Genomic DNA, 68,406 nt, shown 5'->3' on the forward strand with positions numbered 1-68,406 from the left:
CATAAAATCCTCCACGGGTTTTGCTGTGACAAGCTATGATTTCAAAGCAGGTTTCCCTTTAAAAAGCTCTGTCTGATGGTGTTCCGACACAAATCCAGTAAATGCTTTATTCACACTAATTCCGAGTAGCCTGTAGTAGCTGAACAGTGACTGGCTCAGGAACTGGATGGGATGCAGAAAGGTGGCTTTTAAAGGAATTTGCAGTTTGGGACTATTTTTGTGACATAATAAAGAAAACAGTTAAGCTTTTCCTCTTTTATTTTTAAAGGTCATTTGTTTCTCATATTTTACTGGGAAAAATAGGAGGAAACCCATATTCTCACACCCTTAGTATTGGGACAATTCATTAGCAACCCCAACAAAATTTTTTCTCACATTGTTAGACATTTAAAAATGAAATGTGAATTGCAACTGAAAAAGAAATTAAAACTTGTAATACCAAAATCGCTGGTTTCCCCTGTCTTTTCAACTGTTGCAATGTCACCAGTTCACTGGCTGTCCAGCAGCCAAAGCATCTTCCTGAATTTCTAACAAAACAAGAGAAAATGCAGGCAAAAGCTTTTCAGAGGGAGAATATTTCAGGTCATCCTGATGCACACCATGAAAAAGTGAAAACAAAGCAGAAAATCCCTTAATCCACAAGATGGTTTTGTTTGTGGTTTTAGTTTAGACCTGAGGTTTGTGGCCAAGATAGGAAACCAGAGAAATCTTCTGCAGGCTCTGCTACAGAGTCCTGTTTAACTGTGGGGAAATTAATAAGCCTTCCTGGTTTTTCCATATTCTCATATGCTATATACATACTTGTTATCAGACAGAGAGAAACACAGAGCCTATAAATGACTCCAAAGTCTTAAATCCCAGTCTTTACTGAGGTGTCTAAAATAACTGAATATTGTTTCCATGAAATGGCCATTATTAAACCAGCTACAGGGAAAGGAAAGAGAAGCAGCAGGTCTCTGACAGTCGCATACAGGTGAGTACCCCAGGCCCTGGGCACGGACATGCCGCTGGGCTCACTTTGTCACTCTCATACAGCACCTCTTGAAGTATCCCAGCCAAACAGCACAGTCTTCACAGCAAGGTGAGACAGCAGACAACAATGATAACTGCTGTCCTGTCTTATTGGTTTGTAATTCTGCCCTGTGTAACTCCCTGTGTGGGTCTCTGGTAGAATTAAATGGGATTCATTAGTCAAACATGGCTCTAGGGAAACAGTTTCAGTTTTTCCATTAAGCTCCCATTTTTTATCTTTCTTATCATATGTCTGAGCCAAAAATACCCATGATTTTCTTTCACAAAACTGGTAAAGCTGTGAGTCAGGTGGGAAAAAGAAAGAGAAGTAGAAAAGGAAAAAGAAAAAAAGAAAAAAAAAGAAAAGGAGAAGGGAAAGAAAAGGAAAAAAAGAAAAAGCAACAGCAACAGAAATGGACAAAAAAGATGTGGTAAATGCAGATTTCATCCACAGTAATTACTGGATGAGCTATGGCAGGTCAGTACCTTGAAGGAGGAGGTACTCAGTCTGGTAATTACTGCATTAAAGGGAAATGGGTCAACTCATGACTACTCTACAAAAGAGTTGTCACGCACAGACTTGCAAATGTGGAAGACTGAAACTGGAGCTGGTTAAGTCCAGCAAGTGCAATGCTGTCAGAACAGCCTTGTTGCTTGTCAGCCTTAGCTGAATGGCACAGCCTGGGAGCATGGAGCAGCACCCCGCCACCTGATCCAGCCCAGTTTGTGTGGTGCCAGCTTGGAAATGGGAGGAAGCAACAGCATCCCAAAGTGACCCCCATCACTATATTTTGAGGTAGGCTTGGGACAGTCAGTTCAGCAGATGGAAATGTAGGCCTTTTGCCTTTCGCAGCCTCAGGGACTGTTGAAAATCCATCTTCCACTTCTTCAGTAAACACGAAACAAGGCCAGTGCCAAAATCATGCATTACCCTCCCTGCTGAAACTGGAAAGAAACAGGATTCCTAGAAGAAAAAGCAGGGATTTTATAGTCAGCAATAAGGACAGCTACTTGGGAGCAGGAGATGTGGGAGTTTTTCTCCCCCTGTGAATCCCACACAATGCAACATTGTTCCTTTAGTTCAGCCAGTGTTTGCTTAATGCAAAACTCGTTAACAGCCTAGAGAGCAGAGTCAGTTGAGCAGAGACTAAGCTATTATATTGAAGGTACCTGACCCGATGTTGTTAAATCCACTTCAGCACCTGCAAACCAGGAAGCACTTGAATTTCCCTGTGATTTTGCCCTTTCTCAGCGCAATCCCTTACTTTAAAAATGGAAGGAAACAGGCTGAGGTCAGATGGGTTCAGGGCTCAGTTTACCACTGGTAGCATCAGCAAATGCAGCAGCACACCAGAAGAGGATTTACAAAATGAGACTGCTGGTGATGAGTACCCACTGCCCTCATGTACACATCTGGGGAAAGTTATTTCTACTTCTTGCTGGGTCCTCTGGTCCCAAGTGTCTGGTTTGCTCCATGGCAGCCCTGTGGTGGGAACCGGCATATAGTGAATGGAGCTGATCAGGCGATTTGCTGTGGAAGTGCTCCTTGGAGCTAAACTAAGCCACTGATAAAGACAGCCCCAGATTTCTTTTTCATTCCTCATGAAAGTATGAATTTTCCACATCATTCCATGTAGAATTATGTTTTCTTTTAAAATAAGGCATTACAACTATAAATAGATAAGAGTTCTGGACACAAAAATTTCCTTTCTGGGACTGCACACAAGATCAAATACGTAAACTATTAAAGGTCAAGAGACAGGAAGGCATAAACAGCAAGACAAATCCTAGTAGCCTGCAGATTTGATTGCATAAGCGGGGCGGGGAGCACTAGGCAGCTTTGATTCTCAGCATTCAAGGTAAAGAAATGGTTACTTTTGTTCACAGTAAGAACTTGTTAACAAAATCAGGCACTATCAAACTGAGGTGAAATCAGTAGCCTTAAATTATTATTACCAACAAAATAATCTGAGAAGCTTGTGATCACTAGCACAAATTCCCTGGAAGAACTTAAATGCAGAGATATTAGCAAAGAAGTAAGAAAAGTGCTCAGTAAAAACTTTGTAATGTTACTTGGTTTGTTTCTGTGTTCACTTGAAAAGCCATGGCAATCATCTCACCAAAGAATCATTAAGTGAATCGTTCATCCCAGCCCCACAGCCCCCGTCTTTCAGGGAAAGTACAAGGCTCTGGGAATGTGTTTATATTCATTCTGTCCTGTCTCTCTCATTCTTAGTGGTGCTCTCCAAGTTGATCAGACTTGACAGTGGTGTCACATCTTATTCCTTCACCTCCTCTCTCAAGCATCAGAACCACCAAGCTTTTAATGGTGTGCATGGGATTCTGACAGCTTAGATTGACTGTAGAACTGTCCCAGCAGTCACAGGAAGCAGTCCTTCAATGACATAAATGGCACAGAAACATTCCCTTTGGTAGAAAATGGGTAAATTGCAGAGCGTGTTTAATGAGTTCAAGGAGAGACTGATTTGCATTTTTTAACAAACCCCTCCAAAATGGTTTTCATACATCATCCTGGTTTGGCCTGATGACTGAAACTCCCACATTAAGATGACATGATGACCACAATGCTTCCCAATGGCTTTCACAGCTCTAAACCTCTGAATCTGATACTACAGAATCACAGAGTGGTTAGGATCGGAAAAGATATTAAGATCATCTAGTTCCAACACCTCCCACTAGACCAGCCTGCTCAAAGCTCCACCCAAGCTGGCCTTGAAGAGGGATGAAGCGTTCACAATTTCCTTGGGCAACCTGTTCCAGTGCCTCACCAGTCACAGTAAAGAATTTCTTCTTTACCTAACCTAAATCTCTCCTGTTTGAAGCCATTCCCCCTTGTCCTATCACTATAGTCCAACATCCTTGTAGGCCCAGTTCAGTTACTGGAAGGCTGCTGTGAGGTCTCCACACAGCCTTCTCTTCTCTAAAGAGAAATTACATATGACTACTATGTCAGACAGCAAAGTCAGCTATGACTCCTATGTACTTGATAATAAAACCAATGCAGCCAATGGTAACAAACCACTGTTTGCTGTTAATGCAGCAGGGGCCAGTGGGCTGTTATTTCTTTCTGTGTTTGGCAATGACTTCAAGCTCTGAGGTGCCTAAGCACCTTGCTGATAAACAGCATAACATCAGATGGTCTGTTTAGAGGTTATTCCACTGAAATTTGGTGGGTGCTGTGATGATGCCAATTGCTGCCTAATTACCCCTGGTACATCTCCTATATTTGACTTCCTGGGCAAATCCTACTGTTTACTATTCTTTTTATTAAGGGTGGGATCTGGAGGAACAATCAGGGATGGTTGAAATCTTCATCTGATATCAAAAAGACTTTTAATGCTCATTGAAAATATAACACATATACATCAAATGCGGCTTTTGAAAAAGTGTATGCTGCAAGTCAAATTTTCCACTGACTTCAGGAATCTCTCCAGAGTCAAGAGGAGAAATGGCATGTTGTTATAAGGCCAGTGGACAGATCTTACAAAGGTGCCGGGAAGCAGGATGATAAAGGGAAGGAATGCCATCCTTGGACTCGCTTGAGAGGTGGGCTGGTGCCAACCTCATGAAGTTTAACCATGACAAGTGCAAGGTCCTACACCTGGGTTGGAGCAATCCCAGGCACAGCTACAGGTTGGGCAGAGAAGAGATTCAGAGCAGCCTGTGGAGAGAGACTTGGGGGTGTTGGTTGATGAGAAAATGAACATGAGCCAGCAGTGTGCGCTTGCAGCCCAGAAAGCCAACTGTATCCTGGGCTGCATCAAAAGGAGTGTGACCAGCAGGTTGAAGGAGGTGATCCTGCCCCTCTACTCTGCTCTCGTGAGACCTCACCTGGAGTATTGTGTGCAGTTCTGGTGTCCTCAACATAAAAAGGACATGGAACTGTTGGAACAAGTCCAGAGAAGGGCCATGAGGATGATCAGGGGACTGGAGCACCTCCCATATGAAGACAGGCTGAGAAAGTTGGGGCTGGTCAGCCTGGAGAAGAGAAGGCTGCGTGGAGACCTCATAGCAGCCTTCCAGTACCTGAAGGGGGCCTATAAGGATGCTGGGGAGGGACTCTTCATTAGGGACTGTAGTGACAGGACAAGGGGTAATGGGTTAAAACTTAAACAGGGGAAGTTTAGAATGGATATAAGGAAGAAGTTCTTTACTGTAAGGGTGATGAGGCACTGGAATGGGTTGCCCAAGGAAGTTGTGAATGCTCCATCCCTGGCGGTGTTCAAGGCCAGGTTGGACAGAGCCTTGGGTAACATGGTTTAGTGTGAGGTGTCCCTGCCCATGGCAGGGGGGGTGGAACTTGATGATCTTAAGGTCCTTTCCAACTCTTAACTATTCTATGATCCTATAAAGCACTGAGGATGTTCTGTTCTTTCATTCACCAAATCCTCACTAACTCATTCAGTGTGAGTTTTGGGTTAGCCCAGTATAGCTCTTCACAACAGCCAAAAGCAGATGACTATAGAGGAATGTGAAAGTATTTGCTTGTTGAATATTCCCCTCATTTCCAGGAACTTGTAACTCAAGGTCTTCCCAAGCTCTAAGTGGCATCTTTAAAAATGCTTGATATATTTCTCTTCCATGAGTCTAACCAGTTTCTCCTTGACCCCATATAAATCTTCAGCATCCATAACATCCTGGCATGAATAAAACTTATTCCCTAAACATCTATGACTACTCGGTTCTTTAAGGAGCTTCACTGACTTAACTCCCACAGTGCCATTTGACTACTAATTTTATTTACAATCATCACATTTCACTGCTAGTATCTTTACTCAAAGCAGCATACTTTACAGATGCCTCTTTAGTAACACAGGCACATGATTTCCCTTCATTTGAATTCTTCATTAAGTTCATTAAGTAGTATGCAAAAGGCTATAAAGGAAGATAAGTGATATGGTGAGAGCTGAAAAAAATGAATCAGAAGGGCTTGAAGATGAATCAGAGTAGAGATTGGTGCAATACAGAAGGCAACTGAGTGACTTTATTCAGTCCTGTTGTTGATGTTGAGATGAAGAGTAAGAATATAGACAAAACCTCGTGGTAAAACCTCTCTCTCTTCTTGACTTAGAAGTCTAAACTGTTGCAAATGTGAGAACACATAGATCAGTAAGTGGTTGATACACATACACAAAGATCCAAGAATCCTTGGCGATATTAGTGACAGACACATTTATAAGTGAAATATAAGTGCTTTTTTGTACTCTGTAGTAAATCTAATGACCACAGGGATTGGTCATTTGCAGCCTTCTTTCATAGCTAATGCCTTAGTGCCCCATGAGGATGATGGATTTCCATGACCTTAAATCACAGGCTGAGTTGTGTATTCAGCTGTAGCAAGCTCACCTTCTTTCCAGAAGATAACTTCTGGGCAAAGATTAGCAGAAATATCAGATTCAATTAATATGCATTTTTTAGACCAACCCAAATTGTCATTGACAGAACTAGGCCTTAAAGGATATGTGGGAATTAACTTTCTTAAAAATACAGCAACAGAACAGACCTGAGCAGATGGCCCACATGTCATCTGTGAAATACCCAGCTCAGGGAAATCAGTATTTTAACCATGACCCAAATAAAGTATATAATGGCTTTGTTAATTAGTGCTGTACCACATAAGAAGCAAAAGGTTATTCAAAACAAGAAGCAGCTTCTAATCCAATAGAGATACCTATTATGGGTTCTAATCACTAAAGAAAACAACTTTTGTAAGGGTTTAAATATAACTCTTGCTTTTCCACTCTTCTGATGAGCCAGCTACTACTAATTTTGAAAGGTGATGCTTGTCAGCCAATAACTTAATTACAGTCCATAACTGAATTTCAAGAGTTGTCAAGAGCATGCTAATAAAATAGCTGCTACTAGAAGTGGTATATGGGAAAAAAAAGGAAGTTCTGGTCTGGCAGGATGCAAAGAATGTTGTGTGTTTTCCCTGTGCCATTTCAAATAATACATTCAATTTTTCTGGGCTACATTTTCCAACATTCTTCTCTTGTATCATAATGATTCATTATATATATATAATTTATTCAAGGACTGTAACTCACCTCTAGGTGCCTATATTACTGCAGCTAGGTATTTGCATTGAAAACCAAATGCATTACACTGGGTTTTATGAAGGATCCTCTTATGTTAGTGGCTTGACAGGAAAGACGATTTTTTTTTTCCTGAAGTAAAGCATTGACCTTAAAACAGTCTTAAAAATCGAGCACAGGAATCAATCAATAGCTCTTCCTACTCTATGGTGTTTAGGTAATTTGACAATTTTAGGGATGGCTGGGGGGCAAAGTATTCCTTGGCCGTTCAAAATAGGTACAGCTATATTGTTGTTACATCAGTATTACTGGGAATGTTCCCATGGTTATGATGGTAATATGTAATACCTGCCCTCCTACTGCTTTGTAAAAGCATGAGCCATTTCTATGTGGAACTCTTAAAAACGGTGGAAGGCAGACAGATAATACTGCTATGAGGAACAGTGAAAGGTTGCACATTGTGTCCCTGCACCAAGAGGTGTTAGTGAAAGGGTATGGGATGATGGCATCCTTTAGTGCCCCTGGAATGTTTATATAGAACAATTCTTCTAAAAACATGAGAAATCCAATGCAAAATGACAACATAAATCTAGGGCACACCAAGTCATGAGAGGCTGATACTGTAGTAATGTCCTTTCCTGTCCTGCTGCCACCTGCACGGGTCAGAGTTGTTCAGCCTAGAAAAAGAGACTGAAAGGAATAGACTTTGTTCTCGTTCTGTGGTGAGGTTGCACGAAGGAACAGCTATGTCAAACAGTAGAAAAACATTTCTAATAGGATGGCAAAACATTGTAATGGCACACCCAGGGAGGCTATGGCATCTCCAGTGCTGCTTGCCAGTCAGCCAGATGTTTAAGGTTAGAAAAATGCCTGTGAGAGATAATATCTTAGCAGGCATAATTACTGGTGCTGCAAGAGTAGTTCAGTGCCCATGCTCAGGTATCTCTCCAGCCAAACCATGTTCAGCCACCATGTCCTGCTCTGGCATCTGCCTACTCTTCCAGTTCAGCCTCACATTGATACACCTTGTCCTGGCCAGTGAGAACTGCCATCAGCAGGACACAGGCCAAATGTTCCTGCTTTTGTCAGGATGGTGGACAAACTGGTCTTCCCAAGCTGCTGCCAGCTCTGTTCTATAATTTCTCTTCAAGAAATCTTAATCTCACTAAAGGTGAAGATCTGTATTCAGTTCACACATCTTTAAATCCATGGCCCTCAATGTGGTAGTTTTAGCAGCAATGCAAGCAGTCTCCTCCAATGACGAATAAAGTGGAGATCAAGATTCCTCAACCCTCCATTAAATACACAGTTGTTGTTACTAGACCAGGTAGTGCAACAGGAAGGCTGTCCTGAATTAATTTATCTTCCCTGCTATTCTCTGCCTGCTCTCTGGAAAGTAATCTATTTTCTCCTCAGTGCTTTTGTTCCCCTTTTGCAGGATGGGATAAACAAGCTTCCTAATTGCACCAGGACACTGAAAACAGACAGGATCAGCTACTGCCTTTGCCCATATATAGTTTTTACCTTTAGCTGCTCTCAAAGGAAATATGAGAGCAGCTACATTCTTGGTTTCATTCTTATTTACACAGGGTTTTTTTCACTTTAACACCACCTACGACTCCTCATGTTTTGGATGGAATCCATCCTTTAGCTCTGATTTGCTGCTACTCTACAACCTAGAGAGTAATAATAACACCTGCAGGTTAGCAAAAAGTTTTATTGTACTGAAACATACCATGCATAGATGAGAGCCAATGGTTATGTTTTTTCTGTCCCATCAAACTGAAATACCTTTATCATATTTTCTATTGGCTTAAAAATGAAATACTAATAGAGATAATTTCATTATTAAAAAAAATATAGCTTTTGATTTATTTTGTTCTATATTAGAAAGGCAAATTTGGAGATAGTGATATGGCTTGAATATATTAGTATTTTTCCTCTGGGGAGCTTGCCTTCACATCTGGAAACATGTGGAATGAGTTTGGAAATATCTTCCTCCATGACAGCAGGTATCGAGTCCCATTAGATGTAAATTCAGCACGTTGAACCAGAATGCCTGAGCTGGGGGAAAAAAGGGGGTAGTCTGGGATGCCTGTTCTACCAGATTTTTCTTTTCCTGCATATTAAAATTTCTCTAGCACATTTTCTTCCTGTCTTTCTCCTCTGGATAATTCCAGGTTTGTTCTCCCTTGTTTTAACCATTGTTATAGTAATGAGCAGACCTCTGTTTAATGAAAAACCTCATTTTAGCTTAGTGGAATTAATAATCATGGCTTCTTTAATTTATGGGTGAAGCAAAGAGGAAGGAATGAGTGATTCCAGAGAGCAAATTATAGAATGATTTGGGTTGGAAGGGACCTTAAAGATATCTGGTTCCAGACCCCTGCCGTGGGCAGGGACATCTTTCACTACACCATGTTGCTTAAAGCCCTGTCCAACCTGGCCTTGTTCATCCATTAGGACACATAGACTTTGAAACAACTCCCAGACAAATCTCTTTCTCTCCACTAACTACAGTGGAAGACCAGGAAGACTTGGCTGGAAAAAAAGATTAGCCCTTGTGTATCTTTAGTAGGTTCGTAAGAGCCCTACAGTATCCAAACCTCCCTCACACTGCAACTTCTACATTTGTCTGAAAGCGCACTCTCAGACATCTTCAGTCATTTGCTGTTCTCTCCAGGGGACAAAGATGCATAGCTCTAATGCTTACAGTCCTACAAGTTCTCCTATAAGTTGGCATTTGCACAACAACAAAGGCAGCAGATTGTCAGGCTTAGCTGGAATTTCAGTGTTTCTCTGAGTAACAGAGGAACTGTTACCTATGCTTAACAGTTCCTGGTTATAGATTACTGAAATACCCGTCTGGGAGGAAAGGGCTGCTACAAAAATAACACAGGATAAAAGTAAAAAGCTTTTCAGTGAGCTGAAATACACTGTCAGCTCAATGACAGGAACAGCATCCTGTCCTGCCTCAGATTGTTTGTTGGACACTTCACAGCTGCCACGTGTGTAACACACTTACTATTTTCAGTCATTACTAAACTGGCCAAAACTGCACTATGTTGATACTAAAATAGTAGTAGACAATCTGTAGTGCTATGTCCTTGTCCACATTACCTGAAAAACCCTGGAAATCTAAGGCAACATTTTACCCTAATTGCACTGTTTTGAAAACATCATGTTGAGCCTTTGCTAGTCAAACTTGCTGCTCTCTGTATGACAGTACAGAAATGAGCTCTGTAACAGTAAATGCATCTGGTCAACAATTGCTGCTGTCACGAGCTCACCAGGAGTTGGGTCAAGAAGGCATTATTTTAAGTACATCTAAGTAAATTTTAAGAACATGCATGTTCAAAAGAGACTTGCATCTTGGTTGTTGATAGATTCATTTTCCTGGATATACTGGAGAATATCCATTTCATTCATTGTCTGAATCCTGTTTTCCTTTGTCTTTGCCAATGGGGATGAATTAGTGCTCCCTGGGGGAACTGCTGGCTTCTGAGGCAGTGGTGGTTTTGATGTTACCTTAGGGTTTGGTTTGGAGGTTACTTTCAAGAGTTTCTCTAAATCATCTTCAACTCTGGAATAAAAAGAAAACATCAGTAACACCTTGGGAATTTCTGAACTGCTTTTCTTTTATAAGAAAATGCAGCCTTGCAAAGTTAAAACCTTATACCGGAAAGAATCAAATTCTATTAATTTCTCTTGCAGAAAGAGCTTTCCATAAAGGTTTCCATGTTATCAAAATAAGAACTGTCTTTTTATAATGTGGTTTTTCAGTTTGCCATACAAGTTAATTAATTTTACATCATGTTTTCAAATGTCTGAATTAAAAGCAATATGAAATTATCAAAAGAAAAAGAACTTTAGTTTGGGGAAAAAAAGTGTTTGATTTGTGACAGGATGATTTTCTTCCAGGAGATTTTCATGGGACAGTAAAATTGTTCAAATTCAGCTCTACTTCCTCTTCATTCTCATCTCATCTGAGACTGAACATCCCCCATGCTCAATCATAAGAAACTGGAAAAACTAATGGCTTTAAAAATAATGTGTTCACATTTGTTTCCAAGAAACTTAAGAAGTTCTGAAATCTGTGACTGTATACAACTCTTTCTGAAGAACATTTCTCCCTGTTTCCTAGTGAAATAACCCCAAACACCTGAAACAGTTAAGGATGTTTTCTACTTGCATTATTTGACCTTATAAAGAGACACAAAACACTGTGCATGCCTGACTGTTCCCATAGGAGCTGTTACTGATTTTGAGAGAGCCCTTACAACAGATTGTCTTGTGACTCCAAGAGGTGTCTGACTTTGGAAAGTGAGTATGTGGAGGAAAGGGAAAGAAGGTGATGACACAATACAGCAGAGATGGCAAAGCAAAAATTAGCATAGCTAGAGAAGTCTTTTCAGGCCACACTAATTTCTGCTTTGAATCAAAATAGACTCTTGTTTTGGTCCTCTGAACATGGTGGTCAAACAAAATACCTTAAGGAATAAACAGTTGTTAGTTTCCCAAAGGATTAATTGATAAATAATTGTTAAGCAGTCAAAAAACCCAACTGGCAATCCATGCAGATGATTAGCTGTGTAATGACTAGCTACAAAAGTGAAGCCCCTGATAAAATGCATACCTCATATGCTTACAAAATACACAACTTGCAGAAGGCACCACCTCTAACTGCAGCATACAAGATCAGGAAAGGTAAAGCATAAGTAGCACATACAAGATCAGGAAAGGTAAAGCATAAGACACACAGGCAAAAACTTTTACATGGGGCACCAGGAGCCAAAAGTCAAGAGGAACAGTAGGTTTGTAATACGTAGGTAACTCCTTGCCAGACCCCAGCTCTAGTAGGATACACTTACTCTGTGACTCTAGCATCTTAGGCAGTGAAATGATATAACTGTTTAATTGTTTATAAGCAGTGTTGTAAGAACTGTTTTTATCTTCAAAATCAACTGAATCAGGCTGTAACACTGCCAACAGTAAAACTCCCTCTGCCACAGCCAAAACTACAGTTAAATAATGGAGGCAGTTAAAGAAAAGCTGAGCTCTTCCATAATTTGGAAAGCAACTGATTAGGGTAACAGGCCAGGACCATGGGGAACATGATCAATGGAAGAATTGGTGTCTCTGAGACACTTTATTACTCCATCCCGACTGAACATTGTATGAATATTAAAACCTCAGGTACTTCAACAGCTCTAGCACTCTCAGCTAAGGACCCCATTATTATTAAGAAAAACTGCATGATTTCAAGGGTTTCTGTTTTTGTTTGCTCTTATTAAAAGCTGTGAAGAACTTCCGACTGTGCTGCCCAGGCTGACACAAAATACACTGACCATAAAGTGAACAAGGATAAGCCTGTATTTTCTGCTGTATAGACAGTCAGAACACTTTAAGGTAAAACCATGCCTGAAGACGGATTTTTTTGTGACTTCCAAAGGCACTCTATTAAGGGTCAGTTTTAACCAACGCTGTTCTTGTAACAGGTATTTAAAACTCAGAAATACTTAAACAGACCAACTGATGGACAGAGCAGTGCCACTGAGAGCTCTGCACCTTTAATTCTTCCTCGTGGACTTGTTTTCCAGCAGGGAGCTCCTCAAATTTCATCCCCCAAGTAATCCTGGACATTATATTCTCTTTTATTTAGGTAAGATTTCTGATGTCTTTTAGTTTCCATGATTCCCTGTGGGCGACGCATCCCACCTAACTTACAAAACATCTCGTCAGTGTATTTCTTCCTCCCAAATTCCTCATCTACTAGAAGAAATTAATTTAAGCCCAGACAAGTTGTTTGCTGCAAACTCTGATATCCAAAGATATCACACCTGTGATCACACTGCCAAGACGTGTTCTTATTCTCTTTGCTACGTTATAAATAAAACATGTTAGGGCTGGTATTTCTGAAGCTTAGCTTTCTTTAGCTGATCTGATGCTTCCCTTCTTGGCATAAAAATATACTGAATGAATCAGTGCCCATGTCATAAAGTTTTGGTAATAAATAACAGAAACTGTAATAACCAGGTAAAAAATACATACATACATGTATAGATAATATGAAGGAAGCATGATTTTGAACTAGGTGCACTGCCCAGAAGAGGCAGCAGTAAATACAGCTCATTAACCTGATCAGATGGTACAGCACCCTGAATTCTCTACTCCTCTGTGGCTCTATATTAATTTCTGTGCTAACTACAGCAACAAAACCAGCCAGCACAGTCATAAAATACCCCCAAAAGATGCAGGCCAGTAGGTTGCAGGGGTTCTGAGTGTGAGTATGGGGAGGTATTTTGGTAGTGTGCTTTTAGGCCAAAAATTCTGCAGGAGATGATTTTTCAAAGTCTGGAAGCTGATCATGTAAATATTCTTTTCTTGTCATGGGTTTTTTCAAGACACTGGTTAGACAGAAATCTTTTACAAAGAGCACAACAGATAACACGTGGTCTTTGTCTCAAAACCTGCTTTTCAGTGCTTCAGTGCTAGGCAAACTGTTTGATCCACTGCTGTTTGATCCTGTGAGACACAACTGTCTTTGGAAAACTAAAGAGGTAAAATGCAAAATGCCTCAGGCAGACATAGAAACAAGGACTTCTATTTCTTGAGAAGCAAATGAATTGTTACAGTGCATAACTACCACCATATTTAACTCCAGGCTAGGAGGAGGATGAAAAAAATCAACCAGCTATTCTAAAATAACAAGATTAAAAGCAGAACTTTCCCACCCCCATCTTTTTTATAGACAATCAAGCACAGAATCCATGTAATTAATCATTCTCTAATTAGTCTCCTTCTTTTTCTGTAATGGAAAAGCAGCACCACATTGTTTAAAATTCCTGCCATATACTGTTGTGCTGATTCACAGACTCTGTTGGTGGAAAATCTTCTTTGTTTCCAGATGCAGAAAGCAATCAAAACCCTTAGTGAAGAAAGGCTGTCACAAAGCCTTATGATAGCATGCGGATTTAAAAGAGAGTAAATGAGTTCTGACTTTGAGACGGAGACAGCTGCCACCAGAACTTCAGCAGCTTAGATGACACTGCTCTGAACTCTGTCCTGTCTACTGGACAAGATCTTTGGGACAGGAATGACTATGTGCTAGTGCTTGTACAGCATCTAGCCTGATGGTGACAGCGACCTCTGTTTGCCAGGAATGCTCTAATGAGGAGGACAGTAATGAAAGCAAGAGACAAAGACTACCATTTGCTAAAATATCCAAAAGGATCGTGCTTGCAGCTAGGTTATGCAACTCTCAGCAGTTCTTGTGGAGTAGGCATTTATCTTTCCCTATCTCATTATGGGTGTCTTTATTTTGTCTGGTGTTAATTCCAAGTCTGAGAGATAGGTTGCTGAAGCCTTGGGGAGAGGTGTAATATCAATACATTACTTGGGGAAAGACTTGTACCCCAAAATAAGAAGAAGGTTTTGAAGTATCTGCTGACCATCACTTCTGCTATGGTCAGCAGAGACAGTGTGATGTCTAGCAAGGGCCTGTGGAAATTATAAAGGCTGGGGTTAAGCACAGGAGTGCAAAGCACAGGAGGCTGTGTAGGAGGTATCTCCTCTCCAGCTTCTACTTTCCCCTGCAACCCAACTATGGTGCTGATCCCATATCCTGAGGACAGTGAGAAAGTGTTTCTCACCAGGTGGTGCTGGATGTGGTGTCTCATGTAACTCCTGCTTAGTCTGAAGATGCAAGTGTTGCTTTCAGAATTTGACATCTGTGAATGGCCTGCTGAATGAAGAACATAAAAACTTTTTCTGTTTCAAGGGTGGCATCAGCTCCTTGTCAAACCTGAAGCTAACAAACCTGCTCAAGAAGCTGTATGGACTGCATGGTGTTTAGATAGTTAGGATGTGGTTTCACAAACAGTTTCAGCCCCTAACAGTATAATCCTCCTGAAAGGGTCATCATTTGCATCACTGATGGCACAGATTGCAGCTGTAAAAACAGATCAACCTTTAACTACAGACAAAATTAATCTTTTCAGGACACAGGCAGATTGATACAGCTGTAGCACAAAGGTAGGAGCTGGACTGTCCCTTTCAACACCAGTTTTAGATCAGCATAATCCTGAGAAAGAATACCAGATCTGCCATCACAAGGCAGCAGAACTGGGATCCTGCTGCTGACGCTTTTCTCAGGACTGGAAAAAGACAAATGCTATGCTGGCAGCTGCTTCCTTCCAGTTCAACTCCCTATTCATTATCAAAGGTGAAATTAAATCTCTCCTAAAAAGCTGCTCAGAAAACTGTGATAATTATTTCATGCTAGGATGTGTGATAATTCATGTAATTCTGTGGACCTACAGAGCTGCTGCAACATTTACAGGATCAATTCTAGCATTGGTTTTCCACAAAAACCTGATCCATCACACCAGGCAGGCACAATTTAGATTCATGAGGCAGAAGGGGTCGACTGCGGTCCTGCTGCATAAAAACTTAATTTGCAGATCTGTGGCCACTGGGTGGATACAGATGAAAATATAAGATGGGATAAGAATCCACAGTGGGAGAGTTTGCAGGATACTGATTTCTGCATCAGTTGATTTCTATCTCTAGCTCAAATGGAAATCAGACTGAAGAGGAGCTTTGAGAATGGAAGTAAATGGCTGAATGTATCCAGAAGTAACCGTTAAATGCTATGACACAACCCAGGAAAATGACTGTAGAAGAGAGAGGCCTGGTCCTAAATCATTCCCAAAGATAATGCCTTTAACATCTGTGAAAGGGTTGATCAGCTACCCTTTCATATCACTACAGTTGGTCACCTGGCACCTTGGAAGAGTCAAAAATAATGTGACCCTAGACTTCTCTGAAGAGCCTGGGATCCTCCATATTCCTCTGGTGAAAAGATAAGCCAAAAAGGCATTTATCCCTCCCTTTCTCAAAGCACATCCCATGAAGGAAGAGTATGACGTGCTCCTTTTTTCCTGCAGGCAACATGATGAGACTTGACCTTGATGGTTCTTGCCACAGCAGTTTATCTCTTTTCCACAAGCTCTGGAAGGACATGCAAGTACAGTGCTCCACAAGCACCTCACACATGTATTGCGGCAGACTTAATGGTAGGAAAGAGTGCTTGTATCTGCAATGCCAGTGGTTAGTGAGGTAGCTCACCTAGTTTCTTTATCACCATCACTTAGTACTTGTTAATAGGCAAAAAAAATTAGTAACCAGTAAAAGGCTGGTCAATGGACAGGAAGAGGGATGATACCTGTTTGAATGGACATGAGTATTTTGCCATAAAAAGAAACCTTTGATTACACTTCAAAGCAATTGGTTCTTCTCAAAACTCAACACTTGTTAATGTAAAGCAGGTGATTCTATTTGAAACAGTAATTCTCATTTCATTTCAGCAGGCATCCACAGAGAGCTCAGTCCTCAGTTTGCAATGAGAACATTTATCATATTCTCTTCTCCCTCATGTTGTGACAAGCACAGCCCACACAAATTTTGCAGACTCATTTGTCTCTGTAACAGTCTCTTCCTCAAGAGTGGCAAGTCACTGCTGGGGATTCACTGCTGTGCTGACAGTGCTGGGGTGCTACTGCTGCTGCAACCACTCAGGTGCCAGACAGATCATGAAGGCTTTAGTTGCTCCTGTGTTCTGATGTTCTAAACATCATCTTTTTCCCATCTCACCTTTGGAAGAAGATTCTGACTTAGGCAGTGCTCTCCTATTTCTTTCCATGATTCACTGAAAGGTGCATTTCCCAGGAAGTCAGGCACTTCTCAGCTATACAACGTGAATGTGAGAAGACTGCATGAGTTAAGAGCTATCATATCTGCATTATGCAGCTAATCCATCAGTGTACAGTGAACATGTCTAGGTTTCTGCACCTATCACAGACCTGCTGGTGCATCATAGCTCAAGTTGGTCATAGGTCTTGACAAAATGTGTCCAGGCAAGTGTTCTGTGTGGTATAAGAGAGTATGTCCAACAGACCAAGATGTTTGCCACTTTTCCTCTAGTAGCTTACCCAGCTCTAGCCCACTGAAGGAATAAGTTGTCATGGCTCCTCCTTTGATCTGAGGGCCTGGGGAGAAATTTCTTCAGTCCCCTCTGGAAAGGAAGCATGACTGACAGCATCTACAGGTCAAAGGTAAGATTTATTCTTAGACCTCAAACTATGCTCAAGCTCCCATGCCAGAGAGACTCCAGGGTTCAGCTCACATTGAACATTTCCTCTCACCACAAAGGGTCGCTGCCTGGAAAGACTGGCACTGCCCTGTAAGAACATATAACACCAGTCTGCTGGTAAGGGAAGGTAGGAGATGATTCAAATGACAAGATGGCAAGAACATACATGTTTGCTCCCATTATACTACAGCACTAAATCAGGTCGTGTCCTGACCCATCAGTCTCTATAAACATCAGGTGGGCTGTCAGTACGGCATGTGAGATGGCACCCAACCCAATTTAACCTTTGCTTAAATTAAGTGAGGTATTGCCACTGAGATAGCTAGCACTTCTGCATGCACAGAAAGCAATAGCTGCAAAACCACCTGCTTCAGGAGAGGTTTGAAAGCACACACAGATTCTCTCTCCTAGGTTTAGTATCTGCTGTGAAAGTCATACATCCTAACAGGAGACGGCTGGCAAGAATGAGTACTGGAAGCAGGCTGGTCTCATCATTCAGATGCCAGCCTGAGATCCAGAAGGTAATGAATTTAGCTCTACGGGAGCACAGACTCCCTGGTGATGCTGGTCTCTCTGAGCATTGGCTCTCTCTTGATGCCTTGAAGATTATCAGTGCAGGAAAATTAGCCTTGTGAGAGAGATGTCAGGAATAAAATACATTATGTGATGATACATTCCAGTGCTACACTATCAAGGTGGGCAGGTAAGTGTAAGAGCAAGTACATTATCCCCTCTTGCAACTCTGACCTCCAGCCCTCCTTTCTACTAGATTAAAAATTAAATGCAGGGTGATGGAGATTTTAATTAAGAGTCCTTTACAGCTGTAGAGGTGTGCACAGGATTCCTCCTGGAAGTGTGCACAGATATTTGTGAGCCACCAGCAGAAAACTATTCTTCATGTGGCAAAACCCCCTAATTTCAGCTCATTGAAGCTGAATTCTTCTTTGTTTCTGGGCTTTGTCTCTAACTTTTCATAACGAAGGTCAGTTTTCCCCTGGGGATTACTTACAGAAAGCAGAAGTGTCATGTTAGAAAACAAGGACTAGATGGCATGCCTTGGGCCTTCAAGACCTTTACTTTCAGTCACAGAGTAATACCCTGCATCCTTCCTTTCTCAAAGGATCTTCCTACTTTCCTTTTTACTGTGTTTGATTTCTAAGCTCCATGACACATATTTTTCTTATATTTTGCTTGCAAGTACAAGTGATTCACAGTTAGCATTCAAAGTATTTAAGCTTTGCCCTCAAATTAATCTCTTTTGAGGTCCAAATAACTCCTCAGATCACTTTCATTCTACACAACAGTTATGAGATGTATACCTCAGCAGTTCTTCAGTGTCCTCTTCAGGACCTGTGTTCAGCACATACACCTTGTTCTTAAAGGCAGTTGGCAACAGTAGTGAGTCACCCAGTCTTACCACCCCACCAAGGTCTGGATCTTCAAATAATTTCAGATCTAGAAAGGGGAACCAGAAAATGCTGTAGGTAAATCATGCCACATAACACAATACCTGTATGAACACTAGCTAGTAAATCTGGCTACTGAGCTGAAAAAAAAAATCATGTGGACAATCTTTTTTTTTTACAAGGACTTCCAATCCACGAAGTGCAGCGATTCTCTGCACTCTTGTGACTTAGTAAATCTGCTTTCTTCTTGCACTCAAGAGTAGGTCACATTACTCTTGTCAGTGTGAGAAGAGTGACTGTGAGACATCCAGCTCCCATAGACCTATAATACCCCAGCCCAAAATGTCAACAGTGAACAGCTGTGGGAACTTCAGGTCTTAGTTATTCTTTCTGAACGATTCTAGATGATTCTGCCCCAGCTGAAGGTTTGCCTTAACATTCCCAAGTCATTATTTAGCCTTTATACTTTGCATCACTACATTTTAAAAGCTTCTGCGTATATAGAAATATAGAACAGATTTACTTTCTTTCATCTTCTTCCTGGGACCAACTGATGAGAAAACTTTTTCTGGGCCAAAGAGTCCTTCATCTGGATCTACTTCCTCTTCAAAAATGGTTAATTTGGGCTTCTCTTCCTTGGTTGGAGGAGCAGATGCCTTCTTCGTTTTTTTAGTTCTAAAACATAAGAGACAAGAAAGCTCTGCAATTCTTCATATAACATGAAAGATTTATGGCTAGAAAGTCTCATAAGCTGAAAATAAGTGGAGGCTGGGAAAGGGTTAGAGAAAGGTACATTGGCATCTGTTAGTTGCTGGCAGGAACAGAATATTGAGTTGAGCTGGAGGGACTGTTGGTCTGATACATTCTATCTGTACTCATGTTTTGTATTCTTAACTATCAAGGAACTCAGTGGGAACTAGAGGAGCAGGGCTAACACTGCTGTACTGTGCAAACCACCACTCAATCACATTTAAGCAGTTTTACTCTCCCACACAGAAAGCTTAGAATAAGAAAGATGACCAGTTCCAGCAATACTGTCATAGACAGAAAGGAATGGCTTGAAAAACAAAGTGTGGGTTGATCCATTGCACTAATCCCTTTGGACAGGTTTTTTTAAATCCCTTTGTCTCCACTTCCTTCCCAGTGCCTGCTGCTGTTTCTGACTGCTGCATACTTCTTTCATAAAGTTGCTAGACACTCCCCTCTTCCTCCCAAGAGGAAACGTGGTACAAAGACCACATCACATTTAAGTTTAAGCTAGCAGGGACTGGGAGATGATTGGTTGGACAGACTGCTATTTGCACAATTTACAAATGTCGCTCAGCACTTTCTTGAACCAAGGGCAGGATTAACTTCCTCTAAATTTAGTTTTCTAAAAACTTGACAGTGGGACCAAGTTAATTTTTAGACTTCTTCTCTACAGAGTGGAAAGAGACATGCATCTTTGTAGGACAATTAATCACATCTATTTTGAACACTGATACCTGGATGCAATAAATCTCTGAAGATTTCTCCCTCTCCCCATGACCAGAGAAGGAAGCTAAAAAGTAGTTTGGATTAAGAGGCCTCATTTGTATGTGTCTTCAACAATGAGAGCTGAATTCCCTTCCATGAACTGAGTGAAAAGCATGTGCCTTTTGCTTTCATACCCAGGAGTCATGTTCCACTAGCTGAAGCTATCAGGCAGCTTCAATAGTAGAGCAGCTTGAGTTATGCATCAAATCAGATGGCATAAAAAGAAAATGTACAGAAGAGGGCAAAAAGCTTTGGGTGAAAAGTCCAATTCAAACTAACCTGAAAAAGAAGTGTTCCTTAGGACACGATGTCCTTCCTAAGAAATTGCCATATTTCTGAGATCCTTACTCTGAGCAGTCATGGTCTTGCAATTGCTAAGGTAGACCCTATGAGTGCCTCTCACAATAGAAGATCTGATCTTCTCCTTTGCAGAGAGCAGGTCAGGTTTCAGCCTAGAGCAAACCTAATTATCAACATTTAACATACCATAGTCATAAAAAATTAAGAACAAGGTCAAAAGATTACACATACATTCCAGCTACATTAAAGAATCTTGTAAAATCCTCTTCCGATTACACCAGCGCAAGAAAGAGTGGAGTCCAGTTACTTCCAGTTACTTTCACAAGTTTATTATCACCAAAATAGAACTCATGGTATTACCTTGCCACCACTTTGTCTCTTAGCAATGGGAAATGCTGGACTTTAGAGGCCTAAGATCAAGCCCCACACAGAACTTAAATATGGCCTTTTTTGGAAATACACCTTATTCAATATACTAAAGGTACCTGCAGTTGTCAGCAACTAATTTGCAGAACTAATTATGATACAAACCTTCTGTTTAGATCAGGAGAAAGCCACTGCTTTCATGATTTTCTCATTTTTGCATTTATATTCATTATGGGTATGTCTCAAGTGACTTCTGAATTTGAGCCACTTTTGAAAGGTCAGCTCCAAAGAACTGCCTCAAACTGAAGCATTTGTAAAAGAGCCTTCTTCCAAAACCTAACAAAATCTAAAATTAGAATATCTACAATCCAGACAGCTTTCACCCAGGATTTCTACACAAACTCAAATTCACTGCTTTATTAACTGTGGTAAAAAATCTACCATTCAAATGACCCTAAGTATTAAAGGAAAAGTTAAAAAATGAGTGCTATTATGCTTTACAAAAAACTCTCAGAACAGTAAGACTCAGTCTTTCAGAGCTGACAAATCGACTAACAATAGAATTAGTAGATACAAATAAATCCAATCTACTGGGGAAGGAACAACTTTGTGTAAATCATGCTTTGCAAAGTATCCTTTGAGAAGCAAATAACAATATAGATGAGCATTTGCCAACCTACAGAATGCCAAAAAGTCTTTGATAAGATCCCTTGTCCATTCAGGGAGTTACAACCTGAAACATAAGGGCCTGTTATGCTAGAGGTAGTTACGTATGTGAGCCAATACATTTCTGAGCAACAGGTCGGCACCCCAGTGAGGTTAACAAAGACTTTACTATTAGTTAGCTAAAGTATTTGCAGCAATGAGTACCAAAATGGTGAGAAATACTGAAGAAAGGGAAGAGAACCATAAAGCGTGTCATGAAGAACAGCACATAAAACAAAATTTAACTGGAAGGTCCTGGTAACAACCCTCTGATTAGTCTAGCCATCAAACCAGCCCTCTTCCACTGGCTTGATTTCTGTTTTGCCAAGGGACTCCACTAGCAGTTACAGTGCACTGGGCCAAACCCAGAAGGCTTGACTGCTACCAGAAGGAACATGAGGAATTTGTTTTTCTGCCTTTGAGGTCTTTTCCCTCACTACCCTTCTAAGGAAGCCACAGCTGGACTGCCAAGTAATTCCAGCATATCCATACAGGGACTCAGTTGAGGTCAGTCTCTAACTGGGAAACCGGATTCCCATGGTTCTGTATTTAGCTGTGCCAGCCCAGGCTGTGCACAGCTGAGCAGCGGTTAATGGATGAGAAAGGGTGCATAGGAAGTTTCTGTCTGAGATTCTGGTTTCACAGTGAGCTTCAGCTGTCCCAGATCTGTGTCTCCCTGTCCACTCATCCCCTCTCTATATATTGCTGCTACCTCCCCATAAGCAGTGGACCAGGAACTTACCCAGAATTGAGCTTGAAGCCACATGCTGGTTGGCATGCAGAGGAGAAGCTGCAAGGAGAGTTAATTTTAGTCTCACAAAGCATTACTGTAATCAAGCCCTCTACGTCATTAGCACCTTCATACATCACACTCACAACCTTGGCATCTGACATTCTGAAGCTACCTTCATCCAGCTGGCAGAAGATGACCAGTGTCACTGCTATTTCTCTGTTGCTGAAACAAGTGAACTTTGCAATATCACTCTAGAGAATTTTAAAAATCTTAACAAAAACCAAACCAGCACTAAAGATGATGTATCCTTTGTTCAGCTGAACCTATTTACCTAATTGAGCTCACATACGTCTACACACGGAGCACTGTGAGAATGACTCAACTAACAGTACCATCTTCTGCTTTGAGTCTAAAAGGAGCCAAACTGCCTCGTAAGTGACTAGCCTCCTAATTAACATGAACTAAAAGTGGATGATAAAAAATTCGGGTATATGGATCCACCTAGTCAGGATGCTGATGCACTTGAAAATCCAGCTGAGAGTCCTGGCTCCCAAACAATTCCCAAATCGCTCAGGAAAATGTCAACAAACATGCAGAAGACACTTTCAAACCTAACCCATTCTGTGTGCCCAATTCTCATGTTATTGTTTAGTGACACAATGTTGGTCACTTGTTTGGCAGCCTCCACGTCTGAGTGGCACATCAATAATGCAGAAAGCTTTCTGGTCAGCTGAGGAAACAACAAGGATGACTGAGAGACTCCAAAGTCAGAATATTGTCACACCTATATATGTGACAGCTGTATTCTGAAATATTCAATCTCCAGACCTAATGCTTGGTGACACACAGCTCAAATCAAAAGACATGCCTATTGTGCTCAGCACAGAGTCCCTAACCCATGCTCACTACTGGGTTAGAATAGTGAGTGTAACTATTCAGAGTTAAGTGTAACCTCAGCAAACCAGAAAATTTCAAAACTTATTATTCTGAAAATACGACTCTTTTTTTATAGAGATAAGATGATGCACCAGGAAAGGAATGTTACAGTAATATTAATAAAAAAAGACTTGTTCAGGATATACATATTTGTATTTTAGGTATTTTAAGATTTTACAAGGAAAGAGCATACTAATATAAATGGGCACCCCAACTCTCACAGATCTGTATTCCAGCTTGAAGAAAAGAACTACTGCTAGAATAGCAGCAATATTAGCACATCTTCTTGAAAACCATTTCTGAAAAACAAAGAACCTATATACTAGTTCGTGCAGAATACAAAATGTCATCTGCTGCTTTCTTTTCATTCAACAGTGCTCATTTCCCAAAGATGCCTCATAGCAACAGACAGGACAAAAGGGGTCATTCTCATATGCTTTGGGCAAGGGATGCTGAATAGAAATTCTGAGCCCGTTGGCCCAACACAGCCTGACTGCTGAGCATTAAGCAAGCGTGACAAGTGCTAGCCACAGGGATATTTTACCTCACACAGTAATCTTTTCCTTGTGGACATCACAGTAATTTAGTGTTTTAAACGGCCCTGGCATGCCCCAAAATGAGATAATGCTGAATAGATGGAATAAATCATCCATTAGAAATCACTCAGAAGAAGAGCATTCAATTGCAGGGAAAGTTTCTCCTGGTGCAGCCTGCAGACTAGGCCAGCCTTGGACTACTGTTCCAGCAGACCAACAGATGGAAAGAAAGCCTGAAGGAATAGATTTTTCAAGAGTTCAGCTGGAGACCTGCTTTTGGGGAGAGATTTTGCTGAAGGGCTCGGCACTCGGGAGTACCTGTTCTTCCTAAAAGAAGCCAAGCTGTTTTCATAATCTGTCTTTTAGCTTTCTGGTTATATCCTTTTTCAACGTAATTTGAAAACAGACAAGAACACAGATGGACAACTTTTGTTTAGTGTACAGGTCGCTAGCAATAATCATAACACAGAAACATTTCCTAAAAAGTTTTAAACTAAGTAACTATTGAAGCACATAGGCACTCATATGTCTAGCAAGTGAACAACAGCTACAGAGTACATTCCAAAGAATATTAATATAAAGTCCATTTCTTTATCATTTTCCTTTGATTTTCTAGACTAAAATTATACTGTCAGAAAAAAAAAATCCATTCTCTTACACTAATAAATATTTTCTACAGGTCTGTAGCTCCAAAGAACAAATTCTTGAGCAAGTACTGTGTTGCATGCCTGTAAAGTGATGTCTAAATGCTGTATAACCCAGCAATAAAATGTGCAACATGACAAGAATGTAAATATGACAACTGTAATGAAATCAACCTGCCAACATTGTCCCTTTATGAGAAATGCTTCACAAAATATCCTGAGCAGCTTCACAATCAAAGTCAACCAAGCTGAAACAACCAGGGTGTGAAAAAAACATAGCTAGCGAGCATGTTATCTGCCACATGCTCAATGATCCAGGAGCAAACACAAAAACAGGCAGCCTCACAAATAGGGAATTGATGGTACTGAAATCTGATGTTGTAGTTAGAGTTCTTATAACTAGCAAGTAAAAACAACAAATGAAAACAGAAACCATTTTGGAGAAGCAACACTGAAAATAGTGAAGAAAGCCCAACACACACGTGAATGTACACTGTAGTTTCTTGTTAGATGTACTTGAGTAATTGCTGAAAAACCACTGAACACATGAGTAGTTGATACCTTATTTCCAGAAGTGTTGGGCCCTCATGTCTCTAAATCACAGAACCACAGAGTCACAGAATGGATTGGGTTAGAAAGGAACTTTCAAGATCAACTAGGGACATCCCTCAGTAAAACAAGTTGCTCAAAGCCCTGCCCAACCTGGCCTTGAACACTGCCAGGGATGGGGTATCATAATTTATCTGGGCAACCTGTTCCAGTGCCCCACAACCCTTATAATAAAAAATTCTTCCTTATGTCCAATCTAAATCTACCCTCTTTCAGTTTATAACTGAAAGTTTTAATGTTGTCCTGTTACTACAGGCCTTCTTAAAGTCAAATCAGCAGGACCTGCAACTGCTTTGTGCCTCTTCCAAAGGAATGCCAGCCTGAATGTTCCATGTATACTCATAAAAGTTTAATTTTGTATTACCTAATATTTACCTCCTCACAAACAGAATGCCATCACATCTAGCAGCATCTCCTGCCACCTGTGTGTGACAGCCTCCTAGTGCTGCTCAGGAGGAGACCATTTTTCTGTGCTGCTGCATCATGTGAATTCCCCTCTCATTGCATCCAAAAGCAGAATGGGTACAAGAACCCAGACTGCAGGCAGAAATCTAGTTTTCATCTGCCTGTGAACAGAAAAGCCTCAAACAGATAATGTAACAAGACGATGTTTGCATCAAAAAACCTCCTGCCTCTCTAATCCCAGAGCCTTCACATTAAACCCTGTCTGAAGGGCACTCTTCTTTTTTTCATCTGATACCTACACAGGCCCGCCCCAATCCACAGAAAACTAGTAAATTGTGAATGATGTTCCAGTCTAAATTTCCATGACATACCTGTTAAATCACATCTACAGAGCTTATGAAAAGCCAGAGAAGGGCCAGTTACCAAAGCAGTGAGTAGATTCCAGCAGTAGCCAAACAGGACTAGCATTCAGAGGCAGACTTCTTCAAAAATGCAGGGTCTCAACTGATCCATGATATGGTCTGAGGAGAGAAGATGGGGCTGAGCTTGGTTACCCCCTGCCTTCCCTCCCCCATAAATTGCTGTTCACAGAGGTCACTTTTTTTCTTGGTTATGCCATGGGTAAAACAAACCTCTCACTGCAACACAGAAATGGCTCCACAGGAAATAGAAGGACACAGTGAGATATTGTCAGAGCTAAATGATACTGCTGTTGCAGACACGGCCGTATGCTCTGGCTGCTGCTTCTCTCTCCTGCTGATCATGAGATCAAAACCTCTTCATAAAAAGAAAACACAGCTTTCCTGCCTCAGGTTTTTAGTGTTGTTTGGGGTTTTTTAATAGAGGTAAGATAAAATTGCTCTGGGTGAAAATATTCCCCAGGCAACCAATACACCTATTACCAATACACCTATTACATGAAGCAATTCCTCTTCTGATGTTGGAGACACTGCCAGAGGTCAGACTGTAGGAACAGTCACACCAGGGAGTACTGGAGACACAAAATTCACTCTCCTAAGCAAGATGCTTAGGCTCTCCTGTGGCAGCTGCCAAAGGGCTTCCTTCTGCTGCAAGCAGAAAAATAGCTGATATAGTTCTGCATTTTTTTAAATTGGGTTCCTATTTATCATTAACTGGGCCAATTTCTTAGCACACAAGGTTTTGCAACAGAAGTGATTTCAGGGGCTGGCCACTGAGCTGGCTGTCATGCTGAATGGACGGGTTCAGGTGGGGAAGCGTGAGCCTTTTGCAGACCACAGAAACCTGATAAACACAAGTAATGCACAGACAGGGGACTAAAAGAAAAAGAAATAAGTAGTCTTTACAAGTGTTCTGGCTCATGCGTGAGATCCAGCTCAGTGCTGGTGTTATTTAACAGTGATGATAATATTCTAAAATCATAACCAAAATAAATTCCCCTTCTATTGGCAAAAAATGTCTCTGAGCTCAACTCAGCCAGACCAACACTTGCTATTCCACAGCACTCTTCAGAGATGGCAGATGGATGATCTCAGTGAGGCCTCCAACTAGTATCTCATCCCTAGAGAATTATGACTTGACACAAGCAGCGTGAGCTTACAGATACACCCAACTGATTCATTGCAGACCCTGCTCCTTGCTCCTACTTAGCTACCTGATGATCTGCTACTGCCAGCCATCCCCCTTGGGGCTGGTGAAGATTCATGTGCTGCAAGGGATGCAGCAGGGAAAAACAGGAACACAGACTGTGGGTAGCAATGCTTGTAAATGTCTCAGGCATCCCTGACAACGTGAGACCTCATGCTTGTATGGGAACAAAAACCAGCAAGCGTGTAGTGTCTATAAGCCCAAGGAAAGCTCTTTTCAGGATTAGCTGCTGTGAACTCATTGTATGAGACTGGGCAAGTAACGATCCTCTGGGCCAAATTCCTGACTCACAAATCCTACATAGACTCAAAGTATATTAAAGTTATGCCATTTTACATTGGTGCAGAAACTTGTGCAACTAAGTTACCTAGTAAATTGATGTAAGAAATGAACTGAGGTTTGGTAAGGAGGATCTTTTGATGAATACACAGGGGAAGCAGAAATTGTATCACTAATCTGTATCAGCAGGAGGGACTAGTGCAAAAGTAGTGAAGTGATGCTGATGACAGCAGGGGAGTAGCAATTACAAATAACTACACAATGTTTTAAACTTCTACTCCCTCACGTTACAGTGGCTGTAACAATGCTGGAGGAAAGAACAATGATTTCAGACAGAAAACACAGACTCAGGACATTTCAGGATCTGGATTCATAAGGAGAAATGCTACAGTAGACCTGTCACATGGCAAATGGCTAGGACAGAGAACCAACAGTACATAAAAAAATGGCCAAAATGCCCAGGTGGTGGGTGACTCATGGGGCTGCTTTGTCCCCCTTACCGAGCCCCTCTGTGCTGCCTGCTCAGCTCTTATCTGCAGCTTCTGGCCTTGCTCTTGTCTATGTTCATCTTCCTTTGCACCCCCACAGGAGGACACCGGTGCCTGCTGTACTGGGTTTGTGTGGCAAGGTTTAGGTAGCAGGGGTAGCTGCAGAAGTGCCTTCTGTGAGAAGCTGCTAGAAGCTTCCCTATGTCTGATAGAGGCAATGCTGCCAGCTCCAAAACGGACCCACTGCTGGCCAAGGCAGAGCCCATCAGCAAAGGTGGTAGAACCTCTGGCATAACATATGTATGAAGGGTTTGAGTGTTACCCAAATGTTTGGATGGCCTCCAAACTTTCAGAATTCACTTTCTCTGCACCTCTATGTGGCAGGGCATGCCAACACTGTTCTTTCACAGATCAGGAATGAAACACAGTCCTGAAAACCAGAAGTGAACTATCTGCAGCCTAAGCAGGATATCTTTGAAACTAAGAGTCATAACTAATTCCCCTCAGGCCTTCGCTGAGCAGCTCTGGAGCACATGCTTCTCCTTCCCACTTGAGCATCCTGCATTGTGTGGCACAGCCATTGTCTCTTGGCAGAACCACTGAACAAATAAAATCACAGAATCCCAGGGGTTGGAAGGGACCTCAACCCCCCTGCAAGAGCAGGGTAACCTAGAGTACATCACACGGGAACTTGTCCAGGCGGGCCTTGAACATCTCCAATGTAGGAGACTCCACAACCCCCCTGGGCAACCTGTTCCAGTGCTCTGTCACTCTCACAGTAAAGAAATTTTTCCTGATGTTCACATGGAACCTCCTATGCTCCAGTTTACACCCACTGCCCCTTGTCCTATCACTGGACATCACTGAAAAAAACCTAGCTCCATCATCCTGACACTCACCCTTTACATATTTGTAAATATTGATGAGGTCACCCCTCAGTCTCCCCTTCTCCAAGCTAAAGAGACCCAGCTCCCTCAGCCTCTCCTCATAAGAGAGATGTTCCATTCCCTTCACCATCTTTGTAGCTCTGCACTGGACTCTTTCAAGCAATTCCCTGTCCTTCCTGAACTGAGGGGCCTAGAACTAGACACAATATTCCAGATGCGGCCTCACCAAGGCAGAGTAGAGGGGGAGGAGAACCTCTCTTGACCTACTAACCACACCCTTTCTAATGCATCCTAGGATGCCATTGGCCTTCTTGGCCACAAGGGCACATTGCTGGCTCATGGTCATCCTCCTATCCACCAGGACCCCCAGGTCCCTTTCCCCTTCACTACTGTCAAGCAGGTCAACCCCCAACCTATACTGGTACATGGGGTTGTTCTTCCCCAGATGCAAAACTCTACACTTGCCCTTGTTGAATTTCATCAAGTTCCTCTCCGCCCAACTCTCCAGCCTGTCCAGGTCTTGCTGAATGGCAACACAGCCCTCTGGTGTGTCAGCCACTCCTCCCAGTTTAGTATCATCAGCAAACTTGCTGAAGGTACACTCAGTTCCCTCAACCAGGTCATTGATGAAAATATTAAACAGCACTGGTCCCAGCACCAACCCCTGAGGGACTCCAGTAGTCACAGACCTCCAGCTAGATTCTGCCCCATTGACCACAACCCTCTGCATTCTTCCTTCCAACCAGTTCTTGATCCACCTCACCACCTGATCATCAAGCCCACACTTCCTTATCTATGAGGATGCTGCGGAAGCCAGTATCAAATGCCTTACTGAAATCAAGAAAAAACACATCTACCGCTCTACCATCATCCATCCACCTAGTTACTTCCTCATAGAAGGCTATAAGGTTGGTCAGACGTGACTTCCCCTTGGTAAAGCCATGTTGGCTGCTCTTAATCACCCCCTCATCCTTGATATGTCTAGAGATGGTGTCAAGAATAAGTTGTTCCATCACCTTTCCAGGGATGGAGGTAAGGCTGACTGGTCTATAATTACCCGGGTCCTCCTTCTTGCCCTTCTTATAGACCGGCGTGACATTTGCCATCCTCCAATCCTCAGGCACCTCTCCTGTTTCCCACAACTTACCAAAGATGATGGAGAGTGGCTCGGCAATGACCTCCACCAGCTCCCTCAGCACCCGCAGGTGTATTCCATCCGGACCCATCGATTTATAGATGTCCAGATTGCTTAACTGATCCCTAACCCAATTCTCATCCACCAAAGCAAACTCCTCCTTTATCCTGACTCCTTCCGGGGCTATAGGAATCTGGGTCCCCTGGGGAGAGTCTGCAGGAGTAAAGACAGAGGCAAAGAAGGCATTCAGCACCTCTGCCTTCTTTATATCCTCTGTCTCCAGGGCACCCACCTCATTCAGCAGTGGGCCTATATTGCCTCTTGTGTTAGTTTTATCTGTTATGTATTTGAAGAAGCCCTTTCTATTGTCCTTAACCTGACTTGCAAGATTAAGTTGCAAGGAGGCCTTAGCTGTCCTAATTGCCTCCCTGCATCCTCTAACAACTGTCCTATATTCCTCCCAAGTGGCCAGCCCCTCCTTCCATAATCCATAGATTCTCTTTTCCCGTACGAGTTTGCCCAGCAGTTCCTTGTTTAACCATGCTGGTCTCCTGGTTCCCCTACTTGACTTCCTACCCATTGGGATACTCTAATCCTGAGCTTGGAAGAAGTGGTCCTTGAATACTGACCAACTCTCTTGAGCCCCTTCACCACCTAGTACCCCTTCCCATGAGACTTCCCTTAGCAACTGACTAAAGAGGCCAAAGTTGGCCCTTTGGAAATCCAGAACTGTGGCCTTGCTAGGTATTCTATTCCTCCCACACAGGATCCTAAACTCCACCATCTCATGGTCACTGCAGCCAAGGCTGCCATTGACCATCACCACTTCAACCAGACCCTCCTTGTTGGTGAGTACTAGATCCAGCAGCGCTCCTCTCCTAGTTGGTTTGTCCACCATTTGCATTAAGAAATTATCATCAATGCACTCGAGGAACCAAGTCCAGTGAGGTCAGGGGCTGCTGTAACAGCCCCTGAGGGAGGAAGTTGGGGTTAGACCTCAGGAGCCTCTTAAGAATGTATTTTCTTTTTTCATATCACAAAACAGTTGGGGCCATGGCTCTGTCACTCACAGACAAGATGAGAAAGATGGATGACTTGGGAACAACTTTCCAGGACAATACTGTTAAACACAGCAACAGCCTATGCTGTCAGATAACCCATCATACAGATGAAAAATGAGATGTCTTTAGCAAATGAGTCTAGATAATGTTGTAAGGTGGTTTTGAGGGCATGACACTGTGTTTTGTGTTTAATGGTGCCTTCAAGAACGCATCAGATGCTATTACAGACAAAAGGCAATAAAGCAAGAAAGAGAGAAGCTTGGAAATCTTCCATCCAAGCCACTCCAACCAGTTTGTGTATCATGCCAAATAAGTAACAGTTATTACAGAAAATCATGGTTCAGAGAGCAGATCTCAGAAAATAGTCCATACTAGCAAAAACCCAAGTCAGGACCTTTCTTAGTCAACTGATGCACCATGGCTCACACCACACAGCTGAACTGTGTTACACTCCAAAACAGGCTGGCCACACCCATCAGCTTGCTCCTGAGCTTGCTCCTGAGCTGTGCCCACCATCACCCAAAAGAGTACTAGCTGATAGGAACCACTGCAGCCAACTACATACTCTGCAAACTGCCCCTCATGTTTTATAATCACGGAGCCAGACACAGACTGCACCAAGAAAAGCCTCATTACAGGGCCCCAGCAGCTCTAATCCTGACTCCTAAATACGCACCTTCTTCAGGCTGCCCTGTTGATGACAAAAAGCCAACATTTATACCAGCAAATAAAATGTGGTCAGAGCTTGGGCTGAGATAATGGTACACAGTATCTCTGTTGTGACTTTTCAGCATGCTTCCTGGCATGAATTTGCCCCAAGCTAATTACTGCTTTCCCAAATGATGCCTGGACATAGTTTTGGGATCACTACAAGCTCAGGGCCCTTCCTGTTTTGGATGTGGCCAACCTGCTTAGGGGAGCAGAAGGATTTAGCTGTTGGACGGAAGCTACTTCATCCTAGTTGGCACAGAGCAAGGCTATAATTCCTGTCTGCTTTTATTTACTAGTTTAGCCACAGTCAAATCATGACAGCTGCGTACTTTACTGTGATAATACATTTTACCCTCCCTTATGACCTGGACATGACTGGACATCTCAGGCAATATGGAAAGAAAGGTTTTGACCCTATACAAAATGTGTGGAAATCACTAAAAAGCATTTTTCACTTTAGTGACAACTATCATTAACAACAATCCGAATTTGTGTGCAAGGGGAAACTTCCTCAGAGAGACCCATAACATCAGTTTTATTCTTTTTATCAAAAGGATAATAGAGAGATCTAGCTTTTAAGTACTGCAACAGGACCTGAGAGATTCAAGTGCAGAATGAAGAGTTGCTGAATCCCAGATGTGCTTAAGGACACTCCTTCTTTCCCTGGCACTTCAGATGATTTTGGATCTTGCCAAATGTCGCAAGGGGCAGTTGCAAGTGATGTGATCCCTACCTGTGTGAATTAGTATCAGCCCATAGTTACAATGGCCAATTCATGCATTTCTGGCAAAGCTTTACATATTGCTTCCAAAAATGGCTTTCCAAAAGCCAGTTCTTTGATCCTTTGAAACGAAGACAGAAACTTCTGCAGCATATCCATGGGGAAAAGGGAACAATGGTTTTATTAAGCCTGCTGAATTAGGAATTTGACAGCATCAGATGAAAGGAAAAGCAAGTCTCCTATTTCGATTTAAACTGAGCACACATTCACCCCATAGACAGCTTCTTCTGCGGCAAACAATTCTGTTATACTTGGTGAACAGAAAAGCAACAGGGCACTTCTGAATTCATCCCTCATTAGCAGTTTGTCTCATCCACAGGTAGTTCCCTGCGTCTGTTGATTAAAGATTTCCAGTGCCTTAGTGAAAGGAGCAGGCTAATCAATGAGGTAACGCTTTTTTATTCTAATTAAGAACTTGAGTCATCCTATTATTGTAAAGTCCATAAGACAAAACATGTTTAAATCTGCCCAATTACATCATGTTCAATCCTCTTCCAAAGCAGAAGTAAAAAAAAATAACAAAAACAAAAACAAAATTTTGATTCCTTGTGGTTGTAAATTTATCCTGTACCCTTTCTAAAAGATTCCCTGCCTCCTACGAAGCTGTCTCGGTTAACACTTGCTTGGTATGACTGCAGAATGGCTCATGGCAGCTTCTGCACGCCTTCATTGCTGTTTAGTTCTGCACTGCTACTAATGACTGCACGTCACTGTTAAGCAGGACGGTAAAATCAAAAGCTGAGAGTTCACTTAAAGGACTATGGGAATTATTTAAAAGCTGGTGCCAGCTAGTGGCAATGCTATTTCATGCCAGTTCTCTGACATTACTTGGCTCTACAAGTTTTCTATATACAGAAAACTGTGTGGTTTTATTGCTTTAATACATTGTAAACAATGAACCAGGTCCACTAAAATCCTGTCACATCTCTCTTAAAAGCAGACATACCTACTTGTACTTCAGCAAGCTGGTCAACTTCTAACTGGGTATTTACATCACTGCAATTTCCCCTGCGTTTCCAGTTGAGTTGCGTGTTCTTCACTTAGTGTCTATGCTGCAATGGAGTGTTGTGCTAAGCTAATAAGCCCCTGCTGCATTTTAGCCTAGGTGTAGTTGTGTTTATGTTTGTCCTGGGTTCAGCAGTAGCAGTCATTTTCCTCTTTCTTGGTAGCTGGTGCAGTGCTGTGTTTTGACTTTCGGCCTGGGAACAGAGCTGATAACACTGATGTTTTGGTCTGGCCAAGGACTTTGTGAGCCTCATGCTCTGCCAGGGAGGAGGGGAGGCTGGGAGGAAGCAGAGACAGGACACCTGACCCACAGGACACCTGACCCAAGCTAGCCAAAGAGGTATTCCATAACACAGCACATCCATGCCCAGGAGGTAACTGAGAGTTACCTGGAAGGGCTAGGAGTCTGTGGGGTTGGAGGAGGTATCGGTTGGTGCTAGGTCTGGTGAGGTGGGGTGAGTTATTGGTCAGGTGATGCTGAGGTGTTATATTCTCTTCCCTTGTTATTTCCTTTATCATTATTATTATTGGTGGTAGCAGTAGTGATTTGTTATACCTTAGTTACTAAACTGTTCTTATCTCAACCCATGGGAGTTGCATTCTTTTCGATTCTCCTCTCCGTCCCTCCGGGAGCAGGGGGAGGGCAAGAAGGGGGGGAGAGAGTGAATGAGCTGCCTGACTGGGTTTAAACCACGACAGTGTTCTGCTTGAAAACAGTGCCGGATGGCATACACAGCTGCAATACTACAGAGACTACACAGTTATTTGCAATCCTTTGGGTTTAGGATGATGGTATAAACAAAAATTTACTATTTATAAAATCCATTAAAGTATATTCAGTGTTCTATTTATAAAGAAAATGAAGCACATTAAAATAATTACTTAAACTCCTTCCCAAAGGATCTCATGTTCCAGCTGTGTATGTACAGGAATCACTCATGACAGCCATGACAGAAACTCAGCACTGAAGTTTAACTAAGGCACTTGCTTCAACATGCAACATAAAACCTGGGAAAATAATGACTGCATAATCTTATGGGACCAAAACTACAGCACTAGACCAGGAAATATGAATGCAGATAAGGACAATGCTGGCACAAGGAAGAACTCTCACAAGTTTTCCTTAGGTCAGGGAAGTGACTATTTCTAGAATAAAAGAAAACACAGAGCAGCCAACTTTGTAAGTTATGCACCCACTCTCTTCCAGATTTCTCCACCGTCTGTGTGCCCTAGCTCTGATCCCAAGGTACAGTTTGTCCTGATTGCCAGAAGTGGATATAGCAGCAGGGCTTTTGCAATCACCTGTCAAACAGGGTCTTCCAAAGGACTGCCTATGGATGTAACAAATGCCAGTTGCAAGCCCAAGGGTACCAGCAAATCTCAGTTTTCCTTGCTCACAGTCAGTTATCACTACCTCAGCAATGAAAAGAGGGCTGAGTCTTTTGCACACCCAACTCGATTCTCCTGACTGGAAAGTACAGCTAGAAAAGGTTCTCAGTTCTACTACCTGGAACCATGCAGGCCTTGGTAAAGTTCTCCCATGGAAAACATAGTCTAAGATAATATGTTTTTTCCACTCATAAGACACAACATATAGATGATTCTGTGAGATTCAATAGCTAAACATGGTTTCATTTTTGAGTGTTTTCTTGCAATCACCTTCCATCTGTGTGGGAACAGAAAGATTTGCAGTAAAGAAACCTGTGGGAAGCTCCGCTCCAGTGTGGATTGGAAGCAGAAGAGAAAGGAAAGCCCATTGCATAGGAAAACAACATTCACAAAGCACCTATGAACAAAAAAAGTTCAGGACAGACAAATTGGAGGGACTGAATTCCTGCAAGGACAGCATCCCTGACATCCTGCTGGACCCTCTAAAATACCTCCAAGGTGTTAAGGTTGCCTCTAAAAAAAGCTGAGATCAGACAATTTATCAAAATTAAGTGAGGCTTATCCTCTGACTGGATGGGTAATACAAACTTTTTGCTGCCTTTTCTTCCCTTGCCTCTCTTTGGTGGGGAAGAACACTCCACCACACTATGTCCTTGGTTTTCAGAAAAATTTCAACTGTCAGAAATGTTTCAGTAGAAGACCAGTGGGGCTGTTTACTGGGATTCTGCAAGTTGCCAATCTGACAGCAGCTGGATTGGAATGGTGGCAAGAACTTGTGCCACTTAGCAAAATGCATGGTCAAGCATGTCTTGCTACCTAAGCTTGTGACTCTACAACTGGCACAAAATGAAGATCTGCCTGTTTAAATCTCTGATGGCTTCACAGCTGTGACCACAGGTACACACACTGCTAGGAAAACAAAGCTTGCTCTTTTCTTGTTCATTGTTCTAACTATCTGAATTTCACTAAAGAAAAAAATAACCCATCTCTTCTCTCTTCTTTAATGTTTTGATGTCTTCACTCTGTCTCAAGCTGATCTCTACTGCTGTATATGAATCCTACTGTATTTAGAGGGGAAGTCATGCACATACCTAGCTAGACCAAAAGGCAGTTGTGAATTTATGAGTGGCTGAGAAGTAGGATACCTGAGGAGCGGCATCCTGAGGAGTAGCAGTACAAACCTGCCAACCAAGGAAGCACAGAAGGCACAGCAGCTGAACACACATTTTGACAAGTCTGCTCCAGACCATCTGTCCAGTAGACAAGGAGCTGTGTCACAACACCACTTGAGCCAGCAAGCACACTGCCCTCACCTATTACAGCTCTGGTCACTCCATCAATAAAACCACTCAGAAAGATGATAAATGCAGGACTCCCCTGAAACCAATTTCTGCCTCTTCGTCAGCCACTCTCAGCAGCCCAAGGTTTCTGGCTGAGTAAGCAAGATCAAAAGTTGCCATTCATTTCTCCTGCAAAGACAAAAGACTCTTAGTCCATTTTAGGAAGGGAAGGAAGCACTGGTGTGAAGAGCTCAGTAGTCAGACTCTACCCTGGCTTCCATTAGGGGGCTGGGAGACACACAGGTATAGGGGACAACCCAGGAACAACTGCTGGCTTGTGTGCCAACCTGCCTCCTCTTGCAGCCACGCTGAATCTGTGGAGCTCTGGCAAGGCCAGGTCTGGCTGCTCCTGCCAATCTGTTGCTCAAAGCCATGGCCCATTTCATCTGCAGCCAGAAAAGGCTCCTAGTCCTTTAATAATCTCCTTACTAGCAAACCCAGCAATGGCAAACCTCTGACAGCAGGCATGGTTGAGCTTGACCCCAGCAACAACTAGCTACAAGGCTTTTAAAAACTTCTGGCAGCAGGCCCCCTAAAGGTCAGCCCTCACCAGCGCCATCCCTTCCTAACTATTGTCAGGATTTAGCTGTATCTATGTTTAAACACAACAGATACAAAGGTTCCATCTACCCACGTCATTATTCCTCTGGAAAGGCACAGAGTTGGATGAGGAGAAGTCATGAGCGGAAATTCAGTGAAACAATAGGAAAGGCGGAGAAGGGAGACAGAAAAGCTCTTGCCTGGGGAATACCCACCTCTTGGCTCTGTGCTGTTTGACAGGAAAAACCTAGGGCTGAGGGCAGATATGTTGTCACTAAAAGACTCAGGAAGGCCAAGGAAAAAGGACAGAAGCGAGGGAACTGTGTGTGTGAAGAGGCTCCTGCAAGAGCTGCGGAGAGCTGATGAAGACAGGAAAGGAAAGCACAGGATAAGGTGAGCTCTCCCCAGCTGGTGAACACATATTACCTCAGAAATTAACTGCAGCTGAAGAAATCAAAGCACTGAAAGGGCTGCTGCATGCTTTAACCCCTAAAGCAATCATGCTCTTTGTGCAAAATTGGTGCTGCTTTGTTCAGAGGAGATGGTTCTGAGCCATTTTAATCAGCTGCTGTCTCAGCTTTATTGGAGTAAACTGAATACAAGTACTAAATTCAGTTGCTTTAACTGCAAAGTGAGAGGATAGAGATGCTAAAACTCTTAGCTTTAACTTATAAACAATAAAACTGCACAATCCATCCACAGAGGGAGGACAACAAAATCCAATTCAGTTACTATGGTGTGTTTTTTAGTTGTTTTAAGATTCAGTGCTAGAAATGCCTAATTTGATTCTGCTTAAATCAAGTAAAATATCCACAAATAGTTGTCTGAATTCTTTACAGAAAGCAAAACTGTAGGGAACTCTCAAGGCAGACTGGGAGAAAACACAGCATCAAGCAGAAAGCTAACCCCCATGGGCAGAGCAGCTCAAGCCCATAATACTTTGTTTAGTAATTCCTTCACACCCTGGGCCTGAGCACAGGAGCTAAGTTCAACAATTCAGCTCTTAAGCAGCTCCTGGTACTCCCCTGGCATGGGACAACCTGGCTTTTCCTAAACTATCCAAACCACAGCACAGGAGGTAGCACAGGCCAGAAGCCATTTCCAGTGAGCATTCTAGATATAGCAAACTTAATTTGGAGAATACAGTGATACAGCCATAGCCAGATACTGCTCAGTCAACCTCAGACAATGGGCCCCAGCACAGCTGAGGGTGAATAGCTCCTCCATCTTGTTGCTGTCTTCCACGCCTTTCCCCTCAGAGGATTAGCCTCTTTTGGATCTAGTATTCTTGCTTCTTTCATTCCTGATGGCATTCCAGTTGGAGAAACCCCTGCAGTTGTGACTAGCCACACAGTACTATTTTGCAGTTTAGAAGTAAAATTCTCTAAAAGATATTAGTGTTAAAAGATGGGGGGGGGGGGGGGAGGGATGGAGAGGGAGGAGGAAATAAAGGAGAAGGGGTTTTAAAAGCTCACAATTCAGATCAGAAATATGAATTATGGTTTTTGAGATGTCCCTGATTTCAACAAGGAAAAACACAGTCTTACTGCTGTTAAGAATCCCAGCTATGGCCCTGCTAATACATAAAGAAAGTTTTGGGGCATGAGAATCATACAGCAGAAAAATACAAAGTTCCTAGACCATCGTTTATACCCACAAAAGAGGAAGAGCAGAATTGGCAAGTGAGTTGCCCACCAGACATGAAACAGCAACTCAGACACAGCCTTGAATGGGAGAATCAGTGCAACTGGGATGTCTCCTCCAGGCAAAAGGAACCAGACCATTATGAGCTTCCACTGGATGATCACCAGAAATAAAAACAGAAAAAAAGGCCCTAGTTTATCCCTTATCCCCAAGGCCAGTATATTTAACTGGATATCTGATGCTTCAGCAGCACAACAGCAGTGCTACACCAAGCCCAAGTCACAGCTTTCTAGCCCAGAAGGAAAAGTTGTTACCAAATGAAGCGTGCTGACAACATATGGAGGCCTGTGCTACTGGAGCAGTTTCATCCTCATCCAGAAAGAAAAAAACCCTGTAGGATCATGCCAAATACATGATTCAGCTCAGGTCACAGCTCTGCTGCTCAAAGCATCCTGGTCACTGATACTGCTTGGAATCAATTGGCTTGTTTCAGTGCTGATTTTACAGCTTTTCAAAGGTTTTTCACAGAGGAAAGAATAGTGGATTTTTTTTTTTAACCTGAATTTACTGGGCATTAGGGAGCAGTTTACTAAATGTATTTATATAGTCTGCATCACCTCCTTTTTTATTCATTCCTATCCAAAAGTAACTTCAAGTATACTGGAAGACCTAAAGTTGTGAGGCCTGCAAGCTCCCTCTTTACAGCATGAAAGCACCAATCATTTCAATGGGCATAGAAAACACCCCGAAACAGGCACCTAAGAAATACCCATCTGCTGACAGCTAAGCTCCTGACTTTGGCCTCTTACCTAAACACCTATTACTAGATGGCATAAAGCTGGGATGTGGTTCTTACGTCCAATCTGATTTCCACTGGTGTGAAGTGAAAATACCTTCCATGGAAGCAGGGTGAGTTATAGGAGTATAGAGAAAACAAAATCAGATTCAGGATTCTTGGTTTTGCTTTCATGTTCCTGCCTCAACACTGTACATGTGAGACTTACAAAAATAATGTTAAACACACATGGAAATTTATTATTTTTTATAGATAGCAAACCACTGGTTTAGAGTGAAAAACATCTGACTGCATAACATGTCATGCTGTAGTTTGGTCCCGGTAAAGACCATACTTCTTATATAAATGAAGTTACTCTGATTCCGTAAGAATTCTGTTCTCTAAAGGAATGGAAATAATAAACTAAATGAGGATTAAATATCAGATCTTGCCATCCTTCAAAGCATCAAAAGACCAAAATAATCAAGACTTTCAAATGCTCTGTCAAACTGTGCAGAGCAGAAAAGCAAACTTTTTGCTTGTTTTGGAACCACAAATTCTTGACAGCTTCTAGTTGTTGTAAGTCAGAAAATACAACATTGCATATGCTAACCCAATAGATCATTTTCTTATCCAAAAAAATGACAGCTTCTTTTGTAAACTTACCAGCTAAGGACCATTTTGTGGGAAGTACTGCTTTATCTAACTTCTCACTGTAAATATTTAACTTTTTTATACTCTTCAACAAAAGAGTAATTTTGATGCTGAGTAACTAAGCACATGCTTTGTCAAAAGAATAACATTTGAAGTTTTCTGGTGATACATAAAGGATTAAATACTTCAACTAAAAAGGATGATATCTTGACATCAACGACCACATGATTTTAATAGCAGAAGCAAAGTCCAAATGGTGCTTCCAGTATTAATCATTGTAGTTGACCCGATCTAGTGTGGGAGACTTCAGCTTAGAGGCGAGAGTGAATGATCCCTTTGGAAATGATTCAAGGCAACTGGGAAACACCAAGAGACAGCTCTAGCTTGTTACTCCTCAGTTACTCCCTATTGTTATGAAGTAGCATTTTGAAAGCACTGAGTCAAAGAGAAAGAAATTCAAAGTGGCTGGTGACTGTGGGTGGCTGAAACAATTCAGTTGAGTCAATCAGTGCTTACTGAAGATCAAGAACTGTTAAGCCTTTTCTACTTGGACATCTAAAGCTTGAGACACCCTAAAAGGAGTCATCACTACTCACGATACCAGGCACTGAGGAGCTAAATTTGCTTCCAGGCTTCAGCAGTTAGAAATGGTTTTGGGAATTAAGTGAGAAATCCCATCTTGAAGAGAAGAAAATAACTGTCAGATAATTATTGCATAGGTAAGCAAACCCAGATACTAACATCAGCAAGCCTTGATTCAATTATTGTTTCTCAAGCTTTATTGCTTATGCCTTAGCAGCGTTTAGCATGTGACACTTTCACATAAGGGAAGAAAGAATGAAAAGTCTATTCGTGAACAGAACAACTGAAATGTTGGCTCTTTTGGTCTTTATGCTGCTGTAACTTTATCTCCTTGTAGACACAAGGAAGCTCAAAAGTAGTTCCAGACACTGTAAACACCAGTGTACTCCAGATCAGCACATCCAATGGACCGTGGTGGCTTTATGTTTTACGTTGGAACCCTGCAGTGTCCAGTAAAGTACCTACTATAGATGAGACCGTTATCAAGGTATTCACAATGTCCCTCTGTCACTTGGATTTCCTGAGGAACGCACTAAGAGACACTACAAAGTCTCTTCCCTCTACCAAGGCACCTCCTTCATGAACTGCAGAGGTCTCTCCTCCTCTGTGAAATTCAGCTGAAAGTGGTCAACGTTATAAAATACCAGGATGAGGGGACAGTGACATAGAACAGCCTTATTTGTTTAGAAAACTAGGCTAAAAGCTAAGTAACAAAGGCACTACCAGCCATACCTGATAATACCAAGAGGGTCTAAATCTTCCTCTTCTTCCTCCTCTTCCTCTTCTTTTTTCTCCCTTTTGTCATTTTCCACTGACGAAAGCTGTGGGATTAAGTCAGGTGTCTTCTCCTCTTTGAAAAAATCCCATGCCTCATTTTCTTCGTCTTCTTTCTCCTTGTCATCAGGAATGTTTTTACCCTTGAAATCTATGGCACTACTAGATTTTGTTCCTGCAAAATACAATAAGGAATGCAAAACTGAGTACACAGGATAACAATTGTATTTTATTTAATACCTTGCACCTGTTCCTGATGGTTTTGTTTGGGGAAGTGGAGGACACAATCAGCTTCTGTGGCATCCTTTCAACATTCCTGACTGTCCTTTCTATTCACTATGTGTTGTTATGTGTCTGATCTGTTTACTGATTTAAAGTGGTTAAGTAGAGAAAGACAGAGGAAATGAACTTTATCTGAGACATAGAAGTACATGTCTAATCTGCTTATTTATGTTCCGTCTGTAGTCAATAGAAATAACAGAATTTCCACATGGTGATTCATCCCATCCAAATAAAGTTGTCTGAAAAGGAGTTTCCCTCTGAAGTGCCTATTTATCTCCACTGGCTACAGAGAGGCCATAAATACTCTGTTTTGATGTAGGCAGCTAACTTTCACATAGCTAGTTGACATAAAGTCCACTTTTTGTTACTAATTTAATCCATTTAGGCTAAATTTAAAGCATTGTACAGCACAAAAAAGTTTCCACAGCAGCTCTTCAATTGACACTCAAAAATAAAGCCTGACGTTCTGACTCCCTTCAGTATGCAAGATCCATCCACCTGAGCAAATTCTGCAAACTGAAACATGTGCTTCAACCAGCTGTCCTCACCATACTTATTCTCCTGAGCTTTGCATGTAACAAGAGAACTATTGCTTGCTGTGGAGTCTCTAGATACTCAGGAAAGCAATTTAAAACAATCAGATTAGCTAAAAATAGGCTAGTGAAAACCATGATGGATAAAATTCATAGTTTGATCCTTTTGACTGTTAAAGTGACACAGCATGGGAGACTCATCTCACCCAGCTTTTCATGTCTGCATCTGCCAAATCACCCAGGGCATACTTCATCAACTAAATATGGGTATCTACACTAAGCAAGTGGTCTTATGCTCCCCTTACGGGAAAGAGAGTGCAGTGAACATTAGGATGCTGCTTACCCTATCCCCATAGTCACCTGTGTTTTATCATGTTGAGTCTCTCTAAACACCCCTGAATATATTGACTATGTAGTCAGCATCTGTAAGGAAAGTACACAACTAGCTTGAGGGACTGCAGTGTATGTACTGAATTCCACGTCACTTGGTAGGGTGAGCCTTTATTCTAAGGCTGATTTTGATCTGCAACTGATCTGTCCACAGTCTGAAGACAGTTGGAATAATTATCACTAAGGAAGACCCTGCACTGTCCCTTTAGGGTCCATCTCTCCACTGACAATATATAGTTATTTAGCCTCCTAAACTTAGGTGTTCTGAATCACAGCTTATGTATATACCTAAGGGAATCAGAGACAGTGGGACAGACACCTATAAAACAATTATTGTGGTATCAACACTTCTGAATGAAGCATGTGTCCACTGAGAGGAGGGGAAGATGCATGACTATGCAGCACTATAGATGCACAAGAGGGTATTTTCAGTGACAACGTTTATTCTGGCATTCTCCATTTTTTTACTACCTGCGTCAAGAACTTAATGATTTTATCAAGCACACTCATGGGAGAGGGGACACTCACATCTTTTAGTTACCTAAAAATTCCAGTAATTCAGGACTGGTTGCCAGATCCTTATCTTTTGAGATGAATTTCATGACATCATTGAACATCGCTCTTCGTTCACAGATGTCAGATTCTCCCACGAAGAGCACTTTTCTAGGCAAGAGTGGAAGAGAAGCCTGTGGGTATCGTGCTGCCAGTCTCTGGTAGAGCTCCTCTATCTCACTGTACTTCTTGGAAACCTGCAATTAAACATGATGCCTGGGTAAGTTTCTTTACAGGGAAGACGTAAGCAGCAAAGCAGTAGTTTAAGCACTGTGAAACATTCACTCTAGAAACTGAAGTGGAAAAACATGTATTACCGAGGAGCTTTACATATAGCCTAGTAAAAGCCTGTTATCTGCACAGTGAATCCCCAAGCACTGCTACTGGTCTTCTAATTCTACTATTAAAATCCACTCCCTAATGAAATTGAAATTCATTGCCAGATACCCAGTGTCCATTTGTCTGACTCATCAACTAATGAAATACTGGGAAGGTCACTGCTCCACTCTTCTCTGACAGCGAAACTCCTTGTCCATTAAAAATTAGGTATACAATGCCTATTCCTGAGAGACAGAGGGAAGAGAAGCCCAGCCAGGTAGGTATGTGACGGAGAAAGCAGCCTGCACCTTTTGACCACTGAGCCAGAAGACCGATTTCTCAGCCTTGGTAGGCTTCAGTGCCCTTCTTACTGTTAAGGCCTAAAAAACCTGGCATGTTTGCTGCTGTGCAGAACACCTAATACGGAAACCAACGGGCAAAGACTTCAGCTGACCCATGACTATTCAGTTTATATATGAGAAAATAAAAAACAACAACTTGTCCACAGCCTACAGGTTCTCATGCAGGGAGAAGATGCCAACAGTAAATGGAGCCATTCCAGGACAGGAAGCCTGAGGAGAAGGCCGAAGATATTACCAGGAAAGCAATAATGATGGGAATGGCGGTTAGAAAAGGTGTGACTTCTACATAAATTTCGGTTTTTAAGTTGCTACCTTAAAAAATCAACATACAAAAAGCACACATAAACAAAACACTATCTCTAAGTGATGTTACAGTAAAATGGAGGGTTACTGTCATGCTCTGTGAATGTTTTACTATACAGACTATATAGATCATCATGGCCCTCCATGGCCCCATAATCTATGTATGTGTTTCCATGAATACAGAGTTAGATTAAAAAAACACATTAATGGAATCACAGAATGGTTTGGATTGGAAGGGACCTTAAAGATCATCTAGTTCCTATCCACAATCCAAAAAATTAGTGCTAGTGGAGTGCATATGGCACAGATCCTCTACTAGGGTCCAGTTCTTATCCTCCCCTGTAACACATGCTGGTAAACTCTAATGAATCCTAATTAATAGTGTAACATAAACCAGAGAGAGACTCAAGCACTATGTCCTGGGACATAAGAAGGCAGAGTTCTTCCACCAACACAGTGATAAAAGAAAGGCAACCCAACAAAAAGCACAGAAGGCGAAGGGAAACGAGTTACAAATTAACCCAGAATCCATAAACTACACCTATACTAGCAAACTAAACAGTATCAGGCATACTCCCAGGCACTGTAACCTGAGACTGTCTGTTGAGCCTTATAGTGTCTCCTGGAATCTGACAATGTCCAGTACAGCTGTGACTCTGGCCAGCTGGCACTCCCACAGATATTTTTTCAACACAAGGTTTAGCCTGGTACAGAGACCACACAGTATCCATTTTGGGTACCAATGCCTACTGCTGACAGTAAAAAAGTTTCCTATTACAGAGGCAGCCAGACTGTGCTAGCTGTCCCCCAGGCCAGAGAACAGGTCCTGACAGTAACAGACACATCCAATTTACTAAATTAGACATAGGCATAAAGAGCAATAACCACCTTAGCTTTCATGCTTTCCTGCCTTGCACAGTAATTATCAACCAAGCTGGCTGATTTGAAAACTGTTTGCATTTTGGCTGTACAATCTTTGCTATAGGTTCAGTACCCAGTCATAAGAGGCAGGCAGCTACTTAAGAAAGACCTGAAGCCCAAAACCAAACATGAGTTGACAAAAGAGTGAAAATCAAGAATTTAGACTTGTTTCCTTAAAGTAATACAGGTAAGTGTGAGCAACATTGTGCTCTGCATGCGGGATCTGACATGCAATGCAACAGCCAAGCACTAAAGTGATGTCCCCAGAGTAAAACAATCCTCTCTTTGAAAGATACCCCCAAAATAGAGAGGAAAGCAATTCTGGAATTTCTGAATTGCTGTAAATTTCTAATTTGCTATGTCCCAGTATCACTCTGAACAAGGTATGATACCAGCACCTTTCCCAAAATACCATGTAAGCACAAATATAAAGGCAATAGGCAATTCACTGGTACTTCCCCCCTGCCCCCAAGAATAAAGAACATTACCCTCCACCCAGAAAAAAAAAAAAAATCAAGTCTGATTTGTGAAAAATGTTTAACATCTAATTAATTTCAATAATAAATAACATATTAATGTCTGAAAGCAGTCAATCAACAAGCTTATGCCACAACAGCTTTAAAATAATCAAAACCTAACACTGTACTGAAACATACAAATGTATTTCTTCCTACTAAAGTTTCATTCCTCCCCTATCAAACTCTGTAAATTATTCATAAATCCCAATTTATGTTTAACTACACCACTGAAGCTAAAATAAATGCACACCCTTGCATCCTATTGCTAATTGAGCCTTTGTGAAGCTGTGTGGCTTTGAATAACCATAACACGTGACATAGCATACAAAGGATGATAGTATATCCAAAGCATACTAATCTGCTACGCCTGCACCACACCGTGCAAGCTCATATCCAGCAGTGTGGGGATGCCCTCTGCTGGGATAACCTACCACACTGGCAAGGTGTTAAACCTCCAGCCTAAACCATTCCCCATCAATGCCGATGCTGGCCCCTGCTAGCCCCTGCCAGCTGAAGGCTCTCCAACGGCTATCCATCTGCTTCTACATCTTCACTCAACATTACTGCCAGCTTTACCTTGGTTTGGGTTCTGGAAATGCAGCAGTAAGACTGGTTAAATCCAACAACCTCAGACCGATGCATTTAGAATCACAGACTCGTTTGGGTTGGAAGGGACCTTTAAAGATCAAACCCCCCCTTCCACTAGACCAGGGTTCTCAAAGCCCCATCCAGCCTGGCTTTGAACACTGCCAGGCATGGGGCAGCCACAGCTTCTCGGGGCAACCTGTGCCAGTGTCTCATCACCCTCATCATAAGAAATTTCTTCCTTACGTCTAATCTATATGCATGCTCTTTCAGTTTAAAACTGTTGCCCCTTGTCCTGTCACTACTGGGCTGGTAAAAACTCTCCATCTTTCTTATAAGCCCCTTTTATGTATCAAAAAGCCACAATAAGGTTTCCCCAGCGCCTTCTCTTCTCCAGGCTGAACAAGCCCAACTTTCTCAGCCTGTATTCACAGAAGAGATGCTCCAGCCCTTATGACCATTTTCGCATCCCTTCTCTGAACGCATTGCAACAGGTCCGTGCCTTTCTTGTACTGGGGACCCCGGAGCCAGATGCAGCAACAGTGGCAACAGAGGGGCCTTACAGCGTGCTGGCCAGGTCTCACAGAATGCATTTTCTCAAGTCGAGTCCCATGTATCACACAGAGCATTCTCACACCCTTCCAGTCAGGAAGCACCACTCTGCCATGACAATTTTGGACCTTTTCCATTTGATGTCCTCTAACAATTTTCCAGGAGAAAGGCATATCAGCATGTAACAAAATTAAATCCTGCTTTTCCTAGTTACCACGCACAACCCTTTAAAAATGGCTGATGGAACCTATGGCTCAAAATGTCAGGATAAAAAAGGAAATGCTGCTCTAAACCCCATTTTATCAATCCTACAAAATTCCATTTGATTAATATTCAAATATTTTTCTTCTGCTGTCTGTAATTCCTCTAGGTCCTGACCCTGTAATAATCTTCTCCCCCTCCATGTCTCTAACTGAATTCTGTGAGTACTGTGGACCTAAACCCCCACCACCTGTAAGTCAGCCTGAGTGCACTTCAAGGAGTTTTGTCAAGTCACAATATCAAAGGCTCAACCTACTTCACTTCAGAAGAGTTAATCATGCAAATATAGCAAAGCGTGTGCATGTTTCCCAGGTCAAGACTGTTTGCCTGTAACAGTTAACATCCAACACAGAACTCAAAGAGAGACAGGGATGGGTTGAGTAGTTTTTGCACTGGGAACAAGTAAGTTGGATATGATCAAATATAGCTAGAAGGTTAAGAAAACCACGTGAAGTTCAAAGTGAAGGCCTGAAATTTGCTGCTAATCCCTCAAATCTCATGCATGTGCTTTTCACCTTTCTTCACAAGAACCTCATGCATTAAAGTACACACACCAGAATGCCTGCAGGATACAAGCTGGGACTCTCAGTTTTGTATAACAGAATTTGATTCCACTCAGTATTAATGGAATTTAATTCCTTCTTTCCCTTTAATGCTCATTTTAATGCCCCATTTCTAACCTCCAACTTGTCTTGATATGCTTTATATCTACTGCAAGGATTTCAGCGAGGTGGAGATCTCAGAGCTAACTCAAGCCCGTTGGCCACATACTGCATGATAGTGAAGAGCACTCTTGGTTTTATAGTATCTCATGTTAAACTACTGTGACTTTCTTTTTACAAAGCCCAATTCTTCACACTGTCAGAAAACGGAGATACAGTAGCACTGCCCTTTAAAACAACCATTAGCTTTGGAGACAGGAATCAAAAGCATCCCTTCTCACAGACAGCAGAAACCAAGCTTTCACTTGGACACTCCCAATTCAAGCCATATTATAATTAATGTTGCTTGGTGACCTCATGGGTGTGCATTATGATAGATTTTAATTACATGGCCACATGCTGCTCTCCCCATCTGTTTTGCCCAGCAGAAGAGCAAGCACTCTAATGTTTCTTTTTAATCAACATGAATTCTTAACAGCTCCTGAACCTATAGCTACACTAAGCAGCGATTTCCCCCACACACACACATCACAGAGGTTATAACGTGAAAAAATCTATCTTCACAACACACCTGTATGATCAGAAAATAGCAACTCCAACATGCAGATTCTGAGGCCTACAGAAAGAAGGCCAACATATGCAAACAGGCAATGACAGATGAATACACACCCACATATTTATGCTCCCTCATTTTATGAGAGGAAGATAGTTCTATATAGTAAAATCCTCCCAAAAATGTGCTGTGCCTGTCAAGCACCAGTAGTTATTTGTTCAGCGTTGAAAAAACAAAGAACTCAACTAATGTAACTTGTAAAAAAAAGAAGCAATTAAACTGGGAGCAGATAGAAGGCACTATAGGCTGGGTGGATTTTTAATAAGGCTTGGAAGAGAGAAGTTAAATGATAAAAAAGGTAAGCTGTGGCTTGAAGAAATGAATTCAAGAAAAACAAAACCCTTTCTTCTTCTCCCAGAAAATGGCAAATCTACAGGCAATAATTAACTATCACCTTTGCAGCAATACTTCTGATGCACTACTGAAGATAAAATCAGTTTCACTCTTTCAACAGGACAAGAGTATTCTGACCTTTGAAAGAAATGCAACTGACATTTTCTTCAGTTACCAAATAGAACCTCAAGGTTAAGCAGTTCTACAACCCATTTGCCGTGTTCTACAGATGTTTTTTTTTTTATTTAAAAAAAATCCCTCCAGTTTATAAGGATTTAGATCTGAAAGTCATCACAGAAGTGAATTCTTCTGTTACTGTTTCATAAACGTTTCAATTAGAAACGCTATGATACTGATAGCCCCATTAAGGCTGGGGAACAGGGAACTCTGGATTGTTTAGACCCACAGTAACTTCACAGGTCAGATCTGATGTTCATCTGGTTTTGGTCACAGGCCCTTAACATATCTCAATCCACATGATCTAAATCGCAGCCCAGAGATCATAGCTCGTTTAGAGGACGTGCCTGTCTTGCACACCGTCTTTTCCCAGGGAATACAGAGAAGCTATTTGAGCAAAAAATGCTGTTCAATCCCATTGCTCACAGCCTAATGCACTGAAAGCCAGGCTCGTTGCTGCCACCTAGGGTATGACAATATAGAACGCAGTCACTTCAACTGGAAAGAGGTGGAAGAACAGCTAGACCATTTAGATTGTGTTTCAGACACAAAAAGAGGGGAAGAAGAAGGAAGAAAGCCAAAGGGTCATAAAACACAGACCTGGCTCCTGAAGTAGCCAAAATCGGATTAACGTCTCCAGAGACAATGAGAATCCTACCATGCCTATCCATCTTCTCTCACCTACCTGTCATCTCAGCACTGTGACACTGGATCCTGCCAACTTCTCAAATCTGATAATTTCAAACACAGAAAAACACGAATTAAAAAAAAAAAAAGCTTCCTCTCCCATCCCCCTCCTGTACTTGGCAAGGCAGAACCAGCAAACAGTTGTTTCTGTTTCCTTTTTCAGATGTCTCATCCCACTCCACCTTGCGATACAGATTTGATGTGTTAGGTTTGCTGCTCAATATAACTCTGCTATAATTCTTCTCTGCTATTCCCCGGCCATCTGGTTCTCTTACAAGTCACCTTCAAACTCTCTAGGGAAATGCAGTGTTTCCTGTTTGTGCTGTTACAACATCCAGCAGAACAGAGCACTACACAAGACACTACAGGTGCAACCCACCTCACCTGGCAGCCACAGGTCTGGGACTTGCCTCCAGGGTAAGACAACTGTGTATATGGAGGAGGTGTCTCAACTCTCATGACAGTCAGATACAGTCACTACATTTTGCCAAGATGTGATTGAAACTCAACACACCTGAACATAGGCAGCTACTGGTACTTTGGATGGCATACTTACTTCACCTCACTCTGTTCCAAGGCAGTGACAATACCTTTATGTCCTCTTATCACATCTGCCAGCCCTTTGCAGGCACTTAGAGCAATTTAGGGTTTCTCAAATGGAAACAGCTGTATATGTTATGGAAAGTGGATTCCCCCACACCGTAGATGCTCAGCTACATCTTCTCAATAATACTGCACTTTCTGAGATGGGTGCTTAGAAATCCACAGCAAATAGACACCTAATCATAGGGAACAGATTGTTCTGCCTTCAGTCAGGCATCTCATGCCACCTGAGATGCTTTGGGGTATCCAAACGGCTTGTGTGGGGCAGGCAAATATGACACAGGACCTATGGATGGCAGACCCACAACCTTCTGAAGGCTAGGTGGAAAATCCCAGGGAACCTCCAGTGATATAAACAGTGAGTTGTGTGCAACTCAACTGAGCCTTAAGCATTTTAGGCTGGAGTTGAAGCCTCCAGGACCATCTGTCTACAATGCAGAATGCTTTCCCTTTGCAGTCAGAGAGACATTTCCAGAGGATAGTCACCTCATTCCCCATCTCCCCACTGACCATAAAAGCATGGACAAACCCAGATTAAAATACACAACTTAAGAGAGATAAGTCAGGACAGGTGAATCTCTCTGTTCCTTCCAGTAACACACAGAGAAAAGATTCATGGGAATGAATCGATGCAAAGCATCCATCCTCCCACCTCCTAGCTCATGGCTTTAAATTACTCTCACACACCAAACTAGATGATGTATCAGACTTAGTCAGCTGAAAAAGAAATGTATCTGAGGAGCTGATGTTCCAGTCAAACTACACCATTTTTCTTCATGAAGAATGAAATATCAGGAGGGCTGACCAAAGGAGAAATCAGAAAGGTTCATTGCACTTGAGAAGAGCAACTAAGTGCTGAAAATCCTCCTAGAGAGAGCAGATATGGGAAAGAACAATCATAACATGAAGGGGGCCACAGTAGGAAGTTTGTTTCTCTTCTTTATGAACAAACTGTTTTTCTCTACTTTTTCTTAAGTGGAGCAAAATGTTAGATGACAATAGCCAAGTTTAACACCTCAGGTTTAGTCAGGTTCTTTCTTGAACAGAGCTGCATGGAAATATCGTGTAATATAAGCAGGCATTGCTGCCAAAAACAAGTGATTCCACATCCCCTTCTCTTACCTGCCCATGTCTGGCCCTTCCCCTGTACTAAAACAAACCTCAGAGGGGCTCTGCAACTCACATGCTTGAGAAACAGATGTAAATTAGTAGCAAATTACAAACCCTCAAATATCCATTTTTAGCAAGGACCAGCTCCTCAGCTGATGTTACAGAATAGCCACATGACCCTGGCACATAGGAAACACTGCAGGAGTGAGGACAAGCAGTTAGAAAAGGAGGAAGAACAGAACAGACTATTATGCCAGGAGTGCTGCTTTTACCATAATGTTACATGAAGTATAAGGAGTGCAACCCATGCATGAGATCACCTTGGCATGCACCTCCTCACAACATTGACAGATACGGATTTATCTGCAAATCAGACTGTGTAAATATCCATGTATGAGCTATCTCCTACAGAGTGTAAGTTACACTAGGGCTAATAGTCTACCAGGCAACCACACACATCACTTTGACATTACATTTATCCCCAAAACATCCAAAAAGAGCAGATGTTCACAGCATGAAACAGGGTTCACCGCCTTAAGAGTTCCTTTGTAGTCAAGGGACAGAGAAACACATTTTCTTGGGAAGGGTTCAGCAATTAAAGCAGATCAAATGAAATGTGCCCTAAATAAGCCACTGTCCATAATATTTGAAAAATCATGGCAGTCAGGTGAAGTTCCCGATGACTGGAAAAAGGGTAATATAACCCCCATTTTCAAGAAGGGGAAAATGGATGACCCAGGGAATTACAGACCAGTCAGTCTCACCTTTGTGCCTGGCAAAATCCTGGAGCAGATTCTCCTGAAAGGCATGCTAAGGCACATGAAAATCAGCAAGGTGCTTGGTGACAGCCAGCATGGCTTCATTAAGGGGAAATCCTGCCTGACCAATTTGGTGGCCTTCTATGATGGGGCTACAGAACTGATGGACAGGGGTAGAGCAGTTGATATCATCTACCTGCACTTGTGTAAAGCATTCGACACTGTCTCGCATGACATCCTTGTCTCTAAATTGAAGAGACATAAGTTTGATAGATGGACCACTCAATGGATAAAGAACTGGATGGATGGCCGCACACAAACAGCTGTGGTCAATGGCTCAATGTCCAGCTGCAGACCAGTAACGCGTGGTGTCCCTTCAGGGGTCGGTGTTGGGACCGGTCTTGTTTAACATCTTTGTCACTGACATGGACAGTGGGATTGAGTGCACCCTCAGAAAGTTTGCCGATGACACCAAGCTGTGTGGTTTGGTTGATACACTGGAGGGAAGGAATGCCATCCAGAGGGACCCTGACACACTTGTAAGGTGGGCTGATGCCAACCTCATGAAGTTTAACCGTGCCAAGTGCAAGGTCCTACACCTGGGTCAGAGCAACCCCAGGCACAGCTACAGGTTGGGCAGAGAAGAGATTCAGAGCAGCCCTGTGGAGAAGGACTTGGGGGTGTTGGTCAATCAGAAACTCAACATGAGCCAGCAGTGTGCATGCACAGCCCAGAAAGCCAACTGTATCCTGGGCTGCATCAAAAGGAGCGTGACCAGCAGGTCGAAAGAGGTGATCCTGCCCCTCTACTCTGCTCTTGTGAGACCTCACCTGGAGTATTGTGTGCAGTTCTGGTGTCCTCAACATAAAAAGGTCATGAACTGTTGGAACATGTCCAGAAGAGGGCCATGAGGATGATCAGGGGACTGGGGCACCTCCCCTATGAAGACAGGCTGAGAAAGTTGGGGTTGTTCAGCCTGGAGAAGAGAAGGCTATGTGGCGACCTCATAGTATCCTTCCAGTATCTGAAAGGGGGCCTATAGGGATGCTGGGGAGGGACTCTTCATTAGGGACTGCAGTGATAAGACAAGGGGTAACAGGTTAAAACTTAAACAGGGGAAGTTTAGATTGGATATAAGGAAGAAGTTCTTTACTGTAAGGGTGGTGAGGCACTGGAATGGGTTGCCCAAGGAAGTTGTGAATGCTCCATCCCTGGCGGTGTTCAAGGCCAGGATGGACAGAGCCTTGGGTGACATGGTTCAGTGGAAGGTGTCCCTGCCCATGGCAGGGGTGTGGAACTAGATGATCTTAAGGTCCTTTCCAACCCTAACTATTCCATAATTCTAAATGCACCTTTTTCCCATTGACTCAATATATAGTCCCAGGTAAGACAGCATAAGTGGACATGCACATGGTATAGATGACTTAAAACAGGTGAAATGAATCTCATGTGCTATGATTTCGAAACTTTACTCTGCAGGCATCATGGAAAATACAATCCAACTCAGTAATGTTTCATACAGTCACTATCTGATAAAACTCTCTTAGTAAGGATTTTAAAAACCATGTCAAGGCTAACAGATCAAGGCTAACCTACTGTAAGGTTAATTACTCTTATTGTCCCACATGGTTCTCTCTCCATTCAAGTAAATTCTTAAATAAATTATTATTTATTTCATGTTTATGCACCAAGTCCTATTGCTGATATATATATATCAGAGAAATTAATTTTGTAGCGGGACTTATAAAATGTTAATTGGTTTCTATTTGTTGACCCATAATGCAAAATGCTTTAGAGGCAACAACAGTCATTGTTGCTTCGAGCTCCTGGAATAAAGAGTTCAATTAATATAATACTGCTATTGCAGTAATGGTACAGACTGCGTTGTCCTATCAAGGACCTTTATCTAGGGAGGCTGTGATGACAAAGTATCTGCTACATCAGGACCAAAATAATCAAAGCTGATTAAGAAAGTGATCACTGACACAGCACTGATTAAACATTTACCATAAACTGAACTACATCTTCAGGCTTGTGCTTTGCTGATTTGAAGGCAGACAGTCGGGTAACAACGACAATGTGATACTCTACGTGGCCAGACATCATCTTCCCACGGATTTCCTGGTATTCTGGCACTGACAAATCCAGCCCCGTGTGTGTATTCTGAATTTGCCTAGGGAAGAAAATAAAAGCAGAGTTCAGGCATTGGCACAAAGACTCCCTCAGGATCTAGTTCAAAGCTCAAGAAAGTTAGTGGAAAGCCTCCCATTTCAACAAACACCTATCAGGACTGAGCAAGTTAAAGTAATACATGATCTCTTGAAGCTGCCTTCTCATTTTGACTGTCTGATGGACAGTGGTTGTTGCTAACAAGCAGAAAGGGGATGCTAGCTAAAGTACCTCAGGTTTCCCACAGAAAATCCCACTGGAAACAAAAACACCTGTCCTTTCATAAGCAGTTAAAGTAGACAAATGATCACAACGTTAACTTCTGAGAGTTGTCAACAGTCAGAATCACCAATGCTCCTCTTGGAGGAATATGCAGCAAGGGAGCTGCTGCTGCAGTTTATTCAACACATTTTCTTCTCCTGTCAGCTTCAGATCCACAGGACCATGGCATCGTCTTCCCCCTGGATTCGCACCCAAGCAATCATTTATGACATTTTTGCAACAGGAATGCCAGGATCGTATTATAGTGCTCACACATCAAGAGTAAGACTGAGCAGCTGCTATTAGGGCACAAGAGAACAGTATATTTAATGACATAAACAGCTGTTTCAATAGGCTGGAAGCCAAAACTGGTCAGTGGTCCTTTCCCCAAAGTTACTTCGATGCCAAGCACATTCACTGTTGCTGTTATCAAGCACTCCGCCATAATCAAAAAGAAGTTTATCACCCAGAGCATTGAAAACACTGTCCTGGGTTCAACAGTGGCAGTCATTTTTCTCCTTCATAGCAGCTGGTGCAGTGCTGTGTTTTTCACTTTCAGCCTGGGAACAGCACTGATAACACTGATGTTTTTAGTTGGTGCTCAGTAATGTTTAGTCTGACCAAGGACTTTCTAAGTCTCATGCTCTGCCAGGGAGGAGGGGAAGCCGGGAGGAAGCAGAGACAGGACACCTGACCCAAACTAACCAAAGAGGTATTCCATACCACAGAATGTCATGCCCACTATATAAACTGGGGGCAGTTACCCAGAAGGATTAGATCACTGCTCGGTCGGGCTGGGTATCGGTCGGCGGGTGGTGAGCAGTTGTATTCTCTTGTTATTTCCTTTATCATTATTATTACTGGTGGTAGCAGCAGTGATTTGTGTTATACCTTAGTTACTGGACTGCTCTTATCTCAACCCGTGGGAGTTACATTCTTTCAATTCTCCACCCCATCCCTCCAGGAGTGGGGGTGGGGGAAGAAGGAGGGGAGTGAGCGAGCAAGCGGGCTGTGTGGTACTGAGCTTAATCCACGAAAAACACTGAACACATATCCAATTGCATCCTTCCTATATGTGAGTGAATGTTTTTTAAAACCATTTTAAAAGCATGACTGTTAAAAAAAAAAAAAAATCTTTTCATTAAATGTTTTTTCTGCTTTTTATTTTTAACCTTAGCTGTATTGGGAATGTCAAATCCCATCTTCCCTGGACTTCCTATGGATTGCAGAGGTGTCATGTGGAATTCTTGCCTCTGCCTTTATGAAGTTTAAATTCATTAGCACAGATGCCCTTTCATCTAAAGATACATGAGGCATATGTGCTTAAAATACACTTTAAAGAGGTTTAAACAATCTGGTTTCAAAGAAAGTTTCAAAAGACTCTTCTCCTCATGTCAAAACTTGACCAGTTCTTTTGAAACTTGAGTTTTCCCAAGAAGTTAACCTCTGAATCTCCCATGCAAAACTGAATAAAAAGCTTTTTAAAGAGAGTATCTTGAGAGTTCTCTATAGATCAGAGAGCAGCAAACAAGGGCACAGACCAAATTTTGTACCCAATCCTCTTTGCAAGCCATGTTTAATACATTCGGGCTTTAACAATAGCTGTACCATCGCCAGGATTTTATACTAGGTATCTAAACGCGATCCTATTTGCTCTGATTCCATTTTTTTTCTGCCAGTCAAAGACATGACTTTACAGTACCAGTCAAAATTTTGTTCTCAGGTACACATTGCTGGGCTCTAAACACAGAGTCAATGGTGTTTATGTATAAATACAGAGGTGTCTGGCTTTCACACAGCAGTCTGTCGAACCCATAAGTAACAGTCATTATCTGGAGTGTTGTCTCCTTCAGTGGCATCCAAAATGAAGACTCAAAGGACACCTGCCAGTAAAATAGCTGGATCTGTGGTTTTTTGAATATACCTGCAACAAAAGGAATGCTCTTCAGTAGTCACTCAGAAATTGTGACAGCAGCTATGACTGCAGCAAAATGGTCTACTGGATGGTACTCAGAAGCGACTTACTTCTGCTAACACAGCCAGTGACAGATTAGGCTGCTTTTTACCTCTGATGGAAATAAAAGAAAAAAACACCAGTAAACCATCCTTCCTGAGTGGCCTTACTTAGCTTAAAATGCCAACCATGTACAGATGTTCTGAGATGACATGACTTCACTGTAAGAGCTGCTACATCAAAGAGTCTAAAAATGTCATAAAGTTAATGAGCCCCTTCTCTACACCCAGGGTTTTTCTTTTAAACTTAAAAGTCAGAGCTAAAATGACCGTAAAGGAAAGCAATTAGAGGGAGGGGAAACAGCTATATTTTTGTTTGTTTGCTTCAGGCCTGTAATGACTCTCATTATCATCTCTTCCAGGAAACCCACCCCTATTATTTCTTCCACAACAACAGGATTGTATGGTTTTTAAACATAAAAATAATTTTTAATTAACAGAAAGCAGGGAGGCTGAGACAGATACAGTGTAATACCAAAACGCACACTAGTTCCTGTAAGGCCTTAGTTTCAAAATAAGCAGTCCCAGTGTCTTAATTCATTTGATACTGTTATTGTTATTCAAATGAAAGCACCATCTACAAATTCCAAGAAAATACTATTTTCCTGCATTTTTCACATCAAACACAACTATTTTTACACTAGTAGCTTTACAGAAGAAGCAAAAGGAGTAAGTTGGTTGTTTAAACTGGACACATAGGTTTACTGCTTCTGTTCCATATTTAAATCTAGCTTGTGTAACTCTTAGCTTTTGACTACAATACAGGCAGCTCAGGGAAGACTTGGGCATGTGATTAACTTTCCACTTCAACTGACTACAAGGAGACCATTCATACCAGTAACCCTGTGCTAGCACAATCAGATCATGCAGGATTGGCATGGAACAGAGGAAGCAGGAACTATATAAAGGTCAGATGAACAGTGTGCACATGCACAGTTCATGGAAGAGCCACAGTTTTTCATTCCTTTTGATTTGCATATAACATACAGGCTTTATACTTTAATCTGCTTTCTGTGCTGAAAGGCCAGGATGAGTGAGGGGGGAAAAGTAGCCATTGTAAGGAAGAAAGCAAAGTAAGAGATGTAAGTGCTGTGAGCAGAGAAAAACTTTATTCCAGTGTCTGTGTGGCCAGGAGAGCAGACTCTGCACTTTCTGCCTCAATAAACTTAGCCCTATCAGCAGCACCCAGCTCCAGCAACCTGTGCCCAAAGGGGAACAAACTGTGACAACCCAGGCCATAATAAAAGGAGAAAAAACTTGTACAGCCATCTTACTCATTAAGTGAATACAAAGTATCAGATACAAATTAGCCAGCAAACATTTTAATTTCTTGTATATCCTAACTGCAAGTATGCAGATTATTTAAATTTCCATAGCAACAAGGAATCCTATTCCCAGAATCAGTACCTACAAAGTGAAAAAGGTCACAATTACACAGCTATCTTATCTCACAAGTTAGAAAACTCACTTGCTAAAGCCTTAATCCCACATATATCTACCCACTTTTATCACTGAAAGCATTCCAGTATCAGTGGGACAATTTGCAAGTGGTAAAGTCTATTGACTGAAAAATAAATCCTGGCATTCAGATTTCCATGTCCAAGGCTAAAATTAATATAAAGTCAGTCATACAAAACATGCATGTGAGTTAAGTCAGATACGTTTGAAGGTTCAAGGCCACTGCTCCAAAGTCAGGTCCTGATACAGCCAAATATTTAAGGATTAAAATAATGGCTTTGAAGTTAATGTGATTGAAATAGCTCCTACTTATGTCCTAGGAAGTAGGTGTGAGAGTTAGGACCTTGCTGAATCAACACTTCTGCTTCTTATATCACATCTGATAGGGAACTTTCATGTGGTCAAATTTCTTGTGGGGGTAAAAAAGAAAAAAAAATAGGTATCTCTATCCTATAAAGATTGCCTCAAGCATTTTCTTCTTGAGGCATTTCTCTTGCGGGTTCATTCACCACGTCTAGGAAAATACGGGTTTTAAAAGTTCAATGCAACTGAAAACAGCACCTGTACAGCCACCTAGGGCATGGTTTCAAGAAGGCAAGAAAACAATAAACTTATTTCCCCTTTGATGGCCTAAGCTCAAGCCAGACAGGCTCCCTATGCCTTAGAGGATATAAAGATTGGGGCTCAGGGCATGGTGGTGGGAGTCAGCCAAAAGCACCTACGACATTCTAGAATCATAGAATGGTTTGGGTTGGAAGGGACCTAAAGCTCATCCAGTTCCAACCCCCCCTGCTATGGGCAGAGACTTTCCACTAGACCAGGTTGCTCCAAGCCCCGATGTCTCAAAAACGCTGGTGCGCTTCAGGATGAATTCTAATTCCTTCCGACGCACTTCAAAACACTGCCAAGGAGATGTTTCTGGAGGGTGGGAGCACACGCTGCAGTGCTAGACAATGCGGAGGGGAACGACCCGAAGTTACCACAGGAGGAAGGGACCAAAGGGCTGTAGTTACACACGACACGCCAGCCACCAGTGATCTCTCCCGGCTGTAAAATGCCAGGAAACTCGAGGAACCGCCTATATCCGGAAGTGTCCCAGGGGCAAATCCCGCACCAGCAACCCACCGCCCACCTTGACCTCGCCTCAGCGGCCTCCGCCCCTTGGCCTCCCCTAAGCGGCCGTCCGGGGGTCTGTTCCCTCTTCTTCCCTTCCCTTCCCTTCCGCTCTCCGGACGGCGCTGTGGGAGTAGCTGCGCGGACCGTGCCCCACGAAGGGAAGGCCGCTGCGATCGGGCCCGCGGCGGTAGCGTCCGCAGCCGCTGAGGCGAGGTTGAGTCTGGCGGTGGGGGCGCTGCCCTCCTCCTCCGACCCCTCCTGGTACCTGGTGGTGACTAGCAGGGCGGGCGCTGGGCTGTGCTGCATGGCGCGGGGAAGAGGAGCCGTTCCGAGAGGAGAGGCCGTCTCCGGCTGTCAAGGGGTTCCGCCTCTTTTCCCTCGAGCTGGCAGCTGCCGCCCGGCCGGATGTCTGCTGGCGGGCGGCCTCGGTGCAAAACGTGAGGAAGAGCTTGTCCTGGTGAGAAAAGGACAGCTCAGATCGTAGTCGGCAGGATTCGAACCTGCGCGGGGAGACCCCAATGGATTTCTAGTCCATCGCCTTAACCACTCGGCCACGACTACCCGAACTGTCGGCTGTCTTGGCTCACAACCTGCACTAATTGACACTCCGCTTTCTGTTCAGTGTGGTACCACAACATTTCCAAACCTCGTTTCTACTCTCCTTCCACAGTACCTGTCTGCTCTCCTACCTGCCGAATGCACACGCAGGCACTTGCAGCGGTTTCCTTCAGCACAAGGAGAAGCACTGACGGGCAGTATAATAGGGAAGGGCTTGGGATGTTGCCGGGTGCTCTTATCCCGCAAGGAGTGTATCGCCTCCTTGTGGGATAAAAGCACCCGCACCGCTCCCGTATCAAACCTCTGCCCTGCAGGGTCACAGATCGGGAAGACTCTGCTCTGAAGCAGCTTCCAACCCCTTGCTCCCAGACACGTGTGTGGATATTACAGACCCAGACAGGCAGGCAGGGGAGGGTGACTTCATAGAATCATAGAATGCTTGGGTTGGAAGGGACCTTAAAGGTCACACAGTTCAACCCTCTGCCATGGGCAGGAACACCTTCCACAAGACCAGGTTGCTCAAAGCCTCGTCCAGCCTGGCTCAGGGAGGGTGAGCATCAGCTGTGTTTGCCTCTGAATTAATTTCTCTGACCACTAGAGAGCACTCAAATACAAGCTATAAACCAGGGACAGATTGCTGATGCTACCTCTAATCTCCAGCTGTGTGTCACCCTCTGGAGTCAGCTACCCAGCTCCTGTCTAGCACTGCTTACTTGCACAGGCAATTCCACTGAGTCCAGTGTAAGGCTCAGTTTATGCTCAAAACCCGAATCTGGGACCAGTTACACTGGGATTTTCAACAGAGCTGAAGCTGGGCAGTGATATGACCACATTTGCAGTTAGGACTGATGTTTGTATTTACATTTTATGCAGTTTTACTCCCAATAGCTAAACTAAGAGCCTTTCACTGACACATAGCCCAGAGGAGCTCTCAGCCACCTGCCTCAGCATGAAGAGGACCAAGTGGAAGTAGGATGAAAAAAAAATGAGAAAAAAGAAATGCTAAAGGTTAGAAATCAGTGGCCTAAAGTGGCCTACAGCAGAAGCTGTAGGCTCCCGTGACCCTCTTCTCTGTGGCCTCTCCCTACATTAGCATGTTTTTTTTTTCTGCCAGATGACAAATCATTCATTCTTCATCCATTGGGGCAGAGCAGGCAAAGTAATACAGGGATAAATGGTGGAGATACAGCAAGTATCTCCCTCCCAGTACTCAGAAAGGGACACAAACATGTTTGCTCTCCTTTGCCAGATGTGACTCAAAACCTGTCCCATTGGCCCTTCCTGTGGCAACCTAAAAAACATGTGAAAGAAGTTTGCAAGGACTTGGGCAAGCTCAGATGGTGTGGCAGCTGCATAGCTTATGATCTGACACCTGTGAAGTAGCCAGGTCCTCTGCAGAGCTCATGGTCCATTGCCTGTGACATAACTGACAACCAGGTCCTGGCCTCCTTGGTTAATGACTTAGTGCTAAATTTGGGACAGTTTGGTGAGCAGGCAGTGGGAAACACTGGGGGTGAGGAGTGCATTGGAGGGCAGCTGTTGTGGAGACTCCAGGACTGCGAAATTAAGGGAACAGTTGTCCTTGTCCCTTCAGCCCTGGCTGGGACATGGAAAAAGGATGTTTGCACCAGAAAGCCTTCTGCCACATGTAGAATCATAGAATCGTTAGGGTTGGAAAGGACCTTAAGATCATCAAGTTCCAACCCCCTTGTCGTGCGCAGGGACACCTCACACTAAACCATATCACCCAAGGCCTCATCCAACCTGGTCTTGAACACTGCCAGGGATAGAGCATTCACAACTTCCCTGGGCAACCTATTCCAGTGCCTCACCACCCTAACAGGAAAGAATTTCCTCCTTATATCCAATCTAAACTTCCCCTGTTTAGGTTTTAACCCGTTACCCCTTGTCCTATCACTGCAGTCCCTAATGAAGAGTCCCTCCCCAGCATCCCTATAGGCCCCCTTCAGATACTGGAAGGATGCTATGAGGTCTCCATGCAGCCTTCACTTCTCCAGGCTGAACAACCCCAACTTTCTCAGCCTATTTTCATAGGGGAGGTGCTGCAGTCCCCTGATCATCCTCATGGCCCTTCTCTGGATTTGTTCCAACAGTTCCATGACCTTTTTATGTTGAGGACACCAGAACTGCACACAATACTCCAGGTGAGGTCTCACAAGAGCAGAGTAGAGAGGCAGGATCACCTCCTTCAACCTGCTGTTCACACTCCGTTTGATGCAGCCCAGGATACGGTTGGCTTTCTGGGCTGCGCGTGCACACTGCTGGCTCATGTTCATTTTCTCGTCGACCAACACCCCCAAGTCCTTTTCCACAGGGCTGCTCTGAATCTCTTCTCTGCCCAACCTGTAGCTGTGCCTGGGATTGCTCCGACCCAGGTGTAGGACCTTGCACTTGGCACAGTTAAACTTCATAAGGTTGGCATCAGCCCACCTTACAAGTGTGTCAGGGTCCCTCTGGATGGCATTCCTTCCCTCCAGGGTATCAACCGAACCACACAGCTTGGTGTCATCAGCAAACTTGCTGAGGGTGCACTCAATCCCACTGTCCATGTCAGAGACAAAGATGTTGAACAAGACCGGTCCCAACACCTACCCCTGAAGGGACACCACTCATTACTGGTCTCCAGCTGGACATTGACCACAACTCTTTGTGTGCAGCCATCCATCCAGTTCTTTATCCATTGAGTGGTCCATCCATCAAATTGATGTCTCTCCAATTTAGAGACAAGGATGTCATGTGGGACAGCGCCAAATGCTTTACACAAGTGCAGATAGATGACATCAACTGCTCCACCCCTGTCCATCAGTTTCGTAGCCCCATCATAGAAGGCCACCAAATTGGTCAGGCAGGATTTCCCCGTAGTGAAGCCATGCTGGCTGTCACCAAGCACCTTGCTGATTTTCATGTGCCTTAGCATGCCTTTCAGGAGAATCTGCTCCAAGATTTTGCCAGGCACAAAGGTGAGACTGACTGGTCTGTAATTCCCCGGGTCGGGGAATTCCCCGGGTTGAAGGAGTGCCCACCAGCTGTCTTCTGCAGGTTCTGAGTTCCCATAAGGGGTTAAAATGAGGAAGAAAACCCTCCCAAGGCCTGTTAAAATACTGAGTGATTTGTGGCTGGGGTCTGTTCATTCAGCTTGATGCAAATGTAATGCAGCCCTACGGTTTAATCCCTTCTCTGTTCCCCATGAGGGCACAAGGGGATGGGGGTCTCCATCAGGGCCTGCGTGTGACCCCATGAACTCATCCCAGGGTCACGTCTGTCTCCTGTATGCTGAGCAGGGACCAGCTCTCGCAGTACTGCATCTCTGCCTGGGTGTGATTCTTGGCAGCCCATGGGTTTGCTTTTCATCTCCCTCAAGACAACAGGCAAACAGCAGTGAGTTTATAAGCCTGGGGGAATTGTCCACCAATTTTTGATACCCTGGCAGAGGATTTTGTCTGTAATCATGGCAGGATGAGAAGAAATCAGAGCCGTGCTTAGGGTATAGTAAATAAAATGGGGAAGGAGAGGAAAAGCAAGAGCAGAGGAGCATATTTAAAACCAAAACAAATTCACTATGAAAACACAGTTGAAGAGCTGAACATGAAACTTTTTTTCAGTCTTGATTCATATTGGGAGAAATACAATATTATTGAATTACTGAAAAAAGCTGCACTAGAGTAATAGGATTCCAGTGAGGTGGCCAATCACTTACCACTCCTAACAATAGTTGTTTTCAGATGACAATTACAAAACCCAGATGTGAACCACTAGGAGATTTTGTTAGGACTGGGCTTCTCTGTGAGTTTCAAAGATAGCCAGAATGGTAGATTTAAAGTTCAGTCTTGGTATATGATGTGGTAAGGTTGTTGATAGCTTGTCAAGGCAGTCTTTTAATCTACACACCTCCTAAATTCAAGATAGATTTATTCTGGTGAGAAGAAAGGAGACTTATATAGCTGTTCTTCATTATTCTTCATGCTTTCCCCCCTTTAAACAGTTAATCTGTAACATTATGAAACGCATGTCAGGAACAGTATAGTAGAAATGACAGGTAATCCCTGCTGAAAGATAAGCTTAGCTCTTGAACTGCTGCAACTCTGGAACTGAAATTCCACCTCTCAAGTCTGGGGGTCCTAGGTAAACCATGGATAAATTTCATGGTACCCAGTAAGGAAGAAAAGATGAGATTTCTTACTTTGCCCCAGTTGAATAAAACCAAGTCTTAAAGTACAGAAAATTGTCTGTATTATTAAAAAATCACATTTACAGTAGATAGATACAGCAACCATCCCCCCCCAAAGAAATGGTGGGATTTGAGTAGTTGACTGTTTACATAGATGCAATGAAATGAGTATCTCCCCAGACCAAGGAAATATGAAGGGTTAGTGATTGCACAAGTTTCCAGGTAAATTCCCAAATATGTTGCCAAGTTTTTCAAGTACCTCTTCACCACACACCTGACCTAAGCTGTTGCCCAAGGACTTTACCTCGATTTCCCTCACTCACACCAAATAAACTCTGGAGGTGTTTATGTCCATGCTAGTTTATTTGGCTGGAGATAAACAAGAGCCCAAGGTCTGCTTGGCTTTGGTGCTGAGTCCTGGTTGCTCATTACCTTTGTGACATGTGGAGATGACTCCCTTTATGCAGATCCTGCTTGCAGGAGTAAGAAAAGGCCGAGGTTCATGGACATGCTCCTTTGCTGAGCAACTCGTCACAACGCAGTTTGAGCCAGTCAAGTTAGAACTGGATAGATTTTGTTCCTGATTTCTTTTTAAAATTAGGAAACATTTCTGGGACATTGTTGGAACAATTCCTCCATCTTATGAGTGATTCTGGACCTCACTGAAATTCTCCCAATTGGAAAAATTGCAGCTTTCTGAATTAGCAAGGAAAGAAGGGGATAGGAGGGAAGAGGGTGTTAGTATGATGTTCTTCAACAACTCTTCCTAAAAAAAGAAGGTATATGCAATTGCTCTGTCTGCCACTCCATGTGTCTGCCAGTCTAGCTGTCTACTTCCAATCTAATAACATTGTAATAACCCGATGGCCAATTTTAACCAAATACAACAAAAGACAAGCTGTCTGGACAACTTATAGCTCTTCCAACTATTTTAACATGCTGGCAGCTCAATATGTGAGAGGCCAACATTTGTGTCCCTCTAAGGGAAAGACTGAAGCAGAAACCTGTTTGATTTGCCTTGCCAGTATATCAGTTACTTCTTGTGCACCTCCAGTGTGGGATGAAAGTATAAGGGAAGAGCAATACAGATTTTTCGTTAGACTGAGTCGCATTAGTTCTGCTGCTCTGTTTTCAATTCAAGATAACCAGTTTGGCAGATGCTATGACAGACAAATTGCAATAACCCAACCATTCCTTGGTGACAGTAAGCCAGAACAGAATTACCCAGTTGTCCAGGGAGATCTGTAAGTATGACTCTGTCTCACAGCACAACCAGTACAACCTATCTTGTCAACCCGTTCTTCACATATAGCCACAGCAGGAAGGTGAATATCTTTCCAGGTCAGTGCTATGTAATTCAGGAGCTGAGTTTTGCTCACAAAAACAGTGTTGTTTTACAACAAACATTTCAAGTCAGATGCTGTAACTCTTACTGAGAAAGTAGCTGTCAGTCAGACTCTGGGTTTCAACAGGTCATGGACATGGGCTTCTGAAATCTGTGGGTTTTAATGAAGGTATTAGTGATTGCAATTGTAAAGGTGTTATAAAGCAGTAGCAGTTTGCCTATCCAGTTACACACAGTAGGATTATTCTTGCTTAAAATTAGATTTTGATCTGCTCAGCATCTTCCTCTGTGCTGATCTGGTAGACTGCCCTTGCAGTCAGGAGAGAAATGGGACAGATTTCTGGGAGCACTAGAGTCTGTTTCACGTGCTCATTTGATGATGACTTATGCCCTAAAATTTCCTACTTTTCTCCAGTGGCTGCCGGGGAAATACAGCAACTAGTTTAGTTGTTCAGGTCTTAACTCAGCTGTTCAGCTATGGTTTAGTGCCATTGAAGAGACCTTGGTGTATCCCAGATGGGCTCCGGCTGCTGCTCTAGAGGGCTGCAGGCTTGCATCATCAGGCAGATGTCTTGGATCTCTGGTACATTTCAGTGTACAGTGTCTATGTCTAGGCAATGGAATGAGGCCTAAATGGTTGAAATTCATGACCTTAGAATCAAGTGTCACCACACTGATGCCCTCATGTGCATTAAATATATATACACTTACTACAGTAATTGAAAATCAAGTCACTACAGTCTCTGGAGCTTAATGAGTGGTACAGCTGATGCGTGTCTAGCAAATCTTACATTTACATTGTAGATCAAGTGAAATGAATACATCCTAAATGCTTCTTTATGACACTTCTCTGAACCAGTAACTACTAAAATGATATTGTATGAGTGTTGGAGATTTTGTAGAAATGGATGATTGTCCTTGAGGAAAACACACCTTTAGAGATGTAGTCATTTATGGTACAATGGCATAGCACATGATTTGGACAGTTTTCTCAATTTATCAGCTTTCTGTAATGCAAGAAGTAGCATCCACCACCTGGTGAGAGAAACAGTCAGGCTGAAGAGAGTGGAAATGAATTCTCCTTGATAGATCATGTTGTTCTAGCTGGTCTACAAGCAGTAGTATGTATCCATCTCATCTTCATATGATTGAAGCATCTGCTGAAATCAGTCACTCAGGTGTTCAAAGCTACAATTACAAAACCAAAATGGTAAATGCTACCCAAGCATTACAGAGTCAGGCGAGTTGGTCAGGGAAGTAGTGTGCTGAGTAAGGAAGGAGAAAGAGAGATCCAGGAATCATGGAATGAACTGTTTTCATGGAAGGTGCTCTTCCTTCCTGAGAAGCCATCAGGAATGTCCATGCTGACCCTGTGCAAAGTTGGAAGTACACCTATAGTACCTATAGTATTTCTTTAACCCTTTGCCCAAAGTACTTGCAAGAGCAGGGATCCATTACTACAGAGAGGGAAAAACTAAAATGTGAGAGAGAGTGGCTGTCCCAAGGTTCCAGCCAGTGATGGCACAGGTCCATCTCCAAGACAGTGCTCTTCATTGCTCTTGCTGCCAACTTTTCAGCTTCACCAAGTACCAAAAGTCTGGACTTCCTTTCTTCTGCTGCTGTTTTTTGCATAGCTAAGGTTCACCCAAACCTTGCTGGAATAAGCTTTTTGAAGGAATAAAAGCAAGACTATGGATAATCTTTACAATGAGCTAGGTTTCCTACATGCAAGCCATCAGCTACCCTGCCCTGGTCTCCAGAGTCTCCAGCACTCCATTCATACAAGTAATCTAAATAATGCCAGGGAGCGGTGTCATCATTGTCACATTGTCAGTAGTGATATCCCTGGTATGTCTTCAGCCTAGAGCTCTGTGGAAAGGTTCCTGGGGACAGTTTGGTTGTTAACACAGGCGAGGGACCATTCTCAAATGACAGCTTGTACATGGCCATTGGCCTTGGAGGCTACAGGAATTTAGCCATGTGGAATGGGCTGATTCACAGCACTTGACCTTGGTGCCAAAGGGTGGTGTTACAAACATTTAATTTACCTGCATATATGTAGCCGAAGTGGCTAGCTCTGCTCCACAATTACATCTACCTAGAGACCTCACAGGTCGAGTTTTTACATTAACAGCCTGTCTTGTAAATGCTGTATCTGCAATACTTCACTGTAAAGAGGAAAATACTACTGAGAAGATTCAGGGCTGGGTTCACTTGCAGTTTCCACATCACTAAATCAAGGTCCAGGAAAACTTTTAATTGTCCTTGTGCCTTTGGCTCTTATTAAAACTGTCAGTTCAGACTTGATCTGTGCTGCAGGGTGAAGCCCTGCAGAAAGAATAGAGACGGAACTTAACACCTCCCTGTTCCAAGTGCAAACCAGCAGCTGCCTGCCAGCCAGACACTCATTTTGTTTCATACAGAAGTCCATCATATCAAATAATTTTCAGCTGTGCTTTCCTTCTGGCCATGGAGTGAGAACCCCAAAATAGCCTATTTTGACTTACTAAGCTGGTGGGATCAGTGTGAACCGCAGAAAAAGGCAGAGCTCCCTGTAAACTGCTGAAGTGACCCACACAGTGGCAAGGTCTTCAAGCATTTTATCAGTATTGGTAAGTCCTATATTACATATTTTTTCCTGCTAAAATCTGATGATCTTCTCATAAGGAAATGTGCTTTGTGCAGGTGCTAAAATAGGCACCTGGCGTCTCTCTGCAGGCTGCAGGGCACCCAAGAAATCCACATGGTGCTGGTAGAGGAGGTAGACAGTGTAGGAAAGTCCCATTCTTTTCTGAGGTGTGGCTTTCTCAGGTGGCACCAGATACTCACATTTAGGCATCTGAGATGGTCTCAGGTGCATGAACCTGCATGTGAGTGTTTGGGTGGACAGGAGCAGGCAAGTGGGCAAGGCAAAGCAAGCATGTTGGCCTGTATCAGATATAAAAGGCAGAAACTTATATTGCCTAAATACTGATGTCAGCACAACCCACACCAACTCACAGTCTGTGTGAAGAGCTGTGGCCAGACAGTTGTGAACACATGCCACTGTAATGTATTAGGAATTCAAGGTCCTTGCTAATAGGGCATTTGACATACCAATGTGTGTAAGTGGCTTCGTCCATGCAGCTCTCACTGACCAGAGTAGATGTCTTAAACTTTAGTGCGAGCACTAAATAAATGCAAGGACTGCAGGATTTGAGGGACGTATCCGCATAATGTGTTCCTGTTCACAGACAGTTTTCCAGCTCCCTTTCTTATATACAGTACCCGCTTGTACTCGGTTGCTTTTCCACGTGTTTCACAGCCTAAGGGGAGAGAAACCAGAGTGAGTTTCTTCCAAACTGCAGATGCCTTCACGTTTCATCTGTGTATCGGGGAACACCTCACAAGGAGGCTTGCTGCTGTAAATCCCTTCACCGGGAGATGGTGCTCCTGCCCTGGGAGTGATCCCTCGCTGAAAGCCCGGGTACCCCTGATGCTCCGCTTGCTGCTGGTGCTCAGTCCTCTGCAGCCACCCAGCCCCTCTGCTGAGGTGGGTCAGGATGGCCCTGTGGGACTATTTCTTCTCCTCTGAGCTTCTCATGCTACTCAATAGCTGAAGGAGAAAGAGGCCCAGGGCATGAAATGTCTACAGAAAAAAAAAACAAACAAAAAACACATCCCCCCAAAAAAACCAAAAACTAAAGCTGGAAAAGGCAAACTGGAAAAGGCAAAGAAATTGGACAGGACGA

The 68,406-nt window shown here is 42.8% G+C and overlaps 1 protein-coding gene and 1 non-coding gene across 2 annotated transcripts; both read right to left on the bottom strand.

The window, feature by feature from the left end:
• Positions 1-8,766: 8,766 nt before the first annotated feature.
• Positions 8,767-59,058, bottom strand: HS1BP3 (HCLS1 binding protein 3). Its single transcript, XM_061460883.1, has 7 exons — positions 58,849-59,058; positions 53,574-53,739; positions 42,793-43,000; positions 41,005-41,221; positions 19,150-19,301; positions 18,540-18,675; positions 8,767-10,650 (listed from the first exon to the last, which is right to left on the bottom strand). Exons 1-7 carry the CDS (start codon positions 58,887-58,889, stop codon positions 10,422-10,424), a joined length of 1,149 nt encoding a protein of 382 aa, XP_061316867.1. The 5' UTR covers positions 58,890-59,058; the 3' UTR covers positions 8,767-10,421.
• A 4-nt stretch (positions 59,059-59,062) lies between these two features.
• On the bottom strand, positions 59,063-59,144 carry TRNAS-AGA (transfer RNA serine (anticodon AGA)). Its single transcript has one exon. It is a non-coding gene; the product is annotated as a tRNA-Ser (tRNA).
• Positions 59,145-68,406: the final 9,262 nt, after the last annotated feature.

This window comes from Pezoporus flaviventris, unplaced genomic scaffold (genome assembly GCF_033815535.1).
Source record: "Pezoporus flaviventris isolate CSIRO_AGI_PZ_B2104156 unplaced genomic scaffold, CSIRO_AGI_Pfla_v1 ptg000031l, whole genome shotgun sequence".
NCBI lineage: Eukaryota > Metazoa > Chordata > Aves > Psittaciformes > Psittacidae > Pezoporus > Pezoporus flaviventris.

Bases quoted from the DNA above. Each gene is read 5' to 3' on its own strand.
- HS1BP3 (XM_061460883.1), bottom strand. From the start codon at position 58,889: ATGCAGCACAGCCCAGCGCCCGCCCTGCTAGTCACCACCAG. The intron at 53,740-58,848 runs GTACCAGGAGGG...TTTCTTCCCTAG, and splicing joins GCCCTGCTAGTCACCACCAG to GCAAATTCAGAATACACACA. The intron at 18,676-19,149 runs GTAAATCTGTTC...TCCCCTTTCTAG, and splicing joins CAGGAAGAAGATGAAAGAAA to ATCTGAAATTATTTGAAGAT.